Here is a 72,089-nt window from a genome sequence, read left to right as displayed (position 1 = left end):
ATCTTTGAAATCACATTGAGATACTGGATGATCCAAATCAGAGCTCGAGCGCACACTTGACCACTCGAGTGGTCTACGAAGTTTGACAAGCTCAAAAACACTTCTGCTCAAGCACACATGTTCTTCAGCCCAACTTATTCTACTTATGTACAAATTGGGTTAAATGTGCATCTAAACTCTCACAAACTCACATAAACAAAAGAGCGAATGCAATTACATTTAAATGGAGCTTTGTCAAATGGGATTGCCAATTACAAAAAACCTAACAGAATTATTGCAAATTGTAGAGATTGATTGTTGGTTATTGGTGGAGAATGGTATTGTTGTAGAAGTCATCATCATAGAATGAATTAAAACTTTTTTTTGATAAATTAAATTATTGAATCCATTTGATTTAAAAATCCGTTAACAAATGGTGGTATTGTCAAATATATTGAATTGTTCAATTCATGAGATGAAAACCCAATGATAAATGGAGATGTTACAGAATACATTTTGAATGAAATGAAAATTACATGTAGTGTATTCAAAGTTAAAAATCATTACTTTAGATTGAACGGTTATGGTGAATTCGCGTAATGTATAGATAAGAATATCATTAAGTTGGCGAGATAATAGATAGTGAAAGACAAAAAACTCGCACTCGCGTTGGAGTAGGTACCAAATCTATTCTTCCGGCTAGCAACCAATAAAACGGGAGTGATTAGATGGTGCCTAGTGATATGTATCTTGTGAGGATTCACCAGAATGTAATGATATAAACTGTGAAATGAGATTTCTTATTAAACATTTGGGTAAATTCATAATTGGAAAACAGACAATTACATGGATATACAAAAAACCATTTTGAGTATCCTGTATATGTATAACATCTTGATCATATACCCATGTAGATACATATTGGTAGATGTACGGGGAGCAAATATTCCGGCGTGCCCGTATTCCTTCCTTCCAAGCTCCGTCGATGTCCGATCACCTGCGAGCCAATAAGGGTGAGCTACCCGGCGGTGTGTGGCCGGAAAAACCCTCCGACGGTCAAGTTAGCACACACCTTAGAGGGAATAGAGAGAAGGGAGAGAGTGTTTGAGTGTAAGGATTTCTTACAGAGATGTTCGTGTGTCGCGTATGGGGGGCGCAGACATGCTTATATACCTACTGACCCCCATATCCACTCCCTGTCATCTCCTGACACGTGGCTCTGCTATCCCATCTGTCAGCATAAACCATGCCATTCATCACCTAATCTCAACTGCCTGTCATCACAGCTGGAGCTCGGCAGCCGAGCTGCCCTACCTCGGTCATACCATGCTTCATACTTCAAGCGCCTAACCGGATAAATACACGGAGGACCGGGCTAAGCGGCATCCCGGCCGAGCCTAGCCCGGATACTTATTTTGATCGGCCTTCCTGCCGGTCATACAGTCTCCTCGGCTGACCACGCCTTTCCGGGCACCGGCCGCTCAACTTCCTCGGTTGTCCACGCCTTCCTGGGCGCCGGTCACTCGGCCAATCCGGCTTTGGCCATCCTCGGACCGAGCATCCTGGTCCGACCGAGCACTGCCTTACCGAGCAGTTTCTGTCCGGTCCGGGGTGACACTCAGCCCGAACTCTGCCCGGCCCAAGTTCTGGCAGCCCATTTTGGGCAAAAAGTCGATCATCTCGGACCCATGCACCGTTGGGCCCTCAACTTGCTCGGCCGTTACCTCGGCCCAACTCCAGATCACAATTCACCCTCTCAGTAGACAAAAAGATTTCTCTATTGGATTACATGTTCGCCCTACATGGGTGATATTTTTCAGGTGTTGATAACTTATCCCGATCTTATAGTTGCATAGAGCATGTGCATGAGCTATAGAGAGAGCTATTTTGGTTGTTGGCCTATGTTATATGTTGTAGGTTGAGTGTCATATTTTGAAAAGGATCAAACCCCTTTTTTGTTAAAGTAAGCCGGTGGGCATTTCATTCGTAATTGAATGCTTTTTTTTATATATATACTGTATGTTTATGTCATGTAAACATAATATAAGAATATATGTACTAAATCAACCTCATGTATTAAATGATATATATATATATATATATGGAGGATAATATTTGACTATCACTATTGTTGTCTTTTTTTTAAGATTCACAAATATTGTTTTTGGATTTGAATCTTGAAAATTCAAGATGTGCCATTGTAAGTCAAATATATATATATATATATATATTAACATGTTTGAGTAAACTTTTGGTTATCATACAAATTCAAATTGAAGGAGCTCTACATGGCTCCTACATTTCTACATCTCCACGCGTACTCACACCTTTTATTCTTCCGTTGTACCCAACAAATTTGGTAGAGCCATTGTGATTTTCCTAAACCCTAAATTTTTTAAGTCTCTCAAATACCTTACCCAAACCATTTTTTTAAGTAAGTCCAAAAATTGTTCCATCCGCAGTTAGAGAGAATTTTTTTAATCTTTCTTTCCATCATAAAGTGAAAACTTGGTACCTAGCTAATGCTATTTAAGAATTTTCTGTTTTTTTGGCCAAGAAATAAGAGAATAATTATAAATATAAGAAATATTATATCATCAAATAGACCACTAACCCACAATAGTTAGAAAGTTACAAAAGCCTAACAACTAATAAGACCAACACAACCACCTCTAATTATATAAGCCCCCATAATCGGGGAGGAATAAATTACCACAAAGAGTATCAAACTCCTCTTTATAGGAGTTGAACTTGAGATTTCACGTCACAAAAGATGTTACACGACCACTAAGCCAAATGTCCTGATTAAATGCTATTTAAGATTCAAAGAAAGAAAAGTCAGAAATGTGAAAAAAAACCAAAAAACAAAAAATAGGGAAATAGAAAATGCTTCACCAAAACCAAATAAATGGATGGACATGTGCTTCTCTATGAAAAAGAAAGCACATTAATTGGCAATCAAAGAAAGCAAAAAAAGTTGAACAAATGAAATGCAAGTTTGTCAATGGACACCCAAATGTTGAAATCTACTCACCAAATGGAAAACGGCAGCAAACCTGGAGGAAATTTGCAAGATCATGAAATGAAAAAAAAAAATAAAATTGATTAGAGGCACAAAGGCTTCAAGCAAGTGTACAAATTTTTAGGTAGTATAGTAGAAATTAAAAGTAAAGTTCTTACAACAATATTTTCAACGAAAAAGTGAATGCTAGGATGCCATCAAGAAGTAGAATGAACAAATTGCTCAAGAGAACAGAACATTAAAGAAAAGCTTGGAAAACTTACATCGAATGATTGGGAATTAAGGATGAGTGTTGAAAAATGTAATCAACAATTTTCTAGAACATAATTTAGGTGGTGCATTTGTCTGTTAAGAAAATACAAGAGGGTATTTAATATAAATGTATAGAATATGAGATTTTCATCTAGGGGGGGTGAGATGCATTGATTAGAGTTTTATGTAGTCCATATAAAGGACTTCCTATATGGTGATTATTGTAAGTAAAAAAATGTAGAAATATATTAACATATTTGAGTAGTGTGTTGGAAAAAAATGGGTTTTTAGCGACTTTAATTAAATATTATAGTGGGTCCCAACCGTCTATTGTGTTGGGTTCAAGTGGGTCCAAATACTTTGCAATGTGATCTTTACACCACGAAAAGAATGGCCAAAAACCATTGAGAATTAAATGAGAAATTGCCCCATGAAGTTAGCTTCATGAAAGAGGTACTGGGATTTGTAACTCCTGCAATATTACAGAGTTTAATGGTGCATTAATGGGATTTGTAACTCCTACCTTTATTGTAGAGGTTAATGGTGTATTAGTGACCAGCCATAAAGGCTGGAGGCTCCTCTTCTCTCCCTTATACATGTATAAATTGAGACCTTCCTGTCTAGTCTCAACACACAAATTTTTTGTGACTTTAATTAAATATTAAAGTGGGTCCCAACCATTTATTGTGTTGGGTCCAAGTGGGTCTAGATACTTTGCAATGAGATCTTTACACCACAAAAAGAATGGCAGAAAACCATTGAGAATTAAATGAGAAATTGCCCCATGAAGACTTCATGAAAAAAAAGTAATGGGATTTCTAGCTCCTGCAATATTGCAGAGTTTAATGGTACATTAATGAGATTTGTAACTCTTGCTTTCATTACAGAGGTGAATGGTGCATTAGTGACCAACCATAAAGACTGGAAGCGCCTCCTCTCTCCCCTACATGAATAAATTGAGACCCTCTTATCTAGTCTTAACACACAAATTTTTGCTTCCATTTTACAAGTTAGTTTGCCGGAAAGTTTCTACAGTGAGAGAGTGCTGTCACAGGTTTTGTTCGCTAAGCTAGACAGAGAGTGCTTTTACCGTAGTTGGTTTTTGACCGTCGTATCCTGGGAGATAGACGCTAAAATTTCTCAAGCACGTGACCCGTGAAGCAGCGAAAAATTGTTTTAAAGAAACCGCTACCGTGCAGGCTTCGGTTTGCTTTCTTTACCATTTTATTGTATTGAGTATTTTTGTTGTAATTTAGTTGTAATTATTAGGATGTGTTCTTAGTATATAATCTTGATTTATTCGTGAATCTAATTGTTCAATTTCACAATTTGGACAATAAGCTTAAAACAGATTTTTTATATATTTTTTCGATGAAATTGATTGATTAGATTCATATAGAAATTCGGTTAATACTCTTCATGTTACGGTGAACAAAACAAAATTTGGTTTGCATGCTGGTAGACACTGCCACATAATTGCTAACCGTTTCATGATTTAAACTCGAAGTGCACTATGTCCAATATGTTGGTGCATGTATATGTGTATTATGAAAGTGATTGTTGATAATTGCATATTAAGAGATTTAATTAATTTATAGGCATAGGACTGTTCCAATTTATTTATATTAAGTTATGCAGATTCTTTCTTAATTTGTAGATTCATGAGTCTGCTTATATGCTTGCACAAAGAAATGTATTCCTTCTTTCTTGCACAAGGAAAGGGATTGTTAATAAAACTGTGTGATTAAACAAGACAAATAAATTTCATAACATAAACCATGATTAACAGAAATACATATGGAATCGAAATAAGGAAAACAATGGATCAAACCAAATTCTGTGTGATACCACAGTGTTTTTAAAATAGATTAGCCGCCTCATCGTGGGTGCTGGAGGAACACCGACTCCTGTCTCTCAGGATAAGATGGTTTAGACCGGCTAACGCAGAAGCACTCTCTGTTAGCTTGGCGAACCTACAATGGCAGTACTCTCTCAACACAGGAAGAAAATTATATGGGAGGAGATTGACTTGGCTATAATCTGAGAGCAAAATTCTGTTGCAAAACCAAGGGAGATGGGTCTTCTTTTATACACTATGGGGAGAGAGGAGGAGCCTCCAGCCATGAAGTCTAGCATCTAATGTCATGAAGGCTGGTCAGTAATGGAGGCCATTACTCCTGCAAAACTGCTGGAGTAATGCACAAAACTGATGGGAATTCAAAGTGTGAGTTTCACACAATATACACATATGTGTATATACATTTTTGCAATAGAATTGGGCCTACAGCAGACCTAGCCCAAAAATAATAGGTTGGTGGACCACCAATTCGGCCCAGCCTAGCCCAAACCTAATCCATTCCAACAAGCCTCAAGCCTCAAACCCAAGCCAGGTCCAGGTCCATGGTCCGTGATCTGTGGCTCGTGGATTGAGGCTTGAGGCTTGTTAGAATGAGTTAGGTTTGGGCTGGGCCGAATTGGTGGTCCACCAACCTATTCTTTTTGGGCCAGGTCTGCTGCAGGCCCAAGTTTGTTGCAGAAATGTATATATACATATGTGTATGTTTGTGTATAACTCGCACTTTGAATTCCCATCGGTTTTGTGCATTACTCTAGCAGTTTTGCAAGAGTAATGGCTTCCATTAGTAACTAGCCTTCATGACATTAGATGTTAGCCTTCATGGCTGGAGGCTCTTCCTTTCTCCCCTATAGTGTATAAGAGGAGAGCCATCTCCCTTGGTTTTGCAATAGAATTTTGCTCTCAGATTATAGCCAAGTTAGTCCCCTCCCATATAATTTTCTTCTTGTGTTGAGCTAGTACTCCTATTTGCGGTTTGCCAAGCTAACAAAAGGTGCTTCTACGTTAGCCAGTCTAAACCATCTTATCCTGGGAGACAGAAGTCGACGTTCCTCAAACACCCACGGTGAGGCGGCTAATATGTTTTAAGGACACTATGGTATCATACAGAATTTGGTTTGATCCATTGTTTTCCTTATTTCGATTCCATATGTATTTCTGTTAATCATGGTTCATGTTATGTAATTTAACTGATTAATATGAATCTATTTGTCTTGTTTAATCACACAATTTTATTAACAATCTTAAAACAAATTAGGTGTTTCTCATTAGAAAAATAGATTCATATAAAATAAATTTACATTGTGGCATAGTTGCAGTATGTACTAGATTAATTGGTTTCCGTTGTCTGCTTCTATAGTATTTTAAAAAATTTGATTATTATTGTTACTGCTTTGTTCTTTTTCTAGAATAGGTCACTATGTTGTATGAGGATTCTTTACAAGCTATTCAAAGGAGGCCACTGTTTGAAGTCATGATTAGGAATTTTGATTTAGTACATATAGATCCTTTGGCTTACATTATTAATTGGAATAAGCTACTGTTGCACTTCAGTAATTTAAAAATAAAAAACGGATCCATGTTTAGATTAGTAAATTTATATATGTAATGGCACATGTGAATTTTATGATCAATTTAATAGAAATGTTGTTGTGTTGTTTTCCATGTGGGTCTATCATACATGGTATAAAATTTGTTTATGAAATTAAATAAAATAAATTTGTTTATATATGCTTAAGCCCACTGTTTAGTAGTTATATTCAATAGTTGTTCAGTTTAACAAATGTGCATGATTTGCTTGGGGTTTAGTTTTATAATTTTATATGCTTATGAATGTTGACATTTTGTGGTTAATAGTGACATGCTAATTGGTTTCTAGTTTTCTAGTATGATTACCATATTCAATAATTTTCATATACTAGATTAATTCATATGTTTTAAATTTCTAGATATAATTTGCATGTTGATTTGCTTCTAGTTTTCTAGAATTTTTACATGTCACGTGCTTCCTAAAATTAAATAAACACATAAATATTTATTTTCTAGAATATTTGCATAATTTTAATTGTTAGAGTTACTTGCATGTTTATTGTGAATTAAACTCATATATAACTCTTGCCTAGCAATTTAATTTAATTATTTAGGCATTAAAAGGTTTTGTAACTTGTCTATTTATGTACATGTTTATTGTATAAATTAAATTGTAAATTTAATTTTGGAGGTTTAGTTTAATTTGTGTAACTTATATAGCATTTTAATTTTTACTTAATGTTGTTATTCATTATATATTGTTAGAATGGTTAAGTACAAGATTTTTCCAAATAGTTGCTTTATATTATGTTGTGGGTTTCTACCTACGTGTCAAAAGGGATTTTGGAATGAACTACTTATAATCCTCTATTTGGATTGATTTACTTTTGTTTATAGTTGAAACAATTTTTGCTTGAGATTTATTTGGTTTGTTTGCCAAGTTGTAAAAGCAAGTTTATTTGCTTATATTGTTGTAGCAATTTTTCATATTGCTTGTAATTTGGTTAGCTATTTTAAATTGCTTGTAAGTGTGGAACCTTGGGTTGTTTTAACCTAGTTCATCCCTTAGAAAATGTAATTCTAAAAATTGTTTCTCACGGATTAGGAGTCAACGTGCTCTTGAAAGTTTTGTTAAAAGGTTAGCTGGGTTTAAGTGGGACCGATGTGACCCTCCAGTCTTCCTAGGAACATTCTTGACTATGTTCGATTCTAGGTTTAGTGGTGAGACTAATTTTGAATTAACTTTTCAACTTTGGAATTTTCTAGTTTTAAGTTTAATTTCTGGAAACACAGAAAGTAATATTCTAATGTTATTTTCAGAAATAGCAACTGTCACCGATTCTGCTACTACTGCCAATATTGGTGCGGATTTTAAACCCGGGGCAACTGGCTTGCCAACCCCTATTGCTGTGACCTCTATGGTCAACACTGGTGTTACTCTAGCTTTTCTGGGAGGACCACTCAGTCACCATGAGCACCCAGAGAAATTTGTTGGGGCGAACTTCAAGAGATGGCAGCAAAAGATGTTGTTCTACTTGACCACACTGAACCTTGCAAAGGTTTTGAGCAAGGATCCTCCAGCCATGGCAGAGAATGAGACAGACAAACAAAAAGTCATGGCACTTGACACATGGAAGCAGACAGACTATCTTTGCCGAAACTATGTGTTCAATAGCTTGGCAGACTCACTCTACAATGTGTTTTATGCCAACAGCTCAGCAAAGGAGTTATGGGAATCTCTAGACAAGAAATACAAGGACTGAGGATACTAGGGCAAAAAAATTTATCATTGGTCGGTTCCTGGACTTTAAAATGACAGATACAAAAACTGTGATAAGCCAAGTCCAGGAATTCCAAGTGATCTTGCATGAAATTCATGCTGAGAAGATGTCGTTGAACGAGTCATTCCAAGTTGCTGTGATCATTGAGAAACTTCACAATGGTTGGAAGGATTTCAAGAACTACTTGAAGCACAAGCGCAAGGAAATGTCAATTGAAGAGCTAGTTGTCCAACTTCGAATTGAAGAGGATAATAGAAAGAAATGAGGAAGTACCTCCTTTGTGAAGGCCAATGTCATTGGGCAGGAGGAAAAAGCCTCCTATGAACAAGGGCTCAAAGCTGGGGCCAAGGGGTGGTGTTGCAAAGAAGCCGGCATACAAGCCGCAAGAACCTAGTTATCGGTTCTTAGGGAAGTGCTACAACTGTGGTAGCGAGGGGCATCGAGCTAGTGACTATCGCAAGCAGAAAAAGCCATACAAGACCAAACCTCGTGCTCACATGGCAGATATACAAGAGCACTCCCTTGATGAGGATGGCATGCACTTGTTTGCCGTTGTCTCTAAGGTGAATATGGTGGGTTCAAACCCAAGAGAATGGTGGATTGATACTGGGGCTACACGCCACATTTTCTCATAGAAGAAGTTGTTTACAACTTTTGTGTCAATTACAAACGGTGAGAAATTGTTTATGGGAAACTCTGCTACCTTAATTGTTGAGGGAAAAGGAAAGGTGGTCCTAAAATTGACCTCAGGAAAGGAGCTAACCTTGAATGAAATCGTGTATGTTTAGGACATTCGTAAGAATCTTGTCACATGGTCTCTTCTCAGCAAACATGGTTTCTGCATGGTCTTTGAGTCTGCCAAGATCATTTTGACCAAGAGCGGAGTGTATATGGGTAGGGGTTATATGTTGGGGGATATGTTTAAACTCAATATAATGACTGTTATCCCAAAAATGAATAAAGATGCATCTTCTTCTGCTTACATGCTTGAGTCTTTCAATTTGTGACATGGTAGACTAGGACATGTGAACTTTGAATCTTTTACCTGGTTGACAAGGTCTTCGTTTCATTCAATTGAAAAGAGTTGAAAGCCGTTGGACTTAGTGCATAGTGATGTGTGTGACTTAAAGTTTATACAATCACGTGGTGGCAATAAGTACTTCATCACTTTTGTTGATGATTGCACTAAGTATTGTTATGTCTATTTGCTCAAAAGCAAAGATGAGGTCATTGACAAATTTGTTCTTTATAAGAATGAAGTTGAGAATCAATTAGGCCGCAAGATTAAGGCTTTAAGAAGTGATCGTGGTGGTGAGTATGAACCACCATTTATTGAGATTTGTGCTCAATCCGAGATTATCCACCAAACCATGACCCCTTATTCTCCTCGGTCAAATAGGATTGTTGAGCGGAAGAATAGGACGCTAAAGGAGATGATGAATGCAATGTTTCTAAGTTCTGGATTGCCACAGAACTTGTGGAGGAAGCAATTCTCTCCGCGAATTACATTCTAAATAGAATCCCTCATAATAAAATAAACAAGACTCCATATGAATTATGGAAAGACCGCAAGCCTTCTTATAATTTCCAACGAATGTGATGGTGTCTTGCAAAAGTGGCGATACGTACACCCAAGCGGGTTAGGACAGTAGTACATATAGGTTTCTTGTGCACAAGTTTAATATTTCAAATATCCACAAGAATACCATAATGGAGTCAAGGAACACGTCTTTCTTTGAAGACATATTTCCTTGAGGCCTTGGGGAGTAAGTGGATCTTTAGAAAAAAAGATGAAGGCTGATGGGTCAATTGATAAATATAAAGCTAAACTAGTAATCAAATGATACAGGTAATGGGAAGGCCTGGATTACTTTGATATGTATTCACCTGTGACAAGGATTACATCCATTCGCATGGTGATTGTGATAACCACTTTACTAGGGGTAGGGATGTAATCGGTTCAGTACGGTCGGTATTTAGGTAAAAAATTACACCGAACCAATAATGTCGGTTTTATTATTTTAAACACCGATACAGACCGTTTCTCCCATCAAACCGCACCAAACCAAACCGATTGAAAGGGTTCGGTTTGGTGCGGTTTAATCGGTTTAAAATTTTTCAAACTTGAGCCACTTTTAAATATAATCATTAATCTACATAAAAACATTAAATTAGTTATTTGTCTACTATTTCAAACATATCTAATCCATCCATTTAATACATACTTTTTAATTCCTAAATTAACAAAAATTAAAAAAAAAAGTTTAAAAATACCAAGGTTTCAAGAATAATGAGTTAGAGTTAAGATTATATATAATAAAAGTTTACAAACTTAGATTATAAAGATGATAAGGTTAATTATTTAAGGTTAATAATTTATTATACTTATTAATATCATTATATTATTAGATTATATATATTATAAATACAATATATGTTGAAGCGGTCGGTTTCGGTTTAGATCGCTGCATAAGATGTTTAAACCGACACTGAACCGAAAACTGAAAAAAATTAAATTTAAAAACCGCACAGGCCGATTCTTGTTAAAAAACAAAATAAATATAGCCGATTTGTTCCAGTTCAATCGGTTTGATCAGTTTTTTCGGTTTTTCTTACATCCCTAACTAGGGGTGTAATTTTGGCCCATGGCCCATGGGCGGCCCGAAGCCCGCCGGTGGCCCGAGGTAGGCCCGGCCCGTTAAGGCCCGAGCCCAAGCCCAGCCTGATGCCTTGGGCTAGGCCTGGCCTATGGGCCTGGCCCATTGGCCTACCCGAGGCCCATTTTTTTAAATGGAAAATAATAAAATTTTGGTGGGAAAAATTTTAAAAAATTGTTTAGGCCCGCCCCAGCCCCAGCCCAAGCCCAAGCCTAAGCCTAAGCCCATGGGCCCGACCCGAGGCCCGGCCCACTGGCCCACCCAAAGCCCGAATACCCCTAGGCTTGGGCTAGGGCCTAGGCCTAGGCCTAGTTTTTCTGGCCCGTGGGCCCGCTCGGCCCGGCCCGGCCCGATTTTTTGGCGGGAGCCCGTAAGGCCCGACATGGGCCCAGCCTGGCCCGGCCCAAAATTACACCCGTACACTTTACGTGGTCTAAAGATACATCAGATGGATGTAAAGACAGCTTTCTTAAATAGAGATTTAGATGAAGAAATCTATATGGAATAACCCGAGGGGTTTTCAGCTCTAGGAAAAAATAAGAAAGTCTGTAAGCTTGTCAAATCATTATATGGTTTGAAACAAGCGCCTATGCAATGGCATGAAAAGTTTGACAACGTTATGTTGTCAAATGGGTTTAGAATCAATGAGTGTGACAAATGCATATATGTTAAAGACACTGATAGAAGTTATGTCATTTGGTGTCTATACGTAGACGACATACTCATTATTGGTAGTAATGATGAAATGGTTCGAACTACCAAGAGATTGTTAAATTCAAAGTTTGACATCATTCTAGGTATTAAGATTACCAGAACATCTAGTGGTATCGTACTTTCTCAATCTCACTATGTTGAGAAGATAATTAAGAAATTTGGTAAGCCAGATACAAGTTTATCTAAGACACCGGTAGATGTGAGTCTACATTTGACGAAGAATAATGGTGAGAGTGTCTCTTAGGTAGAATATTCTCGGGTCATTGGAAGTTTGATGTATTTGATGAGTTGTACAAGGCCAAATATAGCCTACTCTGTTAGCAGGCTTCGTAGATACACGAGTAATCCAAATGCCACTCATTGGAGAGGCATTATGCGGGTGTTAGGTTATCTACGCTACACCTGAGATAATGGGCTGCATTATACCAGATACCAAGCGGTACTAGAAGGGTATAGTAACGCTAACTAGATATCTGGTATAAAAGACTCCAAATCCACTAATGGTTATGTGTTTACCCTCGGAGGGGCAGCCGTGTCTTGGAAGTCTTCCAAGAAAACATGTATATCGAGATCAATGATGGAATTTGAGTTTATTGCTTTGGATAAAGCAACTGAAGAAGCTGAATGGCTTCGCCAATTCGTTGAGGATATTCCACGTTGGCCAAAACTTGTGCATGCTATCTGTATTCATTGTGATAGCCAATTAACGATTGGACAAGCACAGAGTCATATGTATAATGGAAAGTCTAGACATATCCGTCGTAGACATTATTCCATACGACAACTACTCTCTAATGAAATTGTCTCTCTAGACTATGTAAAGTGTAACAACCCAAATTTTTAATTATTTTATAAAATTTATACTAATATTATTTAATCACAGTTGAGAAAATATATGATTTATTTTGTATTATTATGTGCGATTTTGTAAATTAATATAATTATTAAGAATTTAGGGGTCAAAGTATAAATAATTAACTAAGTTAAACTTATCCATTGTAGACCTTAATGATAACAGCTAAATAGGAGGGGTACGTGGCTGGCTACGTGGTACCTAAAGCTTGCTGAGCAAGCCTTGCATCTTGTATAAAAGGAAAAGTTGGGAACAAGAGGCAGGAAAAAAAGCAAATAAAGAAAAGGAAAGAAAGTAATGAAAGTTAAGAAGGTTTTGGTGATGAAAAGAAAAAGTGAGGTATTAATTTTAAGGTGAGTTATATTATACCTTGAGTTACCATAATATATTTTATATATATTTTGACTTACCATGATTTATTTTATACAAGTTATATTTTATGAGTTATATTAATACAAGTTATATTTTATAAATATTTCAATTACGTGGATTAATTTCTGAACACTATTTGTTTAAAATGAAACTCATGGATATGTTTGTTTAAATTTTAAAGAATATTTGACTATGACCTTATAAATAATTATGTTTTGTAAGTACCACCACGTGAGTCCCATGCCTTGGGAAACTTAAATAACCATTGGTCTCTGTTTATTCACTTTGTGGCCCTCTATTGTCATGAATCTATGGACCTCTGTTCTGTGCATAGCAAAGTGCTATGCGGAGATAAGCACTACACTATTGTGGGAGCCACCTCTATAATCCATACAAGCCACCTATTGAATCCGTACCTTCATTCTGACTGTCACTCTTGTGACCTCTGTTCTGTTCTGTTCGGTACTGTGGTTATGGTTATTTATTTACATAATCTCAGTTTTGCTACTTAAATGATTATTTGTTCAGACTAAGCTATCTTAAATATTTTAGTTACATAACTATCCATGGTTATTTTATGTCACTTATACTCTTGGCATAATATTTCTCACTCTGCCATGTGCTTATAGCTATTTACCAATTCTTAAGAACCAATGCAATTCAGAAATAACTTTTGGAAAATCTTAGATACGGAGTCGCGGAATAGACACACACAGCACTTTTATGATATGTTTATATGTAAATATCGGCCTTTTTGGTCAATAAATTTTGTAATAAAAATAAAAGCTCCAATGATTATTTTGGTATCCTCACTTAAATATTATTTCTGCTCGCGTTTATTTATTTGTTCAAGAATTTGCCGGAGGTAACTTTAGTTACTGGCTACCACGATACTTAACCCTTGAATACGAGGAGCGGGTCGTGACATAATGTCTAAAGACAACATTACAAATCCGCTAACCAAAAGATTAACTTGAGAGTTAGTAGAAATGTTGTCAAAAGGAATGGGGTTAAGGCCTTTAGAAATGTTACCGGAACGGGAAACCCAACCTAGTTGACTAGAAATCCCAAGATCTAGGTTCAAAGGGACAACCTAATTTCGTGTAATGGGTAAGTCACTGAAGAGGTAAATACTCTTGCCCATTGCTTTGTACAATGATACCCTGTGGGGTAGAAAGTTAAGTTAATGCTTTTGATAACCTAAGTGATATGAATAGTCAACCGTGGTATAAGGAAATACCTTATATAGGTCACCTATGTGAGTGCGAAGTGGGGCCGCTTCATTAAGAATTAGGAAGGTTGAATTCTTTAAAACCACTCACTGAACCAGGCTAGTGTTCCAGGGCCATACCGGACATACCAGTGAGAATAAAAACAATGGTTGGACTAACTCGTGTGTGAGGTTTATTGTCTTGGTTTACACAAATGGCAAAACAGTTCAAGACATCACGTTCACTAGTCAGGCAGTAAATCCGATAGGCTTTCACTACGAAAGGTTCAAAGCCAACAGCTACATTTTCTGATGCAGGGTTAGTTTGTGTACTCTCTCTCTGAGTCTTTGTTATAAATGTTGTCTGTTTTCTTTATTCGGTCAATTTTTATTCATGTGGGGGCTTGTTGGAAAAATTATTTTTTGGTGACTTTAATATGAAATTAAAGTAGGTCCCCAACTATTGGTTGATGTGAGATTAAATGGGTTTAGATTCTTTGTAACAAGGTCTTTACACCAAAAAAAGAATGACCAAAAATCATTAAGAATTGAATGAGAAATTGTCTCATAAAGTTGCCGTCATAAATGAGGTATTGAGAATTGTGTATAACTACCAATCCCACATTGGTTGTAGAGGAAAGCTTTGATGGGTTTTTAAACCTCAAGATTATGAGAAGAGCATGAGCCCTTTGGGGCATCCAAATTTTTTGAAAGAAGGGAGACATGGATGCTTCAAGGATGGGCTTGGGTCAAGACTATGGTCCAAGTTGGTTATGGCAAAATTGCCACACATGCGCGCGCATCGCCCGCTCGCTCGGGCTGCGTCCGGGTCTATGGATCGTGGGCTTGCGCTTGAGGCTTGAGGCTTAAGGCTTGTTAGAATGGGTTAGGTTTAAGCTGGGCCGAATTGGTGGTCCACCAGCCTATTTTTTTTGGGCCAGGTCTACTGCTGGCCCAAGCTTGTTGCAGAAATGTATATATACATATGTGTATATTGTGTGTAATTCACACTTTGAATTCCCATCAGTTTTGTGCATTACTCTAGCAGTTTTGCCAGAGTAATGGCCTCCATTAGCAACCTTCATGACATTAGATGCTAGCCTTCATGGCTAGAGGCTCCTCCTCTCTCCCCCATAAGGAGACCCATCTCCCTTGGTTTTGCAACAGAATTTTTCTCTCAGATTATAGCCAAGTCAGTCTTCTCCCATATAAGTTTCTTCCTGTGTTGAGAGAGTACTACCATTGTTGGTTCGCCAAGCTAATAGAAGGTGCTTTTACGTTAACCGATCTAAACCATCTTATCTTAGAAGACAGAAGTTGATGTTCCTCCAGCACCCACGCTGAAGCGGCTAATCTGTTTTAAGGACACTGTGGTATCACACATAATTTGGTTCGATCCCTTGTTTTTCCTTATTTCGATTCCATATGTATTTCTGTTAATCATTGTTCATGTTATATAATTTAACTGATTAATATGAATCTATTTGTCTTGTTTAATCACACAATTTTAATAACATAGTGGACTAATAAATTCATATAGAAGGAGTTTTGTACCTCTCCTATAATTGTACATCTCTATGGACACTCACACCCAACACTTTAAGATTATATGCTTCTATTGTCCCCAACACTTATTGTAACTATATTTCATTCTAAGATTAACACAAAGAGCTAGTCAATTTTGATACAAATTCATCAATGTTCCTATTAGAAGTTCCACCTTTGCTGACTGCCTGTTTAGCTGCATCTCTCCACTTCATAGCATTCTCCTTCATTTCTTTCCCCTTCTCTCCCTCCATGACTTCCCTTATACAAGCCTCAACTTCTTCTCTCCTCACAATGCCCTTCTCATCAACTTTGACCCTAGCTCCCACCTTCCAAACATCTTGCACAAACTTGGCATTTGTCAGTTGGTCCGTCCATTGTGGTATCGCCACCATTGGCACTCCCAAGCTCAATGCTTCAACTGTTGAATTCCACCCACAATGCGAAAAAAAGCATCCCTTGGACTCACTTGATAGCACTTCCAACTGTGAACACCATCCCACTAACCTAATGTCTCTTGTTTGAATTTTGTGGGTAGCTTTTCCTTCTCTGAATCCCTAACTACCACAAGAAGTAGAAGTTGCTTTCTAGCAAGCCCCATGCAAGTTCCTCCATTTGCTCTTCTCCTAAATCAGCCACGCTTCCAAACGAAACGTAAACAACAGACCCCTTTGGCTTAGTGATTAGCCAGTTGGTGCAAGCAGAGGGATCTAAGTGATAGAGGTCGAACCCATAATCATTGTCATTTTCAAGTTGGTTGTCTAAGTAGGAAGATGGAATTGTTGGTCCAATTGTCATCAATGGACTGACTAATTTTGACATTGAATCCACCACCTAGAATAATAAGAATAACACAAAATTTGTTAATAATTTTCAATTAAATATATTGGCCTCAAGATTACAAATGGAGGGTAATTTCCTACTTGGCAGCTATGAAGCACGGGTGCGGGTATGAATACGAGTATGGTTACGCTATGGGTACGTTGATACGTTAAATTCTTAAAAAAGTAGGATACAGGTGCAGTTGGGGTACGTCAATTTTTTTAAAAAAATTTATAGCTAAACATCCAACATACCAATCAAAGTTTTAATATCAAAACTAAAAAGAGAATAGGTTGTCTAGAAAGTTATATAATTTTTTTTTCTTTTTCTTTATTTATTATTTAAAACATGATGCAAAAGAGAACAAAATCATGATTCATGAGTAAAGGGTGTTAGTAATAAATTACTTGATATTTTCAAAATTGAAAGAAGAATAATAAAGGCTACAACAAATTCTAACAGCTACCAAAAAAAAAAAAAAAACCTCGTCGTATCAGTGTGGTATCCATGTCATACCCGCAATGTACTCATGCCGTACTCGACATGTATTCGGCGTACCCGGTATACGTATCGCTGTACTAGTACGCGTACCCGCACCCAGTAAGTACCCGGTACTCGTACGACACCATTTTTTGAGTATCCGTGCTTCACAACTTGGCAGTTGGCACCTTACATTTATATCTAATTTGGACCTAACTTCCCTCCATTCCATATCATGCTAGGTGGGCCTGTGGGGTCGATTACGGGTTCCCTTTTTGTGATCTAAACTATTCATTTTATTGGACTCTTCATATATATCATTTAGATAAAAAAATAAGATCGATTTGATAATCATGACCTATTCAATTTATTATATTTGTCTCTAAACAAATTGACGACAATTGTATTTTTAAAAATAGAGCATTCTTCTTTTCTTTTTCCTTTTTTTTTTCCCGTAACAAACGCGGTTAATCGAATAGAATATAAATATCATATTAACCTAATTTTTTTGTAAATAATATATACAATTTTTTTTTATAAAATGAACAATTTAAATTATCAAAACTTAACCAATATCCAAACAGTACCCGACCATGAGCTGGAAGGACCCCAATCCTTTCAGTTTTAAGGAAATGTAATGCTAGCAGCACCGTGGCTCAATTATTATCAACAAATTAAAGGCCAATTTCACCATTTGAAAAGAGACTGCGTTACCTATCCATATGTAGGTAGGGAATTCCATTCTCCATATATTGTTACGTGATCACTAGTTAACAGAGTGGTCGAAAGTTCAATGTAATAGACATATAGTTTTATTACGAATAATAAAAGCAGGAAAATAAGAAATTCTAATTGAACTGTATATAAATCAATTTATTTCACATTTTATAAATATATTTTTCAAGTGATTAATTCCAACAAGAAGTTGATTTGATTTGACCATATGAATTTACTTTGTAAGTTCACCCTTCTTTCATTAATGAATCAATAACCTTGATTGTTGGGTAATAAGCGAATCCTATTGATTGTTAGGTAATAAGGGAATCCCGCGGGGAGCAGACTCCTCTCCGGTCTAAATCAAATTGGAGGGTGTCATTCTATGAGCCTATTACGGAGCCAATATTGATAATTCATATAGCGATCCCGGGTTTACCCTTGTTGTACAGTGATCCGGACATGTGTCCGTGGATGATAGTAGTTGGTTATTACCTGGTGTACATCCTTTCTTACTTTGTATTTGGGTTATAGGATGTGTTGGGCAGGTTTGTTACAGGTTGGTTGAGTTTAGAAACCAAAACTAGTTGCCCAGATTTTTACCTATCCGCTCGAGCGGGGGTTTTGGCACTCGAGCGGGAATTGCACCCATCCAGTATTTCCTATACAGTGTTGGACGCTCGAGCGTGGGATTGGCCGCTTGAGCGGGATTGTGTGAGTGCCGCTCGAGCGGGGAGTTGGAAGCTCGAGCGGAGACCTGGTTCTGTAAAAGTTCTGGGAGTGTGTATCCGCCGCTCGAGCGGGATTTTTGACGCTCGAGCGGGAGTCTGTGAGTGACGCTCGAGCGGGGCGTTTGACGCTCGAGCGGGGCGACTGGGTTTAAGTTCCGAGTTTTGACTTTTCAAATCACTTTTTCACTTTCTCTTCTCTCTCCTACTTTTCCAAAAACACCATTGTTGAGCCTCTCACTCTAGAACTCTACCTTTTCTCTAGGTTTTGATCTAGTAAGAGTGATTTGCTCATCTTTGGCCTTTACAAAAAAGTTGTTGATCGTTGAGGGCTACCTTTTAATCTGAAAATTTCAGGATTTGGAGCACGTTGGGTTTTGTCATCTTCTCCCTTGGGGCTCCAGGTTTGAGGTAGGGATATCCTACTCCTCTCTATGGATTTTGTCTTTAAATTTTAGTATTTTGAGATGTTGGGGTTGGTTTGGTAATTTTGTGAAAGTTTGGGGCTTTTGTGTTATTTTACAAAAGTTGGGGTTTTATTTATAATAAACCTAGATGCATGTTTGGCATAGAGAAATGGAATAAATGTTGAATCATTGATGAAAATGGGACCTAAGGGTTGTAATGTTAATTATGAAAAATGACCTAATTACATTGTTTGATTAATTGGGATAATTAATTGTGAGAAATGAGGAAATGAAATGGAATTGTTGAGATTGGGAATGCATGGGGTTAAAGGGTGTAGTTGAATTATTTATCACTCACCGAATTGAAATGTTGATTGAATATCCATTTGTGCATTTATTTTCTATATAGAAATAACTGCTTTGGGCTATCGGTGGAGGATAGTCGTGATTGTTGTAGACAATGCATGATGATTAGGTAAACTGAAACTAATCACTGGAATGTGTCATTGAGATTGACGATTGAAAGAAAACATTAAATTTATGTATTGTGTGATGATGTGTATAATTGTTGTTTATATGCATTGTGTTGTGTCGGAGGAGATAGGGGATGTACTCCACGGTTTAGGGGAAGATAGGGGATGGACCTCTAAACCGGATGTTGTTGGGAGGAGATAGGGGATGGACTCCGTAGATAGAGCTCATATGCTTATCTGGTGATGTATTGACAGAGCTCATATGCTTGTCATTGGAAGTGTGATAGTGCTCATATGCATATCTGTGGAAGTGATGATATAGCTTGTATGCTTATCCGTTGTTGTGTGATATAGCTAGTATGCTTATCTAATATGAAATGGGAAGTGTGTGATATGAGTTACTGTCTCATATGAGTTGTTTGGCCAGGTTTCTGAGCCATGGTTGTAATTTGAGAATTGAAAGGAATTGGAAAATGAATTGTAACATGGACTTGTATGTCATCAAAATATAAAGTGTGACAAGGGAAAGTATCAGTGTTGACCATCTATCAACTGCTAATCTTTTAGTCATTGTTCATATTTGGTTTAGTATGTTTCTACTGGGCTGTGGCTCACCCTATATGGGAACATCATTTTCAGGTACAGGTAGCATGCCACCTCCAAGGACGTAGCTTGGGAGGCTAGAGGCGGACACACTTTTGTTGTCTTATTTTTGATGTATTACATGTAAATTCAAGCCAAGGGCTTAATGTGTAAATGAGTTAGTACTCTTTTGTTGTAACCAAGTGTTAACTTGGAAAGCTGTAAGCCTTTAGGGCATTTGCTTTTGTCGTTAACATGTAATACTTTTTGTAATGAAACTCTGATGAATAGAAGAATGTTTCTCTTTATTACCAATGCATGTCTTTATTGATGGGTCTTATGTTATTATTTTGAGGGCGTTACAACTTGGTATCAGAGCCTACCGGGTTCGAATACTTTGGGTACGTGGGAAGTGATTAGGATCACAATGGGTTTGTCTCGCTTGATAGAGACTTAGATGTAGTGTCATATGCTATGTGCTTAATTGATAACATGCTTATGTGATTATGTGGGTATGGAATGTAGTTTCTAGGATGTTGATTGGATCCTTGGGTTTCTGGGAGTCTTGTTGGAAAGGCACTTGATCAATGCTGTTTCTAACCGAAACTCTAGTAACGCCTCGGGACTATCATTATCCGGAAATGAAATTCGTAAGTGCTTATGTGTTTGTGTGCTTACGTGGAGTGAATTACTGTTGTCCATGCACTAGGACGTGAGTGTTTAGTTTTGGCACATTTGTGAATGTGCTAACGTTCTGTATTGCCTTTATTAGGATGTCAAGACGAGGAAGAGGTGCTAGGCGTGGTAGGCCTGCGAGGCAGGAAGTACCGTTACCGGAGGAGGTTCCGGCAGTGCAGGAGGGAGTTGGTCAGGCCAACGTGGCCGAGCCAGTGGGTCAACAGGCTATGAGTGCTTTGGCACGAGAGATAGCAGGGGCTTTGGGTATTCTCAGGGCTGGGAATTAGGTAGCTGAAGCAGGGCCTTCTTTCTTGAAGAGGGAGTTCTTCCGGTCTAATCCGGATGAGTTTGTTGGGGATCCAAAGGAACCACTGAAGGCTGACGAGTGGTTAGAACAGATGAGTAAGACGTTCGAGATGCTTGGCATCGAGGACGGAGCATTGAAAGTGACCTTGGCATCCTTCCAGCTGAAGGGAGATGCGGGTCAATGGTGGAAGTACGAGAAGGCTCGTGTTGGTAGTGCATGGGAGGCGTTTGTAAACGCTTTCCAGAAGAGGTTCTTGTCTGCAGTGGCTAGGGAGAAGCTGGGGGATCAGTTTAGCCGGCTTAATCAGCAAGGTATGTCTGTTGCAGAGTTCGAGGCCACTTTCACTAGTTTGTCCAGGTTTGCACCTGAGTTGGTGGCGTCCGAAGAACGCCGTTGCTATGAGTTCGAGAGGAAGTTGAGGCGGGGCCTCAAGCTGAGAGTTGGTGGGTCTTACATCCGAGAGTATAGACATTTAGTGGATGCTGCAGCTCATATGGAGCTCATGATGCAGGAGGAGGATGAGGGGCAGAGAGGCTCTAAGAGGGGCCAAGATGGTCAGGGTGATGGCAGGAGACAGAGGGGTCCTAATCCTCAGCAGTCTCAGGGAGGAGTTGCTAGATCGACCTTTCCGGTGCCGAGTGCAGGCTCGGGGAGAGGTAGTCAGGGAGGCCTGACTTGTTTTACGTGTGGCCAGCTGGGTCACAAGTCTTCGGTTTGCCCGCAGAAAGGGGGGGTCAGCGAGCTGCTTCTTCTTCAGCTAGACCTTAGCGCCAGAGTCAGGGTAGGGGCCAGCCTTTGTCTTGTTATCAGTGTGGTCAGCCTGGGCACCTGAAGAGGTATTGCCCGCAGTTGAGTGCTACTTCAGGAGCGTCTAGTTCTAGACAGACGCAGGGTTTTCAGCCAGCTCAGTCTGTGCAGGCCTCGAGGGCCAATCCGGGAGCTTCGTCATCCCAGTCCGTGCAGCAGTCGTATGCTCCGAGGGGTGAGCAGGTAGATCAGGGGCCTACAGGGTGCGTGTATGCTGTTACCGCGCAGGATTTAGTACCGGCTCCATCAGTAGTGAGAGGTACTTTTCTGTTTTGCAACTCGGTTGCTGATGTGTTGATTGACACGGGTGCATCTCATTCTTTTGTATCTGCTGCATTTGCATCTGTTTTAGAATTGGAGTTGGCACAGTTAGCATCTCCTATTTGTGTGGTATCGCCTTTGGGTGGTGAGTTGATCTTAAAACAAGGTGTTAGGCGTTGTGATATAGAGGTCGCCGACCATAGGCTTCTTTTTCCGTTTGTTGTCATGCCCATGAAGGGCTTTGATGTTATTTTGGGTATGGACTGGCTATCGTCATACCGGGCTGTTATCGATTGCTACCGCCAGAGGGTCACGTTATGTACCTTGAGCGGGGAGTGGTTCCATTTCTTGGGAGACCGGGTTGGTTGTGTTTTACCACCGGGGTATGATTCGCGAGGGCGAAGTGAGCTTAGTGGTCTACTTGCTAGCTTTGAGAGTGGTGAGTGTGATGAGACCCAACTTGTAATGCCGAGGGTGGTTTGTGAGTATTCGGATGTCTTTCCCGAAGACCTTGTTAGTTTGCCACCTCACCGAGAGATAGAGTTTTCTATTGATTTAGTGCCCGGCACGGCGCCGATTTCTATGGCACCTTACCGTTTTGCTCCAGCAGAGTTGGTTGAGTTGAAAGTTCAGCTCCAGGAATTGCTAGATAAGGGTTTTGTTCGCCCTAGTGTTTCACCGTGGGGAGCACCGGCCTTCTTTGCTAAAAAGAAAGATGGTGCCTTGAGATTGTGTATAGACTACTGGAAGTTGAATCGGGCTACAGTCAAGAATAAGTACCCTATGCCCCGTATAGATGATCTGTTTGACCAGTTAAAGGGTTCCCGTTGTTTCTCTAAGATAGACTTGAGATTGGGTTACCACCAGTTGAGGGTCATGGAGGAGGACATTCCTAAGACGGCTTTCCGTACGCGGTATGGCCATTATGAGTTTCTGGTGATGCCATTCGGGCTTACCAATGCACCGGCAGTCTTTATGGACTTGATGAACCGAATCTTCTGGGAATTCTTGGATCGATTTGTAGTCGTTTTCGTGGACGACATCCTGATTTATTCGCCTTCAGAGGAGGAGCACGAGGAACACTTGAGAGTGGTGCTTGAGTTACTTAGAGCCCATAGGCTGTATGCCAAGTTTGGGAAGTGTGAGTTTTGGCTAGGAGAGGTGAAATTCTTAGGCCATGTGGTATCCAGGGAAGGGGTGTCTGTTGATACATCCAAGGTAGAGGCAGTGCAGGACTGGGCACAGCCTAAGAGTGTGTTTGAGATCCGCAGTTTTCTGGGATTAGCTGGGTATTACCGTCGGTTTGTGAAGGATTTCTCTAGGCTAGCTTCGCCGTTGACTAGGTTGACGCGGAAAGGGGTCAAGTTTGTATGGAGTGAGACTTGTGAAAAGTCGTTCCAAGAGCTGAAGGTTAGATTGACCACCGCTCCGATTTTGATTATTCCGGAGAGAGGGTTGGGTTATGCGGTTTATTGTGATGCCTCGCGAGAGGGTTTGGGTTGTGTGTTGATGCAAGAAGGGAAAGTGGTAGCTTATGGCTCACGTCAGTTGAAAATTCATGAGAAGAATTACCCCACACACGACCTAGAATTAGCAGCAGTGATCTTTGCCTTGAAGATTTGGAGGCACTACCTTTATGGTGAGAAGTTCGAGGTGTTCTCGGACCACAAGAGTTTGAAGTACCTGTTTACACAGAGAGACTTTAATTTGAGGCAGAGGAGATGGATGGAGTTCATTGAGGACTACGACTTTGAGTTGCACTATCACCCGGGGAAGGCCAATGTTGTGGCCGATGCCCTTAGTAGGAAATCCATTAGTGATGTAGCTTGTGTTGCCATCCGAGAATGGGAGATGTTAGGTGTACTTGGCGAGTTGATTTGCATCTGGGCGAATCAGTTGAGGCTGCGGCTTTGTTTTTTGTTGTTGCACAGCCCACACTTGTGACTAGAGTGTTAGAGGCACAGAGAGGTGACCTTGAGGTGGAGTCCTTCCGAGAGAAGATCTCCAGTGGGAAAGTTGAGAAAGGTTTGACTGTGTATCCCGACCTAAGTGTAAGATACCGAGACCGTTTGTTTGTACCGGAGTCTTGCCGAGAGGAAGTACTCCGAGAGTTTCACCATTCACGTCTTGCGGTGCATCCCGGAGGCACTAAGATGTATCGGGATTTGGGTCGCCAGTTTTGGTGGCGGGGTATGAAGAGAGATGTGGCTATTTTCGTATCGAAGTGCCTTACTTGCCAGCAAGTGAAGGCCGAGCATCAGAGGCTAGCGGGTTTGTTGCAACCCTTGCCTATTACCGAGTGGAAGTGGGAGCATGTCACTATGGACTTTGTTGTAGGTCTTCCGAGGACTCAGTGGGGTAGTGATGCTATTTGGGTGGTTGTAGACCGGTTGACTAAGTCGGCGCACTTCATTCCTATGCGCGTGAGAGATTCGGTGGATCATCTTGCCAACTTGTATATTCGGGACATAGTGAGATTGCACGGGGTCCCAGTGACGATCGTCTCAGATAGAGATCCTCGTTTTACTGTCAGGTTGTGGCAGAGTTTGCAGAGTGCCTTGGGCACTAAGTTGACCTTTAGTACGGCTTATCATCCTCAGACTGACGGGCAGTCCGAGCGTACTATTCAGATCCTCGAGGATATGCTTCGGGGTTGTGTCCTGGACTTCAGTGGGACGTGGGAGAGGCACTTACCCTTGGTAGAGTTTGCCTACAACAACAGTTTTCAGTTTAGCATCGGTATGGCACCGTTTGAGGCCTTGTATGGCCGACCGTGTAGGTCTCCAGTTTGTTGGGCCGAGGTGGGTGATGCACCTTTGTTGGGTCCGGAGTTGGTCAGGGAGACGACGGAGAAGGTTGAGCTTATCCGTAGGAGGCTTGTTACAGCCCAGAGTCGTCAGAAATCTTATGCTGACCGTAGGAGGAGGCCTTTGGTGTTTGAGGTAGGTGATCATGTCTTTCTGAAGATATCACCTAGGCGAGGCTTGATGAGGTTTGGGAAGAGTGGGAAGTTATCCCCTCGGTTTATTGGTCCTTTTGAGATCCTTGAGAGGATTGGCGAGGTTGCTTATCGGTTAGCTTTACCGCCGCAGTTGTCCGAAGTGCATGACGTGTTTCATGTGAGTATGCTTTGGAAGTATGAGCCAGATCCATCACATGTATTGGATTGGACCGATTTAGAGGTAGATGAGGATGCCTCGTATGAGGAGAGACCGGTTCGGGTCTTGGATAGGCGGGATCAGGTCCTGCGTGGCAAGACCATTCCTTTGGTGAAAGTCTTGTGGAAACATCACGGAGTGGAGGAAGCCACTTGGGAACGTGAGTTGGAAGTCCGTGAGAAATATCCGGACTTCTTTGTTGATATGTAATCTTGTATTTAGATTTTGAACTATCGTTGAACTTAAGAGCTTTTATATATGTCTTAAGTTGTGAAACATTGAAAATGTTTTGGTTTATTGGAAGTATGTTTTGGAACTTGCCTCATATGGAAGTTGAATGTAACATTATATATGTTGAATATATTGTTGAAATTGGAAAGGAAATGCGTAATGTTGATGCATGTTGAAAGTACATATGTTGTTTACATATTGTGAAGTGCCTCTTGTTAAAGGGATGGGATGACCAGTAATGGGTCGAATTGTTGAATGTTAAAAATGTAACATTGTTTAAAATGGAGGAAAACCTGTTTTTGAAAACTTGTGCTTAATTTCGGGGACGAAATTCTTTAAGGGGGGGAGGATATAGCGATCCCGGGTTTACCCTTATTGTACAGTGATCCGGACATGTGTCCGTGGATGATAGTAGTTGGTTATTACCTGGTGTACATCCTTTCTTACTTTGTATTTGGGTTATAGGATGTGTTGGGCAGGTTTGTTACAGGTTGGTTGAGTTTAGAAACCAAAACTAGTTGCCTAGATTTTTACCTATCTGCTCGAGCGGGGGTTTTGGCGCTCGAGCGGGAATTGCACCCATCCAGTATTTCCTGTGCAGTGTTGGACGCTCGAGCGTGGGATTGGCAGCTCGAGCGGGATTGTGTGAGTGCCGCTCGAGCAGGGAGTTGGAAGCTCGAGCGGAGACCTGGTTCTGTAAAAGTTCTGGGAGTGTGTATCCGCCGCTCGAGTGGGATTTTTGACGCTCGAGCGGGAGTCTGTGAGTGACGCTCGAGCGGGGCGTTTGACGCTCGAGCGGGGCGACTGGGTTTAAGTTCCGAGTTTTGACTTTTCAAATCACTTTTTCACTTTCTCTTCTCTCTCCTACTTTTCCAAAAACACCATTGTTGAGCCTCTCACTCTAGAACTCTACCTTCTCTCTAGGTTTTGATCTAGTAAGAGTGATTTGCTCATCTTTGGCCTTTACAAAAAAGTTGTTGATCGTCGAGGGCTACCTTTTAATCTGAAAATTTCGGGATTTGGAGCACGTTGGGTTTTGTCATCTTCTCCCTTGGGGCTCCGGGTTTGAGGTAGGGATATCCTACTCCTCTCTATGGATTTTGTCTTTAAATTTTAGTATTTTGAGATGTTGGGGTTGGTTTGGTAATTTTGTGAAAGTTTGGGGCTTTTGTGTTATTTTACAAAAGTTGGGGTTTTATTTATAATAAACCTAGATGCATGTTTGGCATAGAGAAATGGAATAAATGTTGAATCATTGATGAAAATGGGACCTAAGGGTTGTAATGTTAATTATGAAAAATGACCTAATTACATTGTTTGATTAATTGGGATAATTAATTGTGAGAAATGAGGAAATGAAATGGAATTGTTGAGATTGGGAATGCATGGGGTTAAAGGGTGTAGTTGAATTATTTATCACTCACCGAATTGAAATGTTGATTGAATATCCATTTGTGCATTTATTTTCTATATAGAAATAACTGCTTTGGGCTATCGGTGGAGGATAGTCGTGATTGTTGTAGACAATGCATGATGATTAGGTAAACTGAAACTAATCACTGGAATGTGTCATTGAGATTGACGATTGAAAGAATACATTAGATTTATGAATTGTGTGATGATGTGTATAATTGTTGTTTATATGCATTGTGTTGTGTTGGAGGATATAGGGGATGTACTCCACGGTTTAGGGGAAGATAGGGGATGGACCTCTAAACCGGATGTTGTTGGGAGGAGATAGGGGATGGACTCCGTAGATAGAGCTCATATGCTTATCTAGTGATGTATTGACAGAGCTCATATGCTTGTCATTGGAAGTGTGATAGTGCTCATATGCATATCTGTGGAAGTGATGATATAGCTTGTATGCTTATCCGTTGTTGTGTGATATAGCTAGTATGCTTATCTAATATGAAATGGGAAGTGTGTGATATGAGTTACTGTCTCATATGAGTTGTTTGGCCAGGTTCTGAGCCATGGTTATAATTTGAGAATTGAAAGGAATTGGAAAATGAATTGTAACATGGACTTGTATGTCATCAAAATGTAAAGTGTGACAAGGGAAAGTATCAGTGTTGACCATCTATCAACTGCTAATCTTTTAGTCATTATTCATATTTGATTTAGTATGTTTCTACTGGGCTGTGGCTCACCCTATATGGGAACATCATTTTCAGGTACAGGTAGCATGCCACCTCCAAGGACGTAGCTTGGGAGGCTAGAGGCGGACACACTTTTGTTGTCTTATTTTTGATGTATTACATGTAAATTCAAGCCAAGGGCTTAATGTGTAAATGAGTTAGTACTCTTTTGTTATAATCAAGTGTTAACTTGGAAAGCTGTAAGCCTTTAGGGCATTTGCTTTTGTCGTTAACATGCAATACTTTTTGTAATGAAACTCTGATGAATAGAATAATGTTTCTCTTTATTACCAATGCATGTCTTTATTGATGGGTCTTATGTTATTATTTTGAGGGCGTTACAATTCAAATCGTTCAATATGTAGGACTTATCGAGTACTTTATTCCTATAAAAAAAATCAAATTGATCGGATATCAAATATCCACTTGATCATATCACAATTGTTTCAATGCTAAATATAATTTTTAAAATAAATTGTTTACACAAATGCAATACGATCAAGTATCTATCAATATCCAATTAATTTGATTTTTTGAAGAGATGATGTACACGACAAGTCCTATATATTGCATTATTCAAATTATCAATGTAGACTCCGTGATGAGTCCACAGAGACCCAACAACACCCTTTAGAAGGAAAACCCCAACTGAAAAAGAGCCTACTCCATACCGGGTTTTACTTAATTGCTTGATGCGTACCGTATATGAAAATGTTTCTGCTGTAGCACATTTGGAAGGATTATCACTTTATCAAAATGTGAAAATGTTTGAAAAGAAAAATTAAAAAATTAAATATAAAAAAAAAAGAGATAAAACATAAATTACACATTTCAGTTCCTATTTTTTATTCAAAATTTATTTCGATCCCTTATTTTCTTCTAATTATAACAATTAAGTTATGACTTTAATAATTGTTTCAATTTCCATCATTCACCGCCACAAAAATAGGCAAAATGTGTCCACGGGAACAAGTTTCAAGGGCATTCAAGAAAAAAATTATGAAAGAAATTTGCATTTGTTTAATTTTTAACTTTCACTCAAATTTTAGTTTAGTAGTTAATATTTCAACTTTCACTCACATTGATCTTTAAAAACTTAATTGTTTCAATTAAAATGTGAGAATCAAATGAAATTCAAGTAAAATTTTAAAAAATGAAAAGTTCAAAAAAGAAAAAAAAAAAAAAAAAAGGAGGATAACATAACTAACCTGAGCCTCTAACTGGTAGAAGGTATTGACAAGTAACATAGCAGCTTTATCCACATTAGAGAACTGATTCAAAACCAGCTCAAAGTAAGCCGGATAAGAGCCGTGCACATAAATGAACGACGGCATGTCCTGAAGCTCAAGCAACGGCAACCCTGGAATCGACACCGGCGACGACTCCACCGGCAACTTCATTAGCCCGTGGTGAACATAGTAGTATATGTAATCAACAGCACACGGCTGCGTGAAGAATGTAGCTCCAGCTAAGCTGAACTGTTTCGCCACATCCAAAGCCCAAGGCAAGTACGCATCATAGATGATACAATCAATGGGATTGTCCGAGCTTCCGTACTTCCTGATGAGCTCTGCTAGGGTTTGTGAGCCAGCAGCTTCTAACCGTGCGAGATAGTCTTGGACACTACCGGCTTGAGGGAAGCCGGCTTGGTCGCAGCCGTCGGAAATGGTGTCGAATTGGAGTGATGAGTTGGATTGGGGTGGGTGGTGGTGGCGGTGGATGGAGTTGGAGATGAAGGTGGTGAGGGCAAAAGTGGCTGAGTCCTTTGGAGACAAGGCGCTTACAGAGTTGGAGCAGAGGGTTAATGTGACCTTGGCTTGGATAAGGTATGGCTAAAACATGTGCTGAATATGATTTCTTTCCCTTCTCCATCTTCTCTCTCTACCTTTCTAAGCTTTCTCTCTATTATCTTTGTCTCTTCTCATGGACTGGCCATTTATAACGTGTGATACACAAGTAGCCTGAGTGGTGTAAGGGTGACTATATGGTTTCCAGTAAACTAATGATTTGTTTGATTGGCGAATTATAGTATAAGATTGGAATTATTAATTTATAAGGCTCACATTTAATTGCTTGGTTGCTAATGGTTTATTAATAAGAGAGATCATTTGTTATGTGACTAAAAATATGAAAGGACAAGATGCAATTTCTAAAATTATAAGAGATAATTTATATTGAAGCAAATCTTATATTTGTAATTTACCCTTTATTTTTTCTATCAATAAAAAAAATATATATATATATATATATATGTATATAATTTATAAATATGATACAAAAGAGAATAAATTACAATTAAAAAAAATTAGGATTTGACCCTTGTAACAACATAAAGGGCAAATTGTAGCAGTAATCCATGTACTGGTTCTTGGGTCATTTTCATCTTTATATCTCAATTAGCACGATTTTAATCTTGAATTTATGATTTTGTTTCAATTTGTTCTAATTGATTACAGCTCTTAGCATTTGCTAATGAAAAATATACATATAAGTGGTATGTGTCATATAGAGTAAAATTATAAATTTACTAAACTCAATGAGTTAAACTCAACCAATTCGATGATTATTTGCTGTAAAAAAATACTAAGGACATTATCATTTGAAATTAATGGTCTAAATTAAGTCAAATGGAAGTAGAGGGACTAAAATGACACAAGTGACAAAATATAGAGTCCACCAATATAATTGCCCTAAATAAAACCTATGCTTTTAATTTAATTAATTTAAATCTTTATCTTTTGATTTCTTTTCAATCTAAACTATCTGTTTATTTTTTTAAAATTAAAATTGATTAAAAAAATACTCTTATCATAAGCTCAACGAAAAATAATATTTTAAATATTATATATACACTCACATTGAGTTTAATTACTAAAAATATTACGTTTTACTCGACGAATGGTTTGATGATCCGAACTGCTTATCTCGTAAGGTTTGTTGGATAGATTATTCATAAAATAAATCAGGTTAATCGGATATTTGTAATCCCATAACAAGACTATATTTATAAAAATAATAATAAAAAACAACTAGCATGATTTTGATAATATTCTAAAAACAATTAGAACACAATCGTGAGGTTATGGATAGAGAAATTTTTTTAAAGTCCACAATATTAAAATTTTATAAGATAAAGAACATACAATATTTTCATAGTCGTTATGGTCTCTCAACATTTCTAGAGAGAAAATTCGACTCAAAGAAATTTTGTCCGACTCAGAGAAATTTCAATTTTTAGGGCTAAAATTTCTTTGAGTCGGGTGAAATTTCTCTAAATCGGGCAAAATTTCTATAAGTCGAATTTTCTCTGTGAAAATGTTAAGAAACCTTAGCTAATTAAAAAAAAAACCGTCTTCGACGTTTTCTACTACACAAAGTTAGAGAGAGATATTTCACTAATTTTCCGTTATGGATATTCACTACAAAAAATTATACTTTTGCCGACTAAATAACTTTTAGTTACGAAAAGATCACATTTGTTGACCAAAAAAAATTTGGAAGCCAAATTTTTTTATTTTCCACGACTAACATGATTTAGTTGCAAAAATCAAGTTTTTGGCGAGCGAAAAATTGAAGTAGAGTGACAAAAAAAGAGTGGGAGACATAAAAATTTTAGCGACCATTGAAATTTTGTCGCATATAGAAAAACTATCACTTTTGCTGACTAAATACTATTTAGTCACAAAAAGCACATATTTGCCGAATAAAAAAGAAAAAAATAGTAGCGAAAAGTTTTTATTTTCCACGACTAATGTGATTTAATCGCAAAAATATTGTGTCATATGACTAATTTCAAATATTGGTTACAAAAACTAGAAGCAGGAAGGTGAAAAAAAAAAAAAAAAAAAAAAGAAGAAAAAGAAAGAAAGAAAGAAGAGCAAAATAACTTTTAGCCATTAATGAATTTTGGGTCACTGATATCAAAAAGACATCGTTTTCATGGTTAGCATAACTATTGTATTATGTGGCGACCAAAACTTGTAGTAGGGAAAAAAATTCAAATCCTTCTAAATTTCATAAATTTGTGACCAAGTGATTGGTCAGGAAAAACAGCTAATACTTTTGGCAACTAAATTTGTTAGTCGATATTTCACTACTCACCAATGTTTTAAAAATCAAATTGGTGAGAGAACCAAAAAAGGGATTAGATGAAGGGGTCACCAGTTTAACCATTAGGTCAAACCGAAATCAAACCATAACGTTATAATTATTTTATAATATATTAAAATTTATTTAATAATAGCATAAGAATTAAGATACATTTATTTAAATTATTTCTAAATTTTAAGATAAATTTATATTTACATAAACATATATATATTTGATAAAATATATTAATTATATGTAATATTTAAAAGAAAATGTAATATAGATATATATTCACTAAATATAAACAAAAATTGAATGTGACATGGTGATTATTTGTCATACTACTTCCATGTGCATGTTGGAAATTGGGTTAGATTTGACCCGACCTATAACCCATGGAGTGTGTACATAGGTTCACTACTACAAATATAGATAAAGATCACACTTTTTTGGTGTGATATATGTTTTTTAATCACACCTTTTAAGTTTTATTAAAGTGTGATCCTTAGGAGTGTGATTAAAAATAGTCATTTTTAATCACACTTTTTAAGTGTCATTAAAAAATGCTTTCATCACACCTTTTAAGTGTGATTAATAATATTTAGATTACACCTTTTAAGTGTGGTTAAAAACATTTAGATCACATCTTTTAAGTGTGATTAAAAATATTTAGATCACACCTTTTAAGTGTGGTTAAAAATATTTAAATCACACCTTTTAAGTGTGATTAAAAACATTTAGATCACACCTTTTAAGTGTGATTAAAAATATTTAGATCACACCTTTTAAATGTGGTTAAAAATATTTAAATCACACATTTTAAGTGTGATTAAAAACTTTAGTTCACACCTTTTAAATGTGATTAAAAACTTTAAATCACACCTTTTAAGTGTGATTAAAAATATTTTGATCACACCATTTAAGTGTGATCTTTAGAAGTGTGATTAAAAATGATCATTTTTAATCACACTTTTTAAATGTGATTAATAACATTTAGATCACACTTTTTAAGTGTGATTAAAAATATTTACATCACATCATTTAAGTGTGATTAATAACATTTAGATCACATCTTTTAAGTGTGATTAATAACTAATAAAATCTGTGATAAAAAAAAGGTGCTACATATTTGAAAAATAATCAATATTATTTTTGTATGCACATTTGAATAATTTAATACACACTATATACTATATTTTGAATCATAACCACATATTGAATAGAATAACGTCATATATTTCATAAATGGAAATTAAATATTCAAAACTATATACAAAGGAATTAATAAAAAAAATTATCTGTGCTTACATATATTAAAATATGAAAAAACTTAAAAAACTAAGTTCTTTAATTCTTGGACCATATTTTGCATCTCTCCAAAAAATTTCTGACCTGAAAAATGAAAACACAAATTAATTCAGAAACCACTGATGCATATGAATAAACTAAAAAGTTAATTCAGCAAACCAAAATAAGAACACACCAAAGATATAGTATAAACAAATTTTGCAGGCACATAGAGAAAATAATACTTGATCAAAAAATTCATCATGAAGACATAAATTGATTCACAATCAAGAGAACTGAAAAATTCATCAGGTAAAAGGAAAAAGAAAAAGAAAAAGGAAGAAATTGATTCCTTAAAGAGACATGGTCCAAAGACCACAAGTTGAACAAATTTGGGATATAATGTACAAACAAATTAGTCACTAATTCGACATATCCCAAACATCAAATGCAGCCTAAATAGTCACTAATTCCTCGGTCTTGCACACTTTTCATTGAAGAAGTCTACCACTAGACTAGGGACTGTATTCCCTATTTTTTTACCTGCACAGCTTTCTCATGTAAGAAACAAATCTCTGAATTTGAGATCTGGAAACTTCTCATACCATATGCATATCCCTGGCTGCAAAAATAAAGAGGTCCACTTGGATCACATATGACTGCATAAAGCTTTCTGTATAAGCATAGAACAAATAATCTTAATTCAAAGTATAGAGGGTGTGGATGGAAAAAATAACTAAAAAATGACCACAGTATCTCTAGCTTGAACTCCTCTTCTAGAGCCTTTACAATCTCCACAGTATCTAAGCTATCCAATCCCAAATCTTTCTGAAAATGGATGTTTATAAGTGAAAGTTTGTCTTTGTTTTCACGAGTAAGATTGTTGAAGTCTTAAATTGGTTCCATTTTTAAGTTCATTCCCAATCCTAGCCTAAACCCGAGGGAGTTGGTTAACCAATATTATGAGCCCAGATGAACTATGGGAACAAAGAACCAAATCACACCAATCCAATTTGTAACTCAGTTTATCAATATATTATTTTTAGTTGCTCAACATTTTCTCACAAAGCATCACTAGCCTTAAAATATATGTGCATGCACTAAAAGCATTTCTTGCTTCTACAAATCAAATATCATTTTAACTAAAGAATTTTATCATAAATGAAATTTAACTAGCACTTCAATCCTTTCAAAAGTATAATAATAATAAAATAAATAAATAAAGAAAGTAGCTATTCTATCTAGAAAACTGATTCATCAAGGCTTGGTGTAAACATATAAGCACATACTCTAAACTATAAAATAAAATTGCCAAGCCACATAATATTAGTATATTAAGGAATCAAGAAACATAAAAGTGAAATTTATTATTTAGTATAATTGTAGTTAGTTCATCATCTGTGCAAACAGGACAAAATATAACTCATTAAGCCTATTTACCATAATGCATCCAAACATACTAGAAGAAATTGCCAAGTCAAAACAAACCAAGAAAAAAGTTATTTTAACAGCAATGGCACTCACCCATTCACCTAGGCAAAGGGACTAGTAATATTTGGCAAATCTGTGACATTCACTAGACTCCTCTCCTTTTGCTACTAAGCACCTGCAGTTTTTGATTGAAGAATAAAAATAAAAATAAAAAGGCAATTACTTAGTTCTACAATAAGTTGGTAAGATGTTTAAAACTCTTCATATAGAGCCCATTCATTCATGAATGCCTCAAAATGATATAATACTAAAAAAGTGTGCCTGTGAAACTCAATGTAGTGAGTGAAACAGTGTCTGGTCTAATTGGTTGTAGGAAATCAAAAATCAACTGGTCCAGTCTTCAGTTCAATCTGAAAGGCAACATAAAGAAGTTGATATCAGTAAAAAAGAAAACCAAAAAAAATAATAAATAAAATAAGCTCCATACTAGAACTAACCACTCAAACATAGGATTACACATGTTCAACCGCCACATAACAGGGTCTATGGGGGTGTTGAACACATGAGAGACCCATTTTGAATAGTATAACAACCACCAATGAGAACCAAAAGGAAAGAACAAAATAGGTTGAGAACAAACACACAATATAGTCCTTAGCCACTCAACCCACACACTCAACTCACACATAAAACACTACAAAATATATGCTTACATTCATCTCAACCCACCAAACAAAAAATTCCTTCACAATATGTACCAGCTTGCCAATCTGCACAACAAACATTAGAAAATATATATATATATATGCTCAACGTCACTCAACCCACAAGTCTCACCAGCTCCACACAAGTATGACTACTACCTAGGAATATCTGAAAAGTACTTGTAAAGAACAAGATATGCCCCTTTGATTAGGAAAGTCAGGATACAACATGGCAGACAAGAAGTGTTTTCGTTTTCATTTTTGAAAAACTGACATGAAGCATGCAGAAGAATAATACATAAAGCAACTCAGTTACATTAAGCTATTTCCTGTTCATTTTTGTAATTTTTTTTACCTAACTCAGAAAATCCCCATAACTCAGCCTTACCTTTGTTGGGTGTGGAATTTAATACCAGAACAGAGAAATGTCAATTTCAACAGGACTCATACAGCGAAACTCAAAACCAACGATTTCTAAAGCCTGAAAATGCTCAAGTTAAAAAGAGTATAAAATGGACTAGAAAGTGCATTCACTGGCTTTAGGTAGCCTGTGTTCGTTTTCAGTCTTCCTTCTTGTCAAGTTCATCGATTGCAGCAAGTCTTTCAACAAAGGAGGATGAGAATAGTGATAGGCAGAATACCAAGGATCAGTATTCATAGCTGACAGGTTCTCTTCCTGAAAAAGCCATTATTAGCTCGGTTAATCAGCAATTCAAACACTCATAACATTATGAAGTCCTATAACAATTATGAATTTATTATAATATATTTAGAATAGAAGTATTTGACCGCCCATAGTACTATTAAAAGAGATGAGGCTTTGGTCTAGCACAACTGTTAATCATATTATCTTATGCATATATCAGAACACAACTGTATTGCAAACACACAAATGCTATGTGGCCCATGACAGGACAAGAAAAAAAATACTTGGTTATTAATATTATTTTCTTACCCCGCCCTGCTCAAGATGCATGAAGGTTCTGGCTCAAACAGAAGATAGTAACTAAGTAGAAATGAAACTGAAAGAATAAATGCAGAACTGAGCAAAGTCTACTAAAAGCAGATATATGACAAGAAATTGTGACTCAAGAAAACTTTTCTTCAACGTAGTTATCACATAAGCCCAATAGCATGTGTCAAAGTGCACTAACCTAGTATGAGTTTCTTGTTTCCCTATACAATATCGTTTCCTGCTACATTCACAAGAGAGAAGTTCAATTCCTTTCCAATCCGTATAGCTTGGTTGCAATTCTCAACTTTTCTGAAAGGCATCTTGATGGGAGGTTTTGTTGCTTGCTTCCAGTTTACTGATCCTAGGTAAACTTTGTCAAGAACTTCCAATATAACCCATCTACATGTAAGAGGGATAAAAATCAAACAAAATTAACAAGAACTCAAAAATAGGGCAAGGAAATTGTAACCTCAGCCTGTTCTGACATCCTCAAACATATTATTGACATATGAATCAACTCCAAGACTGTTAATCCACAGTCGGAAGCATCTCTCCTCCCTAGAAGTTTGAGCATCATCTATCATCATCTCAGAAAAAGACATTTTTGGTGTCCATGGATAAGCCATTCCTGCATTAAGAAATTCACAAACTAATTACGAAGAAATCCACAGTGCTAAAATCATGGGAAAAGCCAAAATATGCATAAGCAATTAGTCCGACCTCTGCTGGAATATTTGAGCAACAAATGCCAGATTTAGATTTGCCGATCCCTCAACAATGTCCTTTGGAGTGACATATCTTTTGTAATCCATTCTCTCTACATGCTCAAGAATCAGATTCGCTCTTTCAGTAGGATCCTTAGTATCCAATGTGGTGGCACTACCATGTTCTGGTGCAAGAACATTAAGCAAGTGAGCACATGCTTCACCATCCTGCCAAATTAGTGTTAAAAAATAAAAATAAATAAAAAAAGGAAAACAGAGCGTGGGGAAAGAGAAATCAAATACTACATGACCAACCATAAGTAGTAAACAGAGAAATCTTTATCATGACCAACCATAAGAATTTACATTTCAAGAAATTATTGCTACATTGATAGACATCATCTCATCAGAATTTTCATAAAAAAAAAAAAAAAAAAAGTTTGTACAATAGGCCTGAATGAATGTATTACCATACTGAGAGACAACATCAAAAATCAAATTTATGCAATATAAAAACTCCAGGGAGATGAAAAACAACGCTATAAGGATCTCCAATACCAACCTGCAGTCACAATAAAGAGTACACAATCATTTCAGTATCAACACAAAACAATGGACAACAAACAATAACAAAGACATTGAAATAAAAATAAAAATAATACCCTAGATATAAAATCAGACACCAATGCCATAAAACTATTCCCATCATCCAAACCACACATGGGGACTAGTGTCCATACTGCCTGGACAATTTGATTGTCACAACACCAATAGTTATCTCCATAAGTATCTTCTGTGTTGTTTTTCCTCTGCAAAATATCCCCCATGACTAATTTCTTGTGTAATGCTTTGAGACTGCAAGAACAAAATAAGAGGGTCGTCCAGCAAGGAATAGAAAGTCACTCAAAAAGTTCTAAGATTCACAACCAGGTTTTTATTTTGAGACACATTTAGATCATCATATGCCAAATTGATATGGTTCAACAACATTTTCGTGCAAACCAATTCTTTTAAAAGTTAGCCATAGCATCTTCTTAAGTTTAAATAACAAAAGCACAATATAATTTCACAACATTCAAACTTTGCGACATCATTTACTGCACACTTTGAAAATTTGCGACATCATTTAAACTTTGCGATATCGAGCTCATCTAAAACTTGATTAATTCTCATAATGCCATTCAAGTTCATCTTATATAAGGAGAAGAGAAAGACTAATGGAGAACATGTATTTTATACCACCAAAGATGTATGCTTTGAAAGATTTCATATAATCCTTAAAAGATATTTCATAATCCTTGAGCACTGCCGTTTGCGATACTTCCTTCCATCCATGAGTGACAAAAATGATAGAGAGCAATTCATTTGTTAGCTGTCAGTTTCTATTTCAATATGTGCTTATGACATGGAACAGGACCAATGAAGACCTGAATTTTAGAGCACAAAACAAAATCAACAATTAAACAGATAGCAACCATGATGGATTTAGTCACGCACTTAGAACACCAAACATGCTGCCAATGTCTAATGCAAAAGAGAAGAACTGGTTTTTTTAACACAAACCTTCTCATGCTCAACCACCATCCATGTCTCAAAACTGAATGAAAATATAGAACTAGCAAGAGAGAGACAGATACTTGCTAGCCAGACACTCAGATGTGGACAAACTCTCTTCTACATGCCAACAAAGAGGTGCAGGATGCAAAATATCCAACAAACGTCCTTTTGACCTCTGCATCAAACAGTAGAATTCACTATAACAGAAAAATAGAACAATGAAATGAAATATAGCTCACTATGCCTTGTAATCCCATTAAACATAAAAATCATTGAAATATAGCTCCTGGACCACCTCCTACTATACACAACCCGACCAAGAGAACATATAAACACATACAAAAATGGTAATATAAACCCTTATTTTCAACCCATTCTTGACTTGTATTCACAGCTAACAACATAAAAGCACTTTACAGTTACAAATTCATCTTCCTATATATATTCAGCCAAAAAAAAAAAAAACTCATTTTCAAAAAAATTATGGAAGGAAAAAAAAAACATGAATGGTATATAATTCTTACAAAGAACACATATGAACAAGAATTATATATATATATATATATAGAGAGAGAGAGAGAGAGAAGGTGAAAGAAAGCACAAAAACTAGAAAGGAAGACAGCAAAGAAGAGTTAAGATGTAAACTGTGTTTGTTTATATGAAACAGAACAATATAATAAAAACCCACTGAATCAATCAAAATTATCTCAATAAAATTAACCGTATATATTCAAAGTAAGCAAATAAAACCTTGAATAAAATTATCTCCTTCTCTGAATCTTCAAAAGTTGTCAATCGAGCTCCGTATACGGACGACATTTTGTGAGACGGGTCGGAGGAGAAACCGAAATCAAAAATCTAAACTTCAATTCTGTAGATCAGATCGTCAAGGAAAACAAGGTTTCGAATGGAATTCCTATATATAGAGCGGGTTGGCGATTACAGATGCGAAGAACCAAAAACAAGAGATGGGGAAAGCCACTGGAATGAGAGCAGGAGAGGGAAAGCCATCGTCTGCCGTGCTCACAGTCGCGAGAGAGACAGAGATGGGGATTTTTTGTTCAAAAATTAGGGATTTGAGATTTGGGGATTTTTGGTTGAGGGGGGAAAAACGAGCGGGAATGGAAAAGGGGGAAGAGATTAGGGATTTTTGAGATGGGGGATTTTGGGTTTGGGGTGGGAGGAACCCGAGCTGGAATTGGGGGGGGGTTGGAGGATGGAAATTTTTTTGAATTTTTTTTTTTATTTTCATTACAAATGAATATTTAAATAATAAAATATATATATTTTTTCCGCAATGGAGGATTTGTTAAAAAAAAATTATTTTTTATTAATTTTTTTTTTTTATAGTTGATGAAATTTTTTTTTTTCATTTAGTAAGGTTGAAAATTTATTTGTTTCATATTTATTTTAATGAATAAAAAATTATTATTATTTTTTTATTTGGTAGAGGTAGGGATAATATTTTCTATTAAAATAAAGTTAATTTTTTGTGGTCAATGAAAAATATTTTTTTGCGACTCATTTTATTTTATTTTTGGTTACTAAAAATCAAGAACTAATTTTTTTTGGTAGAGGATAGAAGTGGCAACAGTGGTGAAAGTGGTGGTGGTAGTGATGGTGAAGGAGATAAGTGGTGAAGTTGTGGTAGTGGTAGAGAAGATAGAATAACGGTGGTAGATAAGAGGTAATAATAATAGTAGTAGTGGTGGTAGTGGAGTGGTAGCGATGGTGGTAGTAATGATAGTTGTAGAGGTGGAGTGACAACAGTGGTAGTAGTGGAATGGCATTTGCAGTAGTGGTGAATGTGGTGGAGAAGATGGGTGGTGAGAGAGAGATGAGTGAGAGACAGATAGAGAAGAGAGATAGAGAGAGAGAGAGAGAGAGAGAGAGAGAAACAGACAGAGACAAAGTAATGAGCGAGAGAGAGACAAAGTGGTTGCTAAAAGTGCATTTTCTTGTAGTGGAGAGCTCGGTAAATAGAGAAGAGATGAGAGAGAGTGAGCAAGGTGAACACAGTGGGGGAGAGAGACAGACAGACAAAGAAAAGTGATGAGTGAGAGAGAGAAAGAGAAGAGAGAGAGAGACATAGAGAGAAAGAGAGAGACGAACAGACAGAAAAGAGTGATGAGTGAGAGAGAGAAAGAGAAGAGAGAAAGAGAGATAGGAAGATGAAAAAATGGGTGAAAAGAGAAACGTTCAAAAGAGTAAGACGACGTCGTTTATAGTGGATCGATAAATCGAGAAGAAGCTCGATAAATAGAGAAGATGGAAGTAAGAAAGTGTGCAAGGCGAACATAGTGAGAGAGAAATAGACAAATAGACAAGTAGACAAAGAGAGAGAGAGAGACAGAAAAGTGATGAGTGAGAGAGAGACATGGCGAGAGATAAACAGAAAAAGAGAGAGAGATAGAGGGAGAGATAGAAAAAGAGAGAGAAATAAGAGATGAGCGAGAGATAAATAAAAAGAGAGAGAAATAGAGCGAAAAGATATGAGCGAGAGAGGGACACAAAAAAAGAGAGAGAGACAGAGAGAGAAGAGAAATGGGCGAGAGAGATAGAAAGATAAGAGAGAGAGAGAAAAGAAATGAGAGAGATAGAGAGAAGAGAGATGAGCGAGAGAGGCAGAGAGAAAAAACAGATGAGAGAGATAGAGAGAAAAGAGATAGGCGAGAGACACAGAGAGAAAATGAGAGAGAGAAACAGACAGACAGAGAAAGAAGAGTGATGAGTGAAAGAGATAAAGAGAAGAGAGAGATAGAGACAGAGAGACATGAAGATGAAAAAATGAATGAAAAGAGAAATGTTATATCAAAAGAGTAAGACGACATTGTTTTTTTTTAATTTTTTTTTGCGACAGAAAAATACCGTTAAATTTATTCAAACCATTTTATGACTGTATATATATGAAGCTGTCTCAAAACCACAATCACTATGCTATGTTAGAGTTTTCCAAAAACTCTTTTGAGAAAATTATACTTTCCTGTTTTTCGTGTTATATTGTTTTTACTGAATTTTTTAAAATATTTTAAGTATTTTTTTAATTTTTAGACACACCTAACATAAATATACCTAAAATTTTTTTAAAAAATCTTTTAAAAATTCACTAAATACCAAAAATACAATAATTCAATACATTTCTTTTTTGTATTTTTATGTATTTATTAATTTTTTTTTAAAAAATTTCATAATTTTTTTTTAGATACATTTAAGTAAGGTGCATTTAAAAAAAAATATTTAAAATTTTAAAAGTATTCACTAAAAAAAAAAAACACAAAAGTCACTTTTTGCGACGGCAGAAAATGTCGTCTCAAAAGAGCAGAGTATTTGCGACGGCACCATTTGCCTTCTCAAAAAAGCAGAGCATTTGCGACGGCACAATTTGCCGTCTCAAAAAATGAGAGTATTTGCGACGGCAGAAAATACCGTCGCAAATACTCCCATTTTTTGAGACGGAAAATTGTGCCGTCGCAAATACTCTGTTTTTTTGAGACGGCAAATGGTGCCGTCGCAAATACTCTGCTCTTTTGAGACGGCATTTCTGCCGTCGCAAAAAGTGACTTTTTGAGACGGCAAGTGTGCCGTCGCAAATAGTTCCGTCTCATAAACCCACTTTTCTTGTAGTGGGAGCTCGATAAATAGAGAAGATGGGAGTAAGAGAGTGAGCAAGGCGAACATAGTGAGGGAGAAATAGACAAATAGACAAGTAGAGAGAGAGAGAGAATGGTGGTGAGTGAGAGAGAGACAGGGAGAGAGAGAGACAGAAAAGAGAAAGAGAGAGAGAGATAGAGATAGAGAGAAAGATAGAAAAAGAGAGAGAAACAAGAGATGAGAGAGAGATAGACAAAAAGAGATGAGTGAGAGAGAGACACAGAAAAAGAGAGAGACAGAGAGAGAAGAGAAATGAGCGAGAGAGATAGAAAGATAAGAGAGAGAGAGAAAAGAAATGAGAGAGATAGAGAGAAGAGAGATGAGCGAGAGAAAACAGATGAGAGAGATAGAGAGAAAAGAGATAGGCGAGAGACACAGAGAGAAAATGAGAGAGAGAAACAGACAGACAGAGAAAGAAGAGTGATGAGTGCAAGAGATAAAGAAAAGAGAATGAGATAGAGACAGAGAGACATGAAGATGAAAAAATGAATGAAAAGAGAAATGTTATATTAAAAGAGTAAGAAGACATTTTTTTTTAAAAAAATTTTGCGATAGAATTTTGTGACTGTATATATATGAAGCTGTCTCAAATCCACAATCACTATGCTAGGTTAGAGTTTTCCAAAAACTCTTTTGAGAAAATTATACTTTCTTGTTTTCCGTGTTATATTGTTTTTACTGAATTTTTTTAATATTTTAAGTATTTTTTAAAATTTTTAGACACACCTAACATAAATACATCTAAAAATTTAAAAAAATTGTAAAAAAAATCTTTTAAAAATTCACTAAATACCAAAAATACAATAATTCAATACATTTTTTTGTATTTTTATGTATTTATTAATTTTTAAAAATATTTTTTCATAATTTATTTTTTTAGATGCATCTAAGTAAGGTGTATCTAAAAAAAATATTTAAAATTTTAAAAGTATTCACTAAAAATTAAAAGTATTCATTTTTATTTTAATGAAAAAAATATTATTATTTTCTATTTGGTAGAAGTAAGGGTAATATTTTAATAAAAAATATTTTCCACTAAAATTAAAGATAATTTTCTGTGGTCAATGAAAAATATTTTTCTGCTGCCTATTTTTTTTTTTTGTTATTAAAAATCATGAACTAATTTTTTGTGGTAGAGGAGAGGGAGTAGTAGTAGTGGTGAAGGTGGTGGATAAGAGATGGTGGTGGTGGTGGTGGTGGCGGCGGCGAAGGAGATTAGTGGTGTTGTAGTAGTGGTAGAGTAGATGAAGTGGCAAGGGTGAAGGAGAGGTAATGATAGTAGTAGTGGCAGTAATGGCGAAGGTGGTGGATAAGAGATGATGGTGGTGATGGTGGTGGTGGTGGTGGTAGCGAAGGAGATTAGTGATGAAGTTGTGGTAGTGGTAGAGTAGATGAAGTGGCAAGGGTGAATGAGAGGTAATGGTAGTAGTAGTGGCAATAATGGTAGTGGTGGCAATGGTAGTAGTAATGGTAGTCGTAGAGGTGAAGTGGTGACAGTGGTAATAATACTGGTAGTGGAATGGCGTTTGCAATAGTGGTGAATATGGTGAAGGAGATGGGTGGTGAGAGAAAGAGAGATGAGTGGGAGACAGATAGAGGAGAGAGAGAGAGAGAGAGAAAGAGAGAGAGACAAAGGCAGAGTGATGAGCGAGAGAGAGACAAAGTGGTCGCTAAAAGTACATTTTCTTGTAGTGGATAGATAAATCAAGAGGGAGCTCAGTAAATAGAGAAGCCGGGAGAGAGAAAGTGAGCAACGCGAACACAGAGGGAGAGAGAGAGAGAAAAAGAGAGAGAAAGGGACAAAAAGATAAAGAGATAGAAAGTGGGAGACAGAAAAAGAGACAGAGAGAAAAAAGAGATGAACGAAAGAGACAGAGAGAGAGATAGAGAGAAGAGAGATGAGCGAGAGAGACATAGAGAGAAGAGAGATGAACGAGAGAGACAGAGAGAGAGATAGAGAAGAGAGATGAGCGAGAAAGACATAGAGAGATGAAAGATGAGAGAGATAGAGAAAAGAGAGATGAGCGAAGAGATAGGAAGAGAACAGAGATGAGAGAAGAGATAGATGAGTGAAAGACACAGAGAGATAGATAGACAGAAAGAAAAGAGTGATGAATGAGAGAGAGAAAGAAAAGAGAGAGAGGAAGATGAAAAAATGGGTAAAAAGATATAGACAAAGAGAGAGAGAAAAAAAAGAGCGAAAATAGATAAATGAGAGAGAGACAGAGAAAGATGAACGAGAGAGATAAAGAGAAGAGAGACAGAGAGAGAAGAGAGATGAAAGAGATAGACAGAAAAGAGATGAACGAGAGACACAAAGAGAAAGAGAGAAAGAGAGAGAGAGACAAACAGACAGATAGAGAAGAGTGATGAGTGAGAGAGAGAGAAAAATAAGAGAGACAGAGACACAGAGAGAAAGAGAGAGACAGACAGACAGAGAAGAGTGATGAGTGAGAGAGAAAGAGAAGAGAGACAGAGACACAGAGAGAAAGAGAGAGACAGACAGACAGAGAAGAGTGATGAGTGAGAGAGAAAGAGAAGAGAGACAGAGACAGAGAGATAAAAAGATGAAAAAATGGGTGAAAAAGTTCCGTGTCTAACATCTCATTTTCTAGTAGTGAGTCGTCTCTATCATTCATGGGTAGAATAGAGGCGCGGATTTGGGAATTGTATATTTTATATAAAAATCAAATTGAAATATTTTATACAATCACACCTATTTAGGGAGTGTGATTAAATATATATATATATATATATAATTACACTTATTTAAAAAGTGTGATTAAAAAGTAGTAATGTATATATAATCATACTTTAATTAAAATGTGTGATTAAAAAATATATATATAATCACACTTATTTAAAAAGTGTGATTAAAAAGTAGTAGTGTATATATAATCACACTTTAATTAGAAGGTGTGATTAAAAAATATATAAATAATCACACTTTAATTAGAATGTGTGATTAAAAAATATATATATAATCACACCTATTTAAAAGTGTGATTAAAAAGTAGTAGTGTATATATAATCACACTTTAATTAGAAGGTGTGATTAAAAAATATATAAATAATCACACTTTAATTAGAATGTGTGATTAAAAATATATATATATAATCACACTTGTTTAAAAAGTGTGATTAAAAAGTAGTAGTGTATATATAATCACACTTTAATTAGAAGGTGTGATTAAAAAATATATAAATAATCACACTTTAATTAGAATGTGTGATTAAAAAATATATATATAATCACACTTGTTTAAAAAGCGTGATTAAAAAGTAGTAGTGTATATATAATCACACTTTAATTAGAAGGTGTGATTAAAAAATATATAAATAATCACACTTTAATTAGAATGTGTGATTAAAAAATATATATATAATTACACTTGTTTAAAAAGTGTGATTAAAAAGTAGTAGTGTATATATAATCACACTTTAATTAGAAGGTGTGATTAAAAATATATATATATATAATCACACTTAATTGAAAAGTGACATAAAAAATAAATATTATCACACTCAATCAAATTAAGTGTGATTAAAATATCAATCTAATTTTTTTTATCACACTTCCAATAAAAGTGAGATCTTTTTTTTTTGTCAAAGTGTGATATTTAACTATTTTTGTAGTAGTGGTTGTAGATAATTTACATGATTTATAATGTAAGATAGGGTAAATTACACTAACCTCCCCTAAGGTTTACCTTAATTACAGGGACCTCCCCTGTAGATTCAAAAATAACACTGACCTCTCATATTTTTGAAAATAATACACAGATTCCCTCTTCCCGTTAAAAAAGCATGAACGACGTTAATTAATAAGGCGGATTGACCATAATACCCTTGACCCATATTGTGAGAAGATACAAGTGACCCTTAATGTTTAAAAAAAAAAAAAAAACCCTCTCATTCATTCTTCTTCCTAAGGTTCACGATCAGAAAATCGAAGAGAAGAGAAGAGTGAGCAACGAAGGAATGGAAGAGAAGATGATGGCTTAGGGATTTTGTTGAAGATCTGCTCTGATTATCTTTCACAGTGCAAAGTGTGAAAGATTTTAATCGGTTTGTTTTGTTATTTATGGCTTCCAAGTAAGTTCTCTAATAAATCTGTTAAATATTAAAATTTTCGGAATATATATATATATATATGCAATACGTGGGTTTAGGTTTTGTGAATGAAGGGATTTTTAGAGTTTTGAGAGTTTTGTTAGTGTAATTTTTGAACTAATTTTTATGGTTTCAGAATTGTATTTTTGGTATTTAGGGTTTTTGCAGTTTTTATTGAAATATTGTAATTTTTGGATTATTCAACATTATTACTTGCTAGATTTGGAGTATAAGAATGTTAGATTTTATTGAATTATAATTGGTTTACGGTTTTTGTTAGATTTTGTTCAATGTTGATAGATTTTGTTCAATGTTGTATTATCTGTTTAATGTTGTGAAAAATACATACGAAAATTGTAATTTTTTGGATTATTAAACATTATTACTTAATATTGTGAATTATTCATTATTCTTAATTTGTTTATCTGGTTGAATCATGCTATCTTTGGAATTAGTTCAATTTGTTTTTCAAAAATTTATTGAATTGGTTCAATTTGTTTATTTGTTCAAATTAAATGTTTATCTGTTTAAATTAGTTTTTAATCAAATTAGGGTTTTGTTATCTGTTTAATTACTATTTCAGCTATGGCTGCATTTCTTTCATTTGATTTAGTCATCCATTACAAGGGTAAAGTGGGCAGAGTATGCACTGTGAATCCTGATATGTATTGTCATGTTGATCTGTTGAAGGATGTACATGATTCAGTTCTTAGTAACATAGGTTTGATTGAGGCTCTTGCTATTCATTTGTACTGTGATATGCTTGGTACTGATAAGAGAAGAATGCTAGAAAATGATCTTGATGTACTAGATATGTTTTGCATGCAAAGTGTGAGTAAAACATTAACTTGTATGTAGATGTTGTTCATTCAATTGGGTTTGAGGGCAGGCCCGACCCGGCCCTGAGATTTTCGGGGGCTCAAAGTCGATAATCAGTTAATAAATTTTTGGGGCCCTTCACATTGTTTTTTTCATTGAATTAAAAAAAATGAAAAAATAAAGGTAAAAGACAAAAGATTTGTATCAAAATCACAAAAAATACTTAGTATTACATTACAACAACTAATAAGTGTCGCTTGATTCTCGCTCTTCTTGCATTTTTAGAAGCAAATAAATCAATCATTCTTGCATAATCTAGTTTTTTTGCAAAATTATTTTCAATGGATAACAATGCTAATTATTTTAAATGGACCTTTCAATTTTTTAATGGGCCAATTTATTTTAAGTTAGTTTGGGCCTTCCTTAATTTTTTTTGGATTTAAAACATACCTAATATATCACAATAAACTATAATAGGAGGGGACCCTTTTTTGGATCTATTTCCAATGGATAACAACGTTAATTTTTTTGAATGGGTCTTTCAATTTTTTAATGGGTCAATTTATTTTAAGTTGGTTTGGGCCATTTTAAATTTTTTTTTTTTTTTTTTTAGCTTAAAACATACCTAATATATTATACTAAACCATAATGAAAGGGGGCCCTTTTTTTGGGTCTATTTTGAGGGGCCCTAGGCTATGGCTTGGTTGGCCCATGCCCAGGGCTGGCCCTGTTTGAGGGCTGACAAATTAATGATAGGGATGAGGATGATGTAGAAATAAATCAATTAGTACAGGATGATGATGGTGATGTAGAGGGAGATGATGAGTACCACATGGATGATTTTGTTGGGTTTAGTGATGAAGACAAATATTGGAATGAAAATGTGGATGCTTAAAATGAATCTAATAACATAAGTAGTGAATATGTCTTAAGTGAAGATGATGGCTTAGGTGAAGATGATAGTGCACTTAGTCATTATCAATCAGGAGATGATGTAATGTTGTATGATGTTAGTACTGATGATGAACCTAATTGCAGACCTAAAAGGAGGAATTCTATAGGGAAAATAGTTTCATTCTCCCTATGATGATAAAGAGCCATATTTGAATCCAAAAGAAGAAATGGTATTTGAAAAGGGGATGGTATTTGAAAAGGGGATGATATTTGCAGATGTAAACAACTTCAGAGCAGCACTGAAAGATTATCCAGTGGAAACTGGCTTCAAGATTGTGAGAGACAAAAATGAGAAGTCTAGGGTAACTGCTCACTGTGCTATTAATGGATGTCCTTGGAGGATTCATGCATCTTCTCTTCTAGATAGGATAACTTACAAGATAAAAACCTTAGTTCCCCAACACAGATATAGTAGGTTGAACCAAAATACTGAGGCAACTTCAGATTGGATAGCAAAAAAATTGTGTGACAGCTTTAAAGAAAATCCAGACATAGGGTTTGATACAATGCAAGGCAAGTGGAATAAGATGTGTGGGATTGATGCTTCAAAGATGCAGTTGTATAGAGCTAAAAAAAATATGGAGATGAGATGGAGAGTAATCATGGTAGACAATATGTGCTACTACAACATATGATGCAGAGATTAAGAAAACGAATCCTAGTAGCTTTGTGAAGATCAATTATGATAACCCATCCAAACCAATCTCAAAGGATGAACCCACACCAGATAAAGAGAGTATAATCAGTTCTAACCCAGTGTTTAAAAGAATATTCATTTCATTTGAGGCAATGAAAATAGGGTTTGTTAATAGATATAGACCCTTCATAGGGGTAAATGGTTGTCACTTAAAGGGTCCTTATGGTGGAGTGCTAATTTCAGCAATTGCTTTAGATGGGAATAATGGGTTGTTTATATTGGCAATAGGAGTAGTGGATTGTAAATGTAAGGAGAGTTGGACATTTTTCCTAGAACACTTGAGAACAATACTGAGTGATGCATTGCCCACTAGTCCTTGGACCATCATGTCTGATGGACAAAAGGGTCTTGACAAAATTATGAGTGAAATCCTATCAAAGGCTAGCCATAGAAGGTGTTGTATGCATTTGTTTAACAACTTCAGAGCTAAATTTCCTGGAGTGATCTTGAGGAAGAACTTTTGGAAGGCAGTAAGGGCTTGGAATCAAAGGGTATATGATGAGGCTATGCTGGCCATTCAAGGTATCTCAAAGAAAGCATATGCATGGCTGCAAAAAGTTCATGTTGAAGCAAGGTCTAGGTATACATTCGATGGTAGGATAAGAAATGATCATATTACAAATAATATGATAGAATCATTCAATAATTGGTTGGGGATTTCTAGAAGTAAACCAATTCTGACAATGTTAGAGACCATAAGATGTAAGTTAATGGGAAAGTTTCAAATGAGGTATCAAAAAGCATTGCAATGGCAGTCCAGTGTCACTTTGAATATTCATAAGAAACTTGATAAGACCTTGTATGAGTCAAGAAAGTGCAAAGTAGAGTATGCAAGAGAGCAGGAGTCTGATATTAGGGACAATGAGGTAGTGAGACACATTGTGCATCTAGGTAAGATGAGTTGTTACTGTAGAGAGTGGAAGATCTCTGGGATTCCATGCACACACGCTATGGCTGTCATCTCACATAGCAAAATGAATATAGAACACTTTGTTAACCCCTATTACTCAAAGCAAAAATATTTGATGGCCTATGGTAGGATTACATATCTAATATCAGGCCACACTATGTGGACACTGATAGATGGAGAGCCTTTACAGCCACTACATCTGAAAAGATTGGTAAGAAGACCAAAGAATTCCAAAAAGAAGGCTTATAGCGATCTCGATTGTCCCTTTATTGTTCTGTTGTATTCCGGACTCGGTTCCGTGGAATTGGTAGTTGTATCTATCTTGTTGTCATCCTTTAATTCCATTTGTTTGAGTTTTAGGATGTGTTGGGCATGTTTCAAACAGGTGGGTTGAACCTTGGTCTAAAATCTTGTTGCCAGGTTTTTGGTAGTTCCGCTCGAGCGGGCCTTGTTGCGCTCGAGCGGAGATTGCACACTCCCACTATTTGGTGTCCCTGCAAAACTTCTGCAGGTATGATTTTTACGCTCGAGCGGGTAGTACTTTTTGGTATAAGTTCTGGGAGGGGGAAATCTACGCTCGAGTGGACTGGTTTTCTCGCTCGAGCGGATGTACTTTATTCTTGTGTCTTGGCACTCGAGCGGGCCTTCTTGCGCTCGAGCGTACCTAGTTTTTTGTTCTTAACGCTCGAGCATTGTGTTCTTCGCTCGAGAGGGAATGTCGTATATCAGTTGGCAGCTGGGCATTTTAAAATCACTTTTTACATTCTCTCTCTCTCTCTCTCTTACTTTCTAAAAAGATATTTTGAGAGCTCCTCTCTCTAGAAACTCCCTTCTCTCTAGGGTTTGATCTAGTTAGAGTGTCTCCCTATCCTCCGGCCTTTGTAAAAAGTGTGTTGATCGTCGATGGCTCCATTTTGATCCGTGGATCTTTGAGTTTGGAGCATTTTGGTTTTCTTCAACTTCCCCGTTTGAGCTCTAACTTCAAGGTAGGGATATCTTACTCCTCTTTACGAGCTTTGTCTTTGAATTTTAGCATTTTGATATGTTGGGGGTTATTGGGTAATTTTGAGAAAGTTTGGGTCTTTGTGTAATTTTACAAAAGATGGGGTTTTATTTATATTTAAACCTATATGCATGCTTGGCATAGAGAAATGATGTAGATGATGAACTATGGATGAAAGTGGAACCTTGGGGTTGTTATGTTAATTATGAAAAAATGCCCTAATTAGTTGGATAACTTAATTTGTATAATTAATTTTGAGAAATGAGAAATTGAATTGAGAGTATTCAAATTGAAAAGATTATGGGATAAACGGGTGTAGTTGGATTCATTTAATCGCTCACCCAGATTGAATGTTGATAATATATCCATTTGGTGCATTTATTTCCTGTTTAGAAATAACTGCTTTGGGCTATCGGTGGAGGATAGTCTTGATTGTTGTAGACAATGCATTATGATTAGGCAAACTAAAACTAATTGATTTGAGTATGCTATTGAATATAGCAGTTGGAATAATACATCAACTTTATGTATTGATTGTTTGTGTATATGATCTATGTTTATATACATTGTGTGTGTGGGGGGAGGAGATAGAGGATGTACTCCATGGTTTAGGGGAAGATAGGGGATGGACCTCTAAGCCGGATTGAGTGTGACATTGATACAACACTACCATGTGTATCAAGTGTTGATTATGGAAGTGTTTAAATTGATTTGATATAGCATTAAAATGTATATCGTTATCAATTGTGAGATATAGAAGTGTTTCTATGTTATGTTGATACAACATCAAAATGTGTATCGTTCGTATAGTATAGAAGTGGCTTACGTGTTATTGATACAACATCATAATGTGTATCCACCATGAATTTCGAAAGTGTTTTAAGATGAGTCTTATTCTCATCAAGTTATTTGACTAAGTTTTGAACCTTGTTTTCAAACTCAAAGTTAAAAAAGAAATGAGAACTGAAATGTAACATGGACTTAAATGTCATGAAACTGGGATGTGATATAAATGAGTGTATCGATGTTGACCATCTATCAACTGCTAATCTTTTAGTCATTGTTCATAGCTGGTTTAGCGTATTCTTGCTGGGCTGTGGCTCACCCTTTATGGGACATCATTTTCAGGTACAGGTAGCATGCCACCTCCAAGGACATAGCTTGGGAGGCTAGAGGCAGACAGATTGTTTTGTTATTTTCTTTCTTTTGATGTATTACATGTAAATTCAAGCCAAGGGCTTAATATGTATTGAGTTAGCACTCTTCTTTTTGTGACCAAGTGTTAACTTGGAAAGCTGTAAGCCCGTAGGACATTTCCTTTTGTTGTTAACATGTAATATTTTGTAAGAACTACTCAGATTAATGGAAAGATGGTTGGTTTCTTTGTATCAATGCATGTCTAAAGAGATGGATTTTATGTATTTTTTTGAGGGCGTTACAAGGCTGCTCATGAGCCTCCAGTAGGCACAAGTCAGGCCAAGAGGTCTTATACTTTGAAATGAAATTGGTGCAAGGAATTTGGGCACAATAAGAGGACATGTCAGAGAGGTCCAGTTAGGGGTGGTAGAGGAGGCAACACTTCATCTGGTAGAGGCATAGGTTCTTTACTTAACAGAGCAAGCAGAGGCAGAGGCAGAGGCATGGGTTCTTCATCTGACTGAGGAGGTAGAGGTAGAGGCATAGGTTCTTCATTTGGCAGAGGAGGCAAATCTATTGGCAAATGAGGCAACACTGCATATGGAAGAGGAGGCACTTCATCTGGAAGAAGCAGAGGCAGAACTTCATCTAGAAAAGGTATGTCAGTTGAGAATACACATGTAAGCATCTCTTGTTTTCTTTGTGTTTGCATTTTTTTTTTTTGACTAAATTATATATGAACTAATTTTGGTTTGTAATTTATATACTAACTTTGGTTTACAACTCAGGACATTCCAAGAGGGAGCCCTTCGATGTCTACTCAGTGTGTGACACAAGTCTCAAGAACATAAGATTAGTGTAGATAACTTCACTTTCGATTTTAGATTTTATTTACATGGTACATATTCAAGACTAAGTTGTTTTTAGTTTTTTTGTTTTTTTGTTGGTTGTTTCTTGCAGATAACTTCACTACTTAATGATGGTTTTTGGGTACATATGTGTGACAATGAACAGGTACATAATATATAGATAGTGCATAGTGCTTATAGGATGATGCACCCACTTTGATTTTTTTTGTTGTAGGCATCTTGATCATACTTTTGTAACTATGATGTAGTCGTAGATAAGGAGCATAGTGTTTTAACTGTGAGATAATGATTACTTATTTTTTGGGGATGTAACTCTTTTGTAACTCTTTTGGGATGTAATTGTCAACTAACTATGAAGCATCAAATGTAACTATGAAGCATTCATATTTGAACTTGTTTATATATGTGTGAAGCACTCATGTTTTGGGATTTTCCATGCTTTCATTCCAAGGGAAAACTAGTACAAACTTGTTGTCTTACACTTACATAGAACAGGGTTTACATATTTCATTACACAAAAACTAGCACAAATTTGTCATACTAGGATATCCTTGCATTACATAACCCATAGAACAAGCTTTACATATGATAAGTAGGTTACTTCATAATGGCAACAAACAGGGAAAACAAACTTATGACTAAACTTATGATTATCAGTAGCTTCATCTATCCTTGGTTGTCTTCAAGTACTTGCACTCTTGTATGCATATCCTTGAAATTGCCTTGAGGTAGTGGCCTTTGAACAGTATCAATACTTTCATCAATTGAGTTAACAGATTTGCACCAATCCCAGAATTTGCATTTTCCTTCTGCACAAGCATAGTACAACTTTCCTTTGTTTTTGTTTCTTTCAGATTGTGTCACCTTGATAGATGCCTTTTGACCACAAAGACATGTTTTCCTTCTATATTTCAGTATGTTGCTTCCATTGTTTGATGATGCCATATCACTGTACCTATGCATGCATACAAATATATACATACATAGTTCATCCAAAAATAAAAAAATACACAGAACTAAGAGAGAGAGCTCACATGAAATCTTCATCCATGTCAAGCAAGGTTGTAGAGAGAGAGAGAGAGAGAGAGAGAGAGAGAGAGAGAGAGAGTTTGGAGGGAAACTTAAGGTGTTGGAAATTGGAGGCAAATAGTTAGAAGAGTGTATATCGTTTTATAAAGGATGACAATGGTATTTTAGGCATTTGCATGTTTATTGTGGCTGATGTCACTATTTTTGTTACTTTATTAATGTCCTTCTAATAGCAGGGGGAATCTATGTATTATTTTCAAAAGTAGGGGAGGTTAGTGTTATTTTTTAAACTACAGGGGAGGTCCCTGTAATCAAGGTAAACCTGAGAAGAGGTCAGTATAATTTACATTATAAGATAATTAAGAGAATTATCTAAAAAGGTGTTTGAGTTGTTGTGGGAGATTACAACTCCACCTCTATCAGCAAAGATTCTCTATATATCTGATATAGAAAAAATAATATATGTATTATTGAGTGTGAGAGTTTTACCCGAAAAATCTCTACAGAAAATATTTCACTCTCTGTTCTTCCCTCTTAGGTCATCATTGTTGAACCTAGGGATTTGGAGTGTGGATAATAAATTGAGAAATTCTGTTAGCTTCTCAATTGACAACAAAAGGATTTATGGACGAGACTCGTAATTCAATTATTCCGATCCAAACTGTTTCCACTTCAAGTAATAGAATTACCCTCATATTTTTCTTCATTGGTATCAAAGCCATATTGCTTGTTTTCGCCTTATATGATTTGCATGCCAAAGATTAGTTTTATCCATGTTTAATTCAATATTATCTGTTTTAATATTATTGAATATCATGGCATGTTGAAAAGTATTTTGGAAAATTCTAATTTTTAGAAAAATTTGTAAGAGCATATTTTTTTATCTAAAAAATGAGTATAAAAAATTTCATTTTCTGTAACTGAAATTTACATATTTTGAAAGTACTCTTCGTGAGCTTTTCGTCAATATAAAATAGGTTTTAATCATAGTTATATTGAAGAAGTTATGGCTTTTCAAAATTTTTTGGGTCAAAATCGTTGTTTTTGAAAAATTCTAGGAAAAACAGAGATTCTAAGAAGTCGAAGGCTGACGTTAGCAGAATGCTATGGTTCAGTGGTGTGGCTTGGTCAGTGGACTGCATGAAGCTGACGTCATCAGCATGCAAGGCACGCGCGTGATGGGTATACCATGTGGCGTGCGTGGACACACCTATACGTGCCATACGCGCAAATAGGAGTGAGCATGGTCCGGATTGGACTGGATTGGGGTAAAATCAGGACCAATCCGTTATCTACGGTTCCTGAAAAATTGAAACCAATCCAATCCGTTTAAATCATGGAACCAATCCGAACCAATCCATTTAAATACGGATTGGATCGGTTTAGGACCACGGATTCACATAATTAAATAACAAATATATATATATATATATAACACTTTAATTTCATAAAAATATAAGTATAGCGCTATATCAGTTCCATAATAGCAACATGTTTTTTTATAATAGTGACATACTGCTCTTGAATTTAAACAACCATAAGAAAATACAAACAAAAGTAATAAAATAAGATATTATACGGTTTTAGGTTTGAGTTTAGATTTTATATAGAATAAGAGAAGATACTATGGGGGAGGATGTATAATAAAAATATAGACTATTTGTATACGGTCCGGATCGGTTCCAATCCGGAACCGTGGGGTTCAATCCAGAACCAATCCGTGGACTACGGATTTTTAATTCTTCAATCCGGAACCGAACCGCGGATTCAAAAAATCAATCCAAACCTATCGGATTGGACTGGACTGGATCGGATTACGAATTTCACGGATTCCTTGCTCAGCCCTACGCGCAAAGCTGCAGACAGAGCACATGTGAACGCGTGGACACCTTTCCTGAGGCGCATGTGCTACACGCGTGGCGCGTAGATGTAACTGACTACCTATTCTATTTTTCTGTGTAATTTATTTTGGCCACTGTTTCCATAATTAATTTATTTTGAATTTTCTTTAATTATTCTCACATGTTCATATATATTTTAATTCTAAAAATTACAAAAATAAAAATAAAAATATATTTTTGGAAATTACAGAAAGATTTTTAAAAAATATAAAAATTATTTTTTTGTTTTATCAATTATCATGCGTAATTTGTTAATTCTTTTTTGTTGTTTTAGCATTCATTTTTGTGCTATAAAATTGTGAAATTAATTTATTAATTGTTTAATATATATTTGTTGAGAGCTAACATGTATTTTTGAATTCTAAATCTTTGTGACAATACTCTTTTTCTTAGAAGAAATTGTAGTTTGACCTCCATCCTTTGACTATTTATTTATTTATTACTGATGTATATTTGGATGGATGGAGGTAATGTTGGTAATTTTTTGCGCATATGTTTCTTAATTTATTTTTGTATTGTTAGAAGCAGACCCCACAAATGTATTGGTGAAGTGGCATTCCCAAGTTTTATTTATTTATTTATTTATTTTATTAGAATCAATGTATTAGGATTCTTTTAGGTTGTAACTATTTATTTTAGATGTATTTTTTTCCATAGCCATATAAGGGAATGTGTTTCACTGTCACCAGTACATTTCAAGGTTCTCTTAACATGTTGCACCATATTACCAACAGGGCTTCAAGTGGAGCTCAAGCGAAAAAATTTAATGGCACATTTTTATATTCATATATATTATGCATGATTTGAGGTTGTGGAAATAAGAGATGGTTTTGCCTCTTACATAATTTTATTCAAAATTAATTGGGTGCCATATTTTAGCTCACATAGAGGGAGATGATTATGAGCTTAGAGAAATTTTTGATCTCTCTATGTAAATGAAAATATTGTATGCCAATTGTGTTTTTGGGAATAAAATTTTTGAAGTGTTCTAATGTCAAACCCTATGCAATCAATGTACTGAAATGGCCTCTAAGAATGTTCTTATTGGCCTCACCAAAGATGAAATCCAATATTTTCTTAATGAATAAGAAGTCATAGAAAACTTGACCATCATTAAGATTTGATCTGAAGAAAGGACCACTGCCCAACATCGCTGTGAAATAAAATTGGGTCAATAGAGATCAATGCGAGCGCTCTACTATGCTTAGCAGCATGCACAATGATCTCATGGGGTAGTTTGAGGCAAACCCCATTGCTCATGACATGTGAAATATGTTACCCAAAAAGCAACCTAAGAGGGGGTGAATTAGGTTTCTACAAATTAAAATTAATAATACCCCAATAAAATTAACTACTAGTACAACAAATTATTAACAAGCACAATGATGAACTTAGCAGTAAATAATCAAGAAAAATAACAATGAAGTATAACTAACATACAGGGTAAATCAAATGATTAACACATGAATATTAGATAGCTATAGCAGTAGTAGGAAAGTAAAGAGATTAGGGAAGAGGAGACAAGCAGATTTATACTGGTTCTGCTTCAACCAAGCCTACATCCACTTTTCAAGCTTCACTTGAGATTTTTCACTATCTTCTAGCTTCACAAGGGTGCTAGCAACCTCATAAACATGGAGCAATCCTCCATAGATTTTACACAGACTTCACAAGCCCAAACCCTTGCAAATCTTAGGTGATTTACAATCACTCTCAAGATTTAAAGAACACGGTGTTTGCAACACTTTTACAAGATGAAATGGTATTTTTGCTTTCAAAGAAAGCTTACAATAAATATCTCTCCCAGATGGATATACAAAATGAAGCTCTGGTTTTTCTGTAAACCCCACACACGAAAGATAGGCTTAAAGCTATACATCTCAGTGTATAATTTCTGAAACAGGATGTAAACAAATATTAAGAACACTCATCGAAGAATTTTTCAGAGAATAGATATGAGTGATTATAGATCAAAGAATATTTTCTGGTTTTTTGGAACTTGTTTACATTAGAGGCTTTGGTATATATAATGAAACTTATAGCCGTTTATAGCTGTTGTATTCATTTGAATTTATAGCCGTTTATAGCTGTTGTACTCCATCATTAATAATTTGAATATCTTCTACTCCATCATTACTAATTTGAATATCTTCCACATGAACCTTTTGAACCTTTTGAACTGCTGCTGTACTGGGCTGTTTGAACATCTGTTTTGGGCTATTTGAACTCCTAATTTAATCAAATATTAAATACATTAACAACATTTAGGATAAAGGTTTAGGTGAGAAATAATGGGACAAAATAAATTTTGATTCTATTTTTCTCTTTCAAATAAATTAAAACATAATTAAATAAATCATCAAAATAAATTTTGGATTCTATTTTTCTTTTTCAAATAAATTAAAATATAATTGAATAAATCATTAAAATAAATTTTGGATTCTATTTTTCTCTTTCAAATAAATTAAAACATAAGTAAATAAATCATCAAAATAAATAAGTCTAACAAAATCAACTGAATATTACCTATGGGACCACACCTACAACTGAGTTGCATGCTCTTATTTTGGAATTTGAGCTTGAAGTGGAGCACTTGGGGTCACACCGTGGTGAAGACGCGCCCCGAGAGCCTCGCTACTACAGTTTGGACTCAAATGTCACGGTTTTGAATCTAATCCCGCAAAGTGCAATGCGAGACCGATAAATCACCGAAGAGTCCAAATCCGGCAAATCATTTTGGAAAACTGATTTTTAAGAAAGAAGTGCCAAACATGGACTGCTTTGCCAGATATAGAGTCGCCACCTAAATATTTTAATTTGCGAAATTTAGGAAACCCTGACTCGTTGCCTAAGGCCACGTGTTCGTCATCACCAAAGTTGCCTCGGCTTGGGAACTTGGGTATGATTGGGGAAGGTCATCTATGAGCACCCCCGCTCGCCTGATCAAAGATCGGCCACTACTAAACATGATATCTTGTGTTTTGAAAACACATGTGTTCTTATTCCGGTTATTAGCCTAGAATTATTATGTGATGCGCACAACACACAAGTATAGACAAGATCGCCTAAGTTGGAACAAAACATCTCATGTTTGTTTGTGAAAATGGTTTGAAGGTGCTACTCGCAAGTAGGCTAAGACGTGGATTTGCCACCCTCGAGTGGGCTTAGAAAAATATGATTTTGCCACTCTCAAGTGGGCTTAAAACACACATTTTGATGAATTGTTCCAATTCAAGTAATCTAACCTTCACCCACAGGCATTCAGGCAGTTATATCACATAAGCAATTAGCCTCATGGCAAGCATGCTATCATGGCAACACTCACAATCATGCAAGATGCTAAAGCATAAGCACTTACCTAGTACTCCGAGCCAAAAACAATAGCTAATTAGTAATCAATGCATGATCCTAGGTATGTTAAGATGCCTAATGCAACACATGCAAAATGCAACTAGAATAGGCTCGGCTATCTAAGAATGGCATGTGAAATGCGGCAACTTGATACACGTATTCAAGTTGGAATTGAAATGCTATGCGGTTAGTATGATGCGCCGAGCCCGGTGCATGCAATACAAATGAATGATGCAAATATGCGAGCATAAGGATGCTAATTGAAACATGACATAAAACTAACCATAAAAGGCTGGTAAGTAAAAGGGAGAAAGAAGTGGGGTTGGAAGACATTTACACACTTACGCACACTTATTACAAATTCTCCCCCTCGACGGAGGGTCCGAATAAATAATATAAACCAAATGATTAATTAACTATCCTAGCTAATGTAGACGCGCCCGAACGCCCCGGGAGGGTGAGTCCCGTTCTGTTCATCTGTGGGCTTACTACAGTTCAGACTCTCGAATTGTCATGGTTCCCAATCTGAACCAAAGAGTCCAAATCCGGCAAATTATTTTGAGAAAAACAGATTTTTGAAAGAAGTGCCAAACATGAACTGCTTTGCCAGATACAGAGTCGCCACCTAAATATTTTTTAATGGAGAAATTTAGGAAACCCTGACTCGGTGCCGAAGGCCACGTGTCCGTCATTGCCAAAGTTGCCTCGGCTCAGGAGCTTGGGTACGATTGGGGAAGGTCAGCTATGAGCACCCCCTCTTGCCCGGTCTGAAGACCGGCCTCTACTAACCGTGATATCCAATTTTGAAAACGTTATGTGTTCTTATTCCATTTATTAGCCTAGAATTACTATGTTATGCGTACAACACACAAGTATAGACTAGATTGCCTAATTTGGAAATAAGCATTGCATATCCGTTTGTTTTGAAAAAAAAAACGCTTTGGAATTTGCTACTCGCAAGTAGGCTGAAACACGGATTTCAACGAGTTTTTCCAACTCAGACAATCCAACCTTCACCCACAGGCATTCAAATAGTTTATCACATAAGCATCTAGCCGCATGGTAATCACACCGTCATGATAGCACTCACACGCATGCGATATGCTAAAGCAGGAAAATACTTACATAGTACTCCGTGCCAAAACAGTAAACTAGTTAGCCAACATGCATGGTCCTAGCTCATGTCAAATTGCCTAATGCAACACATACAGGATGCACTTAGAATAGGCTCGGCTAACCTAAGCATGGCATGTGAAACGCAGTCAATTGATGCACGTATTCAATTTGGAATTGAAGTACAAATGCAGTTAGAATGATGTACCGAGCCCGGTGCATGCGAGACAAATGTATGGATGCACACATGCGTAGCATAAGGTATGCTAAATTAAACATATCCTATTACTAACCATCAAAGCAGGTAAGTAAACGGGAAGAAAGAAGTGGGGATTGGAAGACATACACACACACGCACCCACCCACACTTATTACAGATTTGCCCTCGCTCGGAGGGACCGAAAGAATAATACAAATTGAATAATGAATTAACTATCCTAGCTAATTAATTATTACAAATTACCTAATTAGTTAACAAACTAACTAAGCTAGGAAAAACAGTAAACTGCCTCGGGAAGAGAGCTCGATGCAATGCATGCTCGGTCCTGCTCGGATGTGCACCGCCATGCCTAGGCTGCCTCTGTTTTCCTTGCTATACTCCTCTGGAGACTGTCAAATTCTCGAAATTGCTTCTCTGGACATTGAGGAGTGCCACCGGCTGAATAGGATTACCACCGGCAGTGGTGTGTAGTCATTGGCCATTGGTGAAGCCATCGGCCAAGGGAGGATTGCCGGTCGGCACTTGGCACTGCCGGTCGGCAGAGGGTTCCTACAGAACCTGCAATTGACAGCAACAGAGGGCAAGGCAGAGCATGGTGATACAATTCAAGCAATGTATGCACCAATCATGTCCCTTATCATGGTAATGACTCAAAGGAACATGCTCCTCGGTTCTCGGACCATCAATCGCGCATTTCCATGCGTGATGGCCCAAAGGACCAAGTGTGCACACTTTGATGTCAAATGCAATGCAAACCAACAAACCAAAGCCCAATTCCTATCACTAGATCAAGGAACAAGACATGCATGCTAGATGCAATGCAACCTAGGCGTGCAAGCTAAGGATGCAACATGGGAATGCAAAATGTACGTGCAAGCATGCAAACAACATGCAAGGCAAGCATGCAAGCAAGCAAAGGATGGACTTATACATAATTTGGGCAGCCCTAATTAGGCCCAAAACAGCAGCCATAGTGCTATAAAATGAGGGCTAAATGACATGCAAACATGCATGCACACAAGGACCAACATTTAAGCATAAAAAGGAAACTCTCAAGCACACTTGAAAGAGGCATAACATGGACTAATGGCATGCAAGGTAAGCATTGAAAATCATGTTACAAAAGGTGCTAAGCCAATTAAACAAGACAAACAAGGCATACAAACAAAGCCAAAAACCCAAGACAAGCCAAGAGGCTTAAACCAAGACTAAATCAATCAAGCCTCATGAGGCTAAGAGGACTTAAAATAGGTCTAGTTCAAACCTAAACAACACCCAAGGGACACCTAGGTGGCATCTAAATGCCTCAAAATCAAAAGCATGCATAATGACCAAAGCATGGAGCATACAAGACAAGCTTCCAAAGCTTCAAAGAGGCATCCAAGGTAAGCATACAAGCATGTCAAAGGGACTGAAATTCTGCTACAAATGGTGCCAAACCATTCAAACAAAGCAAGTAAAGCATGCTACATACTCACACACTTAAGGCCAACAAGCCAAAATGCAAAGGGGGCATATAATGCATGGCAAAGACGACCCAAACAACTATGGACAGACCTTAAACATGGCAAAATAAGCACAAAAGCTTCACAAAGCTAGACCTAAAACATGCTTGAACAAAGGTTTATAACCTAAGGCACATTAAGGCCTAAACATGGCATTACAAGGTAGGTATGCTAAGCATGCATGGTGTACCAAAACCAACAAAAAACAGAGGCATATTATAACATAATAAGCACAAAAAAAATCTAAGATATGGTCAACATGAAGCTTAGCTAGATGCTCCCTTAAGAGGCCAAAAATGGTCCTTTTCAAGGACCTCAAGGCACCATTCTCACCTCTGAAATCCCTCAAGATTTCAGTGGTGAGGAGGCCCAAACACCAAGGTCCCGGAGCTCACTCAAAATAGCACAAAACGGGGCCTCTCAAGGCCTAAGAGGGGTCAAACACCTCCAAACCACAAAACACTCTAAACAAAATATTTAGAGGGCTTAAAAACAGAACTTTTTTATGTTATACACTAAGCACAAAAACAGTTCTAAGATAGGCAAAAAAACAATGCAAAAATGGAGAATATAAAGGCAAGTTTCTTACCCTTGAAGACTTTCTTCAAAAATGGTGGACCAGCTGGTTTTTCAAGCTCAAAACCACCCAAGAAATTCAAGAACAACCTCTTGGAACCTTAGTAGACAAGGGAAGGTGTAACACTATGTGTTTGTATGCAATAGTAAGACACAAATGCACCTAGACACACACAAAGGTAAAATGAGAGAGATGTATAGAGATAGAATATGTATGGAACCCTAAACCTAAAACCAGAGCTCTCACACAACTTTTCTCTCTAAAATGTCTAACCCTAGAACAAGGAGAAGAGCTCTCCTCTTATAGAAGTCCTCCTTTGCAAAGCTTTCCAAACAAGCTTCTTAGAGGGAAATCCCTCCATACACGTGTATGAAGGGAAGCAGAGTGGGTGCCAGCTATCACAGCTGGCACAAAATATCTACAAAAAGTAGATGAACAGTAGTCGGCTGCTCAAAATTGCCATTTTGAAAAATGGACTGCCGACCGGCAGCAAATAGTGCTGACCGGCAGTATACATTGCTGATGGCAACAAAACACCAGCCGGTGGCCTCTGGCCATGGCCGGTGATGTGTGGGGGTGTCTCACAAGGCATTCCCTGCCCTTCCAAGGCAAAACACAAGTGTTTGGTGCAAAACCAGACACTAAAAAGTCGAGTTTGGAGATCCTGAGGCAAGGCGGTAGCCGAGACCTCCGGGAACTCCAAACAAACACAAACATGGATGATCACCGGGTGTTCAAATGGTGACGTCCAAGTCTTGAGGACGGTCAAAAATGGGGTGTCTACAGTTGCCCCACTTTGACAGAACTCGAAAGTCATAACAATGACGGGAGTGAATGTCAAAGCCCAGAGACGACCCATTTTTGACAAGGCCGAAGACTTAGACAAACATGCAAGACAGACAAGATATGCGCCCGAAGGCAAGGGCAAAATGCAAGACAATGCACAGAGCCGGACATAACTTATGATCATGCAAAGAAAGCTGTAATGAAGCATACATGCGACAATTTTAAGCTAGCGTACACCGGACTACACTACAATGCAGAAAGGATGTAAGAGAATTATGCAATTCTCAAAACGTCTCACTCGGAGGATACAATACCTGTGCGGCTCGTCTGGTTGCACCAACCTCAAATGAACCGTACATACAATATCGTGCCTGCAAAGAAAGCAAACTTAACAGGTACAATATTATTAACAACATGCATGACAATGCAAAAATGGGTGCAAAATGATATGCAATATATACAAAACAATGTATAAATAATGTAAATGAAAATGCAATGTCATTGAAACAATGCAAACTATATGCAAAGCAATTGAATCATGATCCAATCGTAAGCGGTTCGAAACCACACCTATGTCAAATTGATTGATGGAGGTAACAAGTCTGTCTACCATAGAACGGTCCACTGAACTATGAGTAATGTAGATAGACATAATAACAAGTATTTGGGGGAAATGACAAAGGTGAGGAAACGGCCCGCTGGGGAAAGGACAACGATCCTAATGCCGGATGCAAAAATTACACTACAATGTAATATGTATATGTAGATATGCTGGGGAGACGGCAATGGATATGGCACCCGGGCCAAACCAAATCTTGCCTAGGCAAGGCATGTACGTATACAAGCCATGTTTGACATAGAACAGTCTACTGAACTATGCTTCGACACGAGAAGTATGGGCACATACCAGACCAAGCTCAACATGGAAAGGCGCGAGCCATAGGCGGAGGTGATGCAATGAATGCATGCAAACTACAATGCAATATTTACAAATATGCAATGGAAATGGATACGATAGATACGGCCTGCGGGCCAAACCGAATCTTGCCTAGGAAGGGCATGTACGTATACAAGCCGCGTCTAACACAGAAAAGGTGCCGCAACCCTCAAACCAACATACCAGCGTGGAATAGGCGCGTACACATGCAGAACTGTGCTTTAACGTGAAAAGTAAGGGCACATACCAGACCAAGCTCAACCTGGAAAGGCGCAAGCCATAGATGGAAGGTGATGCAATGAATGCATGCAAACTACAATGCAATATCTACAAATATGCAATGGAATGGAAATGCAATACTTACCATGTATGCATGACAATGCACTACTTACAATGGATGCATGACAAGGCACTATGATGCAACGGCTATGATTGCAACTTTCCCTATCTTACCAACAGGGCGATATACTAGGTTGGTTCAGTATCCAGAACTGAGGTGCAGACATGCTGACTCAATCTATGGGGCTTCCATACAAATTTCAAGCCGAGGATACACCCCTGGGTATTTAAACCAGACTTTAGTCTCGGAACTCCCGAACCTTTGTGTTCTAGGCATAAGCCGTTCGAACTCTAGTTTCCACCGTCCCAGTTGGTCTTCTAGGAACTCACCGCAAACATAGGCAGGTGGCTTTACCAGACCACCGAAAGTCGTTCGGGCACGACAAACACCGAAGGACTTGCACCTTCAAAGGATTTAGGGTCTCCTAGACCGTGGATATTGCACAAGAAATGCATAACAATGCAAGTGAGCTCGAAATGCGCAACAACGTGCGGCTTAAGACATGTGTGTATAACGCAACTTATCAAAAGTCGTTCAGGCACGACAAACACCGAAGGACTTGCACCTTCAGAGGATTTAGGGTCTTCTAGACCGGCAAAGGTCTTACACCTTCCAAGGATTTAAGGTCTGCTAGACCGTACAATACTTGTGCGGTTCGTCTGGTTGCACCAGCCTCAAATGAACCGTACATACAATATCGTGCCTGAAAAGAAAACAAACTTAATAGGTACAATGCATATTGATGTATTTGAAAATGCGTGACAACGCAAAGTAAGTGGGAAGTTATAACAATGTTGTGAAAGCACAGACATGTAAGTGGAGCACGCGGTCTACGCAGGCAACAAAATTGATCATAAACATGCGGTCTACGCAAGCAATGAGATCGAACATAAGCATGCGGTCTATGCAAGCAGAACATGCGGTCTACGCAAGTAATGGAATTGATTACAAGTATGCGGTCTACGCAAGCAAAACATGCGGTCTACGCAAGGGAAACATGCGGTCTACGCAAGGGAGACATGTGGTCTACGCAAGCAAAATATGCGGTCTACGCAAGGGAAACATGCGGTCTACGCAAGCAAAACATGCGGTCTACGCAAGGGAAACATGCAGTCTACGCAAGCAAAACATGCGGTCTACGCAAGTAATGAAATTGAACATAAGAATGCGGTCTACGCAAGCAAAACATGCGGTCTACGCAAGTAATGAAATTGAACATAAGAATGCAGTCTACGCAAGCAAAACATGCGGTCTACGCAGGTAATGACATTGAATGATCATGCGGTCTACGCAATCAAAACATGCGGTCTACGCAAGTTATAAATTTGAACAAACATGCGGTCTACGCAAGCAAAACATGCGGTCTACGCAAGGAAATCATGCGGTCTACGCAAGTAATGACATTGGATGATCATGCGGTCTACGCAATCAAAACATGTGGTCTACGCAAGTTATAAATTTGAATAATCATGCGAAATGCAATGAGATGCGCAAAACCGCGCGATGCGTTAGACAACGCGAGTGCACAAGATAGTGCGATGCGCAAGATAGCGCGATGGAATGCAATGCACAAGACAGTGCGATTGAAATGCGATGCACAAGAGGCAACTTTTGAGTCTTGTAAAAAGCCAAAAGGATACGAAAAGGATACACCTTGCATGAATTCGAGCGTCACACACAGAAGACACGACCCGAGGTCAAAACGGAGGCAGGTTGAGCGTCGGAAATGCACTGTTTTGCACTGTTTTGAGCACTAAAGGCCCCGGACCCCACACATAACTCAAACAAAGGGTGTAGTAGGCTTCAAAATCACTGTAGGAGGCCACCGGATTACCACCGGCCATCAGAAAGAGTCACCGGCCATCCACCGGCCATCATACAACTCCACCGGCACAATATTTTGCCGTCCGGCAAAGAGCGTTGCCGACCGGCAAAGAATTCCTATGTCGGGGCAGTTCTGTCATTTCGGCACGGGTCTTTTAAAATAGGGTTTCTAACCCTATTTTTTCACTTCTCCTTTAGTCGAAAATTGCCTCCCTCTCTCTCTAGAGTGTTTTCTTCCCTCGATTCTCGCCTTTTCTTGCGTTTTAGCTCCCATTTCATCGTTCGATTCGCGATCTCCTTCGCGTTTCGGACATTTTCAACCGAACGAAACTTCGTTTCGGTGTTTCTTTCTCGATTTTCGCCACTCGGGGCTTTTTTCCCTCGAGCTTTCCTCGATACCCGTGCCTTTTCCGTATTCTGACTTTTCCAGCCATTTTCGACCCTCTCGGGGTTTGACTTTTTGTTGACTTTTCGCTTTCTTGCCCGGTTTTTCGTCTTCCGGCCATTTTCACATTCACTTCGAGATGGCGGACGACCTTCCATAGGGCGGGACCCCTCCCGAGCACGAGATGGACCCTGAGGCCGAGCCCTTGCCACTTCGCGTCCGGCCGTTCGATCCGGAGACCTACAGGCCCGCAGTTCACGTGATGCTCCCCGACGGACTACGCCAGTTCAGGAGCTTTGATAGGCACGTGCCTCCCGAGCTACTACTGCGTGAGCCTACCTCCCACCTGTCCTTCGGTGCTTCCGAGGTAACTTTCTTTCTCTGCTTTACTTTTTGCAATGTAGGATGCAAAACTGTCGTAGCTAGTTATGCTCTTTAACTGCTTAATTATGATATACTGTATGCTGTAGTTGATCGTAAACATACGTGCAACTGATATCTGTTTGAGACTGACACATGCACACACACTGCACTGACCCCGAATCACTCGAACACACGGCGCACACTGTATTTCACTGCATACACACTGGTACTCGGTATTGGCTTGAGTTTGAAAACATGCACGCATGCTACGTTTGCACTGAACCATTCGAACACACTGACGCATCCCATGTTGTAGTTCACTGTAAGCACACCGGCACCCGGTATCTGTTTGAACCTGTTAAAACTTGCACGCATGCTACATCTGCCCTGAACCACCCAAACACGCTGACACATCACACGTTGTAGTTCACTGTAAGCACACCGGCACCCGGTATTTGTTTGAATCCGAAGACATGCACACATGCTGTATACCTATATGCTCCTTAGAATTGCATTTTGAATATTGCCTTGCAATTGTTGTTTTTGATTACAGGGGGATTCCCATACCATCCGTGGGTATGGGAACACCGGCGCTCGGGACTGGTACCTCGAGTTGCCAGATGCGGTTCGCGACATCGTCGACGAGGCCGGCTTCGGCATCTTCTACAGGGGGCTCTCCCTGCTCACGACCTGTAGGCCCTTGCTCGCCGCTCTAGTGGAGAGGTGGTGGGATACCACCAACTCCTTCCACTTCTCCGTTGCCGGGGACATGGCGATGACCCCTTACGATTTCTCGATGCTCACCGGCATCGGGGTAGGGGGTGATCCGATCCCCTTCGACACCGATATGGGTGAGTGGGACACCGCCCAGCTGTACCTTCTCAACACTCAGCCTCCCCTCGCTCGAGTGGGGTTTGTCAGGTACTCTTGGTTTGAGAGCCATTTTCGGATCCAGCCAACCTTGGCGGAGGAGGCGCAGATGACCCCAGAGGAGGTGGATCAGTATGCGCAGGGCTTCATCATGTTCCTCTTTGGGATGACTCTCTTCGCTGACCGGGCGAACACCGTGCCTTTATGCCTGTTGAGCGCACTGGTGGATGTCAGGCGGATCTGCCATTATGACTGGGGTGGCGACGGCTTGGCCACTTTGTACGGTTACATGAGCTCTTCTTCCCGCCTTAGCGGATAGTTTCTCGGCGGCTACTGGCGAGCTTGGGAGGCACATCTTCTTCCCCTTTTGCATTTCTGCTTCACGTTTTTCTTCTTCCCCTCTCACTGACTATATACTGCACATGCGACACACATATACTCTGCTTTACTTTGACTGTATACTGCACACACTGTATACTCTGTACAATACACTGCACAACACACGGCTCTGCCATTTCTGCTTTATTCTGTATTTTGCTTTATCTGATAGTCATACTTATATCTGTTCTGCAGTTGTGGGTGTATGCCTATTTTCCCAGGCTTGCCCCTATACCTGATGTGGAGACCCCACTCGGTGTCCCCTTTTCTCATCGCTTTGACGTGCGATGCGTGCGGAGACCACGTGAGTCTTTTATTTTCTTTCGCCGCTACTTCGACACCATCACCGCCGCGGAGGTATGTTTAACTTTAGAATTTATTTTTGGCTTTGCTTAGCACTATATGTTTTCAATAACAGATAGATAATAAACTGCACTTCATTTTCAGATCACCTGGCAGCCCTGGGCTCCGTTGCCGGCCGTGGTGAGAGATCATTATGAGGGCTCAGGGGAGACTACCCACTGTCGGATTTTGCTGGAGGGCCTGGTCTGTCGGGCTTGGTACCTGGGCAAGCGCTTCTTGCGTCAGATCCTAGGTTTACCGGAGTAGATAGTGCCGGGTCCGCCTCCTGGCCACATGAGAGACACAGAGAGATTCACTACCCGGGAGATGAGGGAGTACACCACCGGCTGGGGTGAGGAGCATCACAGAGGCGAGGGCGACTACACAGAGTACGTCCGGACCTATATTATGCGACCCTTGAGCGGTGGTCGTCGAGCTGAGGGGGAGATGCCAACAGCGCCGGCAGTTGGAGCGGGAGCTGGGGCTGGAGCGGGCACATCGAGGAGGGCTCGAGGGCATGGCAGGAGCAGAGCTCGGGGGGGACGGGGGACTGGCTGGCCTGCCCTGCCTACTGCACTATCATATAGAGGGCAGGATGGGGCGATCTACCAGATCCCCTTTGCTCCTCCCCCGGCTGGTCATGAGTTAGCCGGTATCCCCGACTTGCCTCCGGTATGTATTACTCCATTTTGCATCTTGCATCTGGCATTTCATTTCAGTTTATTTGATATTCCGCAGAACACTGATGTATCTTATATTCTTGCAGGCGTCCTCCGGGTACACCCGGCAGTCCGTGGAGTTGAACGCCTCCATGATGGAGATGCTGCAGCGGACCTTTGACCTCCTGGCCCTTTATAGTATTCCGGTATGTTCTTCCGACAATGACCTCAAACCATTCATACACTGCTTCACGTAATCTGATGCATGGCACAACATCTGACACACTAATCTCACAGCATCTGATACATTGCATATACTGCATTCTGCACTGTACTCTGTAATGATGAACTGCCCACGACATTCACACACTGTATACTGCATTCTGCACTGATAAACTGCTCATGGCATTTTCACACTGTATCCATACACCGCATTCTGCACTGATACACTGCTCACATTATTCTGATGCTGTACTCATACACTGCATTCCGCACTGATAAACTGTCCACGGCATTCATACACTGTATACTGCATTCTGCACTGATGCACTGCTCACATTATTCTGATGTATTTGCCCTTTGTGATTTTCAACCTCCCTTCCAGATCCCCCCGGTGGGTGGTGCTCCAGCTGGGCCTTCTATTCCTGCTCGGGGAGGGCGTGGAGACACTGCACGTCCCCGTACTAGGGGAGGGCGTACTCATATCGGGAGTAGTTCTCGGGCGCCGACCCCTGACGATGATGACGACGACGATGATGAGTCCGAGGCAGAGGCAGAGGCCGGGTCATCTGAGGAGGCTGGAGATGACTCAGACTCAGGCTCAGGCAGCGATGCTGATGATGCTCCTGGACCTTCGTCCAGGAAGAGGGCGAGGGCAGTCCCCCGGGCTCGAGACTATTGACGATGACCCAGATTGCTGTTTTTCTTCCTTTTTTGTACTTTTTCCTTTGTTTTCTCTTTCTTTTTCCCTTCTTTTTTTTTTGGTAGTTAGATTACCTTGTACTGCCGTGGGAAGATTTTTGTTTCCCTCAAAACTTTGTACTTAAAAAGGATTATGAAATGAACAAACTTTTTGCTTAAAAAGTGTTACATTTACATATCTCATGTATTGCATTCCATCTCATCATGTTACACCTCAATGTAAATGGAATTGATCTGTGGTCTGAATGTTGAACACTTGCATTGTAATAACAAGATAACCAAACCAAGTAACAGCAAAGCAACCCATACAAACCACTGCTTAACCTGAACACACAGTCCACACTCTGCTGAGGATTAATCTGCATACAGCCCATAACCCAACACTTGGTTTATTCTGCACACGACAAACTTTAAACAAAATAGCCCAATCTGACAAGACGGCCTTCAAAGGTGAAACCGGCTAGGGTTGAAACATGCTCAGATGTCCCAATTTTTTTGTTCTTTTGCTTCGCACAGATGTAGAGAATGGCACAACACTCCGAGCATAAACGATTTTCGAAATTAAATAAAGGTTTTTAACCGGGGCATCGAACCTACAACCGAACACAGCGGGGAGGAATCTAACAAAAGGGTACACGACCTAAACACAACAAGACACGCTCGGAAGAGACCTAAAACAAAGGTCGAGGTAAACAAAACAAAAGACACGACATACAGACGCGTTAACGAAGACGGGGGACCCCAAATCACGAGGAGCCAGTTTCTCTGGGTATTGTTTCCCACCCTTTTCTCATTTGTGATTCTCACATCACTCTGGCACTCAAGCTCAGTTTTTCTCTCAAAACCCTTTGGCTCGCTTTTTCTCTCAACTTACACCTCTCTATTCTTTATTCTCTCATTTTTCGTCCCTCCCCAAGGTGATTAATGAATGAATAAGAAGTTGCAGGTTCATGCCCGATGCCGTTAGCTCACAGCTATTTCTTCCGGTGGGTAGAGTGCCCTCCTGGCAAGTACGTTGACGACGGGGGAAAGACAGAATGCCTGACTCAACTGTGCCCCTAGTTCATCATTTTGACTATTTTTTGTTTTGGTTTTCTACTAAACAGTTTTGATCAAGATGAGAGTCGGATTAACGTACTTGTTCAATTTTTGATTTGAAAGCCACGCAAGTCAGGCTGCAAGCACTAAAAATTTTCCTTTTTGGGTCCAAGAAAATGGTCCAGTTTTGGAAAACAAAATAGTTTTCGAGAAAATAGTCAACCTCAGTAAAAATTTTCAAAAACTATTTTTGCAAACGGCTGATGCTCAACGAGCATGGAACTTACTCTTTGAGATGCGCGACCTCGGATCGGAGACAATGGAAAATTGCCCCTGGCTTGAAGAACACCGCACGGCAACGGAAAGTTGCCCCTTGTTTGGATGGTGCCGCAGCAGTCCGCAAACAGTCTTCATTTGTGGTGGTCGAACTCTTGGACACAGAGATGACGAAGACGGTTATGACAGATATATGGACACAATCACCTTGGAAGGTGTTGGCGACTAGACTTTGGGATGAAGTCGAAACCATTGCATGGACCGAGACGCTATGAAACCGTTGGGGGCTGGACTTCAGAATGAAGTTGCCTACGTATCCCAAATATGGGAATCAAGCCTTACGTAGTTCCGGTTAAGGTACACTCGGGTATTTTAACCTTCACTTTCTTAGGCTCTAACTTTTGCCAAGGTGCCCGATGCGGGTTTTCGACCTTGCGAGCTTCTTTTCATTTTCTTTTGTTCATTTCTTTTTTTTTCGTTTTTACATTTTTCTTTTTTACATTTCTCTCTTTTCTTTTCTTTTCTTTTCTTTTTTGTATTTTTTTCTTTTTGTATTTTTCTCTTGCTCTAACTTTTGCCTGGGTCGCCCTTCCGGGTTTTCGGCCCAGCGAGCCTCTCAAAGGGTAAAAGTGTAGCAAGTCCATGCCAAATGGTTTCTGAAGTTGAAGCCTCTCCGTTTCTAGGAGAATGGCTGTTGCAATGATTTGTAGAAGAATCCATCCCGGTTGCTCCACGAGCTTCTTTCGGCGAGATCTAACCTTTCTGATTCGGCTTTGGTGCCTCTTGCTCGAGGGCTGCTTTTGATCTGGCCATACAGACCTTGCATGACGTTTGA

The 72,089-nt window shown here is 38.0% G+C and overlaps 2 protein-coding genes and 1 long non-coding RNA gene across 9 annotated transcripts; 1 reads left to right on the top strand and 2 right to left on the bottom strand.

Annotated features, from left to right (window-relative positions):
* Positions 1-15,715: 15,715 nt before the first annotated feature.
* On the bottom strand, positions 15,716-29,528 carry LOC114271553 (flavonol 7-O-beta-glucosyltransferase UGT74F1). Its single transcript, XM_082878269.1, is given in 5 exon segments — positions 15,716-16,275; positions 16,278-16,334; positions 16,337-16,604; positions 28,768-29,317; positions 29,319-29,528. Coding segments are annotated over 5 exon segments (1,380 nt in total). The 5' UTR covers positions 29,432-29,528; the 3' UTR covers positions 15,716-15,883.
* LOC114271239 (uncharacterized) lies at positions 29,253-54,694 on the top strand. 7 transcript variants are annotated; one of them, XR_014335522.1, is made up of 5 exons: positions 29,253-29,385; positions 45,871-46,032; positions 51,865-52,428; positions 52,531-52,584; positions 54,527-54,694. XR_014335522.1 is itself a non-coding variant. In XM_082878270.1 (2 exons), exon 2 carries the CDS (start codon positions 48,613-48,615, stop codon positions 49,822-49,824), a length of 1,212 nt encoding a protein of 403 aa, XP_082734396.1. In that variant the 5' UTR covers positions 29,253-29,385; positions 45,871-48,612; the 3' UTR covers positions 49,825-51,555. The 7 variants fall into 7 exon arrangements, 1 of the variants encoding a protein (XP_082734396.1); XR_014335521.1 differs by having other exon boundaries at positions 51,865-52,584; XR_014335520.1 differs by lacking the exon at positions 54,527-54,694 and having other exon boundaries at positions 52,531-53,023.
* LOC145795172 (uncharacterized) lies at positions 32,946-34,989 on the bottom strand. The gene is made up of 3 exons (XR_014335515.1): positions 34,460-34,989; positions 33,479-33,557; positions 32,946-33,040 (listed from the first exon to the last, which is right to left on the bottom strand). It is a non-coding gene; the product is annotated as an uncharacterized LOC145795172 (long non-coding RNA).
* Positions 54,695-72,089: the final 17,395 nt, after the last annotated feature.

This window comes from Camellia sinensis, chromosome 7, assembly GCF_055761805.1.
Source record: "Camellia sinensis isolate YWXY chromosome 7, ASM5576180v1, whole genome shotgun sequence".
Classification (NCBI taxonomy): Eukaryota; Viridiplantae; Streptophyta; class Magnoliopsida; order Ericales; family Theaceae; genus Camellia; species Camellia sinensis.
This window is presented reverse-complemented; position numbering and strand designations above follow the sequence as displayed.

Bases quoted from the DNA above. Each gene is read 5' to 3' on its own strand.
- LOC114271239 (XM_082878270.1), top strand. From the start codon at position 48,613: ATGAAAATAGGGTTTGTTAATAGATATAGACCCTTCATAGGGGTAAAT.